Source organism: Salvelinus namaycush, chromosome 42 (assembly GCF_016432855.1).
Source record: "Salvelinus namaycush isolate Seneca chromosome 42, SaNama_1.0, whole genome shotgun sequence".
NCBI lineage: Eukaryota > Metazoa > Chordata > Actinopteri > Salmoniformes > Salmonidae > Salvelinus > Salvelinus namaycush.
Window position 1 is genome coordinate 16,863,612 of NC_052348.1, and position 71,739 is coordinate 16,935,350.

Below are 71,739 nucleotides of genomic sequence, written 5' to 3' on the forward strand. Positions count from 1 at the left end.
TTGGTAGAACACTGGTCATTACAGTCCCAGTAGAGACCTGTCGTGTGGTGTTGGTAGAACACTGGTCATTACAGTCCCAGTAGAGACCTGTCGTGTGGTGTTAGTAGTACACTGGTCATTACAGTCCCAGTAGAGACCTGTCGTGTGGTGTTGGTAGTACACTGGTCATTACAGGTACAGTAGAGACCTGTCGTGTGGTGTTGGTAGAACACTGGTCATTACAGTCCCAGTAGAGACCTGTCGTGTGGTGTTGGTAGAACACTGGTCATTACAGTCCCAGTAGAGACCTGTCGTGTGGTGTTGGTAGAACACTGGTCATTACAGTCCCAGTAGAGACCTGTCGTGTGGTGTTGGTAGAACACTGGTCATTACAGTCCCAGTAGAGACCTGTCGTGTGGTGTTGGTAGAACACTGGTCATTACAGTCCCAGTAGAGACCTGTCGTGTGGTGTTGGTAGAACACTGGTCATTACAGTCCCAGTAGAGACCTGTCGTGTGGTGTTGGTAGTACACTGGTCATTACAGTCCCAGTAGAGACCTGTCGTGTGGTGTTGGTAGTACACTGGTCATTACAGTCCCAGTAGAGACCTGTCGTGTGGTGTTGGTAGAACACTGGTCATTACAGTCCCAGTAGAGACCTGTCGTGTGGTGTTGGTAGAACACTGGTCATTACAGTCCCAGTAGAGACCTGTCGTGTGGTGTTGGTAGAACACTGGTCATTACAGTCCCAGTAGAGACCTGTCGTGTGGTGTTGGTAGAACACTGGTCATTACAGTCCCAGTAGAGACCTGTCGTGTGGTGTTGGGAGTACACTGGTCATTACAGGTACAGTAGAGACCTGTCGTGTGGTGTTGGTAGAACACTGGTCATTACAGTCCCAGTAGAGACCTGTCGTGTGGTGTTGGTAGAACACTGGTCATTACAGTCCCAGTAGAGACCTGTCGTGTGGTGTTGGTAGAACACTGGTCATTACAGTCCCAGTAGAGACCTGTCGTGTGGTGTTGGGAGTACACTGGTCATTACAGTCCCAGTAGAGACCTGTCGTGTGGTGTTGGTAGAACACTGGTCATTACAGTCCCAGTAGAGACCTGTCGTGTGATGTTGGTAGAACACTGGTCATTACAGTCCCAGTAGAGACCTGTCGTGTGATGTTGGTAGAACACTGGTCATTACAGTCCCAGTAGAGACCTGTCGTGTGGTGTTGGTAGAACACTGGTCATTACAGTCCCAGTAGAGACCTGTCGTGTGGTGTTGGTAGTACACTGGTCATTACAGTCCCAGTAGAGACCTGTCGTGTTGGTAGTACACTGGTCATTACAGGTACAGTAGAGACCTGTCGTGTGGTGTTGGTAGAACACTGGTCATTACAGTCCCAGTAGAGACCTGTCGTGTGGTGTTGGTAGAACACTGGTCATTACAGTCCCAGTAGAGACCTGTCGTGTGGTGTTGGTAGAACACTGGTCATTACAGTCCCAGTAGAGACCTGTCGTGTGGTGTTGGTAGAACACTGGTCATTACAGGTACAGTAGAGACCTGTCGTGTGGTGTTGGTAGAACACTGGTCATTACAGTCCCAGTAGAGACCTGTCGTGTGGTGTTGGTAGAACACTGGTCATTACAGTCCCAGTAGAGACCTGTCGTGTGGTGTTGGTAGAACACTGGTCATTACAGTCCCAGTAGAGACCAATATACTACTACAATGTCTTGCTCCTGTTATTGTACGGTAATGTTAAATCTATTAGTCACGGTGGTGTCCTCACGTTCTTCAGCTGGCACAGAGACAGTGTGACGGTGGTGTCATCCAGGAGGAAGCTCCTGTCCCTGCCTTGGCCAAACGACTCCCCATCCTCCAGCAGGAAACTAACACAGAGATTGAATTCAACATTTATTCATCTGGATGAGAAACTATATAATAGCATGGATCTACTTAAATATAATATAGTTAACTAGTTCAGACGTAAACATTATTCTAACTTTGTGCTTTAGGCTTTGCTCTATGATTAAAATGGTTATTGGAGACAGTACAGTGGAAAGGCATGATGTATATAGCTACATTATCTGAGACAGTAGAAAGGCATGATGTATATAGCTACATTATCTGAGACAGTAGAAAGACATGTTGTATATAACTACATTATCTGAGACAGTAGAAAGGCATGATGTATATAGCTACATTATCTGAGACAGTAGAAAGGCATGATGTATATAGCTACATTATCTGAGACAGTAGAAAGGCATGATGTATATAGCTACATTATCTGAGACAGTAGAAAGGCATGATGTATATAGCTACATTATCTGAGACAGTAGAAAGGCATGATGTATATAGCTACATTATCTGAGACAGTAGAAAGACATGTTGTATATAACTACATTATCTGAGACAGTAGAAAGACATGTTGTATATAGCTACATTAATTGACACAGTAGAAAGGCCTGCTGTACATAACTACATTATCTGAAACAGTCCAGTAGAAAGACATGCTGTATATAACTACATTATCTGAAACAGTCCGGTAGAAAGACATGCTGTATATAACTACATTATCTGAAACAGTCCACTAGGTAGAAAGGGTGTGTTGTACAGTACTTGGGCAGGGTGCAGACGGGAGGCTTGGACTGGATGATCTCCTTGTTGGTCAGTTCCTTCTCCAGGTCTCCTCCTGCCAAACACCACAGGTGGTACACCTCGTCTATGGCCCTCTCCCCCAGGTACTCCTCATCATCATCTGGGACATGATTGATAGATTGATTTGAATGTATTAGACGGTTAAATCAGTCACATTTCAATTAATGTCATGTTATGCATTCACTTAGCCAGGATAGTCCAGTCGAATAACAATTGCCATTGTTTTCCAGGGATTCCTGGGTTCCATTAAATCCCACACTAAGCATCAAGGATGATACACGGTGGTCCTCTACATGGGAAAATGTGGTCGTGTGAGATGTATCCTTTATCCATAGAGCCAGGTCTACGATGGTAAACAACAATTTATAATATATGTGCATCCATAAGTGTGTGTGTCTATGCGTGTGTGTGCCCACGTCAGGGCATGCATGTGTGCACTCTGACCTTTGCAGAGCTGGCTGATGTCCTCTGGTAGCTCCAGGTGGGCACAGCGCAGGGAGGAGGAGAACAGCCCGACGGGCTGCTGGAACGGGGCGTAGAGACACGACACGCCCTCAAACACTGGGTCAACCAGCAGCTCTGCAGGGGTGGGTCTGGATGGAAGCACAGAGTGAAATCTCAAACTTTTTTGAACATGCAACAAAAACATATCGATGCACTTCACCAAAGGTTCAGATTTCACGACAGAAATGTTATGTGGAGTGTTCTCAAATGTTCTCTCTAAACGTACCATGTTCTCATTTGGGCATGTTTTTGATCACTTTCCCTGTTATTGCCCTGTTATTACCCTGTCATTACCCTGCACATAGTTCAGCTGCATGACAAAAGTACCTGGAGAAAGCATGGAGAATGGGCCTCCCAACAGGAAATGATAGCCAACACAACAGAGTCCAATCCACATGATATAAAACATCTCTGGTTGAGTTACCTTCTGGATGGCAGGAAGGTCAGGCATTTCCTTAACAATGTTAGGACGTTCTCAGGCAGCTCCTGTAACAGAACGTTGACAATCACATTAGTTATGCTACAATCCAGACCCACAGCCCCAATCTCCCTCTGCTTTTATGGCTTTTCAGCATCCTAAAGAAATAAAATAGCCTGAGAAAGGTTAAAAGCCTTTTTACAAGGGAAACACTTTGGCAAATGGAGGGCATATGAATTTCATTAGCACACATATACACGCAAACAGATGCGGGCACAAACACACACAGCTAGCGGTTACAAGTTACAGGGCATTGTTTTGGTATTTGATGAATTGTAGTCATTTACAATCACATTCGTCTCTGGATCAACAATACAGCATATAATAAGGTGTAGTCTATCTACAACATCATAAAACATGACTTTACCACACATTAGGCAATCTACACATTAGGCCAACTAGGAATTCTAGGACAATCAACCTTTCTTAGAGTGGTTTTAGCGGACCAGTGTAATAAATAGTGACTTGTGATTGATTTCAAACTCACCCTAATCGCATCCAAGCATCCGTGTTCCTCTGCAAGGACTGTGACTATGTCGTCAATGCAACCTGAGAACAACAAACACAGACCACCATGTCATAAACAGTGAACAACCCCATCATAACCAATCTGTGGCTCACCAGGCTGATGGACATGGCAACACGTTCACTTACCCAAGGTGATGATGAATTTCAATCTCTCGCTTATTTCAATGTTCTGCAGTAGTCTTCTACCCTGTGAATAAAAGGTTGACAGAATGACTTCCTCCTAACGACAATATCACACTTTACTTGAACCCTCAGTTCAATGTCTATATAACACTGTCATAACATCTGTCAATGACAGTCCTGACTTTTGATTGACAGCTCAATCAACCAATCAATCATTAGGTCAAGACATGGGGGTGTAAGAGAGCTTACTGCACACAGCTCAAAGAGCAGGACTCCCAGGGACCACACGTCTGTCTTGGGCCCCGAGGGAAGAGGGTTCTCCCCCTGGGAGGGGTCACTAGGGTGGACTGAGCCCTGGGCGATGACCTCTGGAGCCAGATAGGATGGGTACCTGTGGACAGAGATAGTCAGAGAGAGGGTCAAAGGTCAATTGAATACCCTGCAAGACATAGAAAACGTTGAGGTTGTCTTGAATTAAATTCAATGAAAACTGTTTGCAACAGATAACATTTGACAATGAACAGACTTTGATGATTAATCTACCTAAATATTCCAGGTACTTCCTGTTTCGTTGAAGTCATTATTTAATGATGCATGTACAGTACATTGCTTCATATCAAGGAATCTCCGTAAACACGAGACAGATAAAGCTTATTTCATCTTCAAACCAGATGTTTTACTTGGAGACTAGATAACACAGGACATCAGAGGCAGCGGCGAACACACACACACACAATCATTCCCCCATTCAACAACAGGCTATTACCCACAAAGACTTTCTAAAACATGAGGGCCTTTGGGTTTTGGATAAGACTTAAGCTATCTATTACAGTACTTGAAACAATGGATGACTTTAATAAACCTGGATATCATAATGGCTGGTCATGGCTCACATCAACACCATTATCCCAGAAACCCTAGACCCACCCCAATTTGCATACCGCACCAACAGATCCACAGATGATGCAATCTCTATTGCACTCCACACTGCCCTTTCCCACCTGGACAAAAGGAACACCTATGTGAGAATGCTATTCATTGACTACAGCTCAGCGTTCAACACCATAATGCCCTCAAAGCTCATCACTAAGCTAAGGACCCTGGGAGTAAACACCTCCCTCTGCAACTGGATCCTGGACTTCCTGGTAAGGTTAGGTAACAACACATCTGCCACGCTGATCCTCAACACATGGGCCCCTCAGGGGTGCATGCTCAGTCCCCTCCTGTACTCCCTATTCACTTATGACTGCACAGCCAGGCACGACTCCAACACCATCATTAAGTTTGCTGATGACACAACAGTGACCACCGACAACGATGAGACAGCCTATAGGGAGGAGGTCAGAGACCTGACCGTGTGGTGCCAGGACAACAACCTCTCCCTCAACGCGATCAAGATAAAGGAGATGATTGTGGACTATAGGAAAAGGAGGACCGAGCATGCCCCCATTATCATCGACGGGGCTGTAGTGGAGCAGGTTGAGAGCTTCAAGTTCCTTGGCGTCCACATCACCAACAAACTAACATGGTCCAAGCACACAAAGACAGTCGTGAAGAGGGCACGACAAACCTATTCCCCCTCGGGAGACTAAAAAAATTTGGCATGGCCCCCAGATCCTCAAAAGGTTTTACAGCTGCACCATCGAGAGCATTCTGACGGGTTGCATCACTGCATGAAATGGCAACTGCTCGGCCTCCGACCGCAAGGCACTACAGAGGGTAGGCGTACAGCCCAGTACATCACCGGGGCCAAGCTTCCTGTCATACAGGACCTCTATACCAGGCAGGGTCAGAGGAAGGCCCTAAAAATAGTCAAAGACTCAGGAAGGCCCACCCTAGTCATAGACTGTTCTCGCTGCTAACGCACGGCAAGCGGTACCAGAGCACCAAGTCTAGGTCCAAGACGCTTCTAAACAGCTTCTACCCCCAAGCCATAAGACTCCTGAACAGCTAATCAAATGGCTACCCATACTATTTGCATAGCCACTTTAATAACTCTACCTACATGTACATAATTACCTTGACACCGGTGGCCCCAGCACATTGGCACATTGACTCTGTACCGGTACCCCCTGTATATAGCCCCGCTATTGTTATTTACAACTGCGCTTGAATTATTTGTTATCTCTTACTTTTTTAGGGCTTTCCTTAAAACTGCATTGTTGGTTAAGGGCTTGTAAGTAAGCCTTTCACTGTAAGGTCTACACCTGTTGTATTCGGCGCATGTGACAATATGTGATTTGATAAACAATAGATTGACCATTACACATACAGTACATGTCATAGTAATGCATCTCATTCTATTTCACTAACAGCATTTAAATACTGTGTTGTGTTCACAGAGGGACCTATGACCTCCATTACCAGAAGATCCACAGTACTGCAAGTTCCAGACGTTCAAGGTTCCCAATCTTTCATTATCATATCATAATTTATCATAGTTATCTCTATATGACAGTGGAACATGTATTGCTTTTAACCCGTATAGATTAATTGGTAGAGCATGGCGCTTGCAGGCCTGGGTTGTGGATCCAATTCCCACGGGGCACCAGTACCAGAAAACAACAAGTATGAAAATGTATGCACTCACTACTGTATGTTGCTCTTAGAGCGTCTGCTAAATGACTAAATGTTCAAAAAATATGTTTTCACTGCCTAATCTAAATGTCAGTCACAATTGATTAGCTTTTCACATCTATCGACACATTCGTTGTACATGGGAGGTTAGATGTGAACAGGACTTACCCAATAGGAAAGTCCACATCCGCCCCGTGGTCTGTCATGTAATAGAGCCCAAACTTAGCCAGCTTCACCTTGCCCTACAAAGAAACAATGTTACATATGACAATGTTCAATGTATTGATGGCCTTATGATAAATCAATAATGCATCAATAACGTGATGACAATTAGCCTGTTTAAACGAGAGCACAGGTTTAACCAGGCTAGATGACAATTGCAAATGGCGTTAAAAGCCTTTCCATTAGACCCCAACTGATAGGGAAGGGAGGTAACCTACCTTGCCATCCATGAGGACATTCTGTGCATTGAGGGCTCTGTGAACCATCCCATGTTTGTTCATAAACTCTAGTCCCTCCAAGGCCTCATAGGCTATCTGGAGAACTCTCTCTGGGCTGTAACAGACAGACAAGGCCTGAGAAATATTATATACACATTATAAAACTTGGGAGTAGCTTTAGGACCTGTGGTGTTTGGCTTGAAAAAGGGTTATGTATGGTACTCAGAGTCTGTCTTTGTTTTCCAGTCAACAAAGCTACAACAGGTCGTTGTGTGTACTAAATAGGTAGTCATTTTCCCCCTGCCGGGTCTGTAGAGTTGAGGAGCTCATTCGGTAAGTGTTTTAGGATGGAAGAGGTTTGTGTTATTATCGGTGTCAACCAGTAGATGGCAAGGGGAGTGCATAGCCTAGTCCTGATGTAATGAAGCTATTCTTCTTTGTTCAGTTAAACCATGGTCATTCTACTGACAGAGAGATAGAACTGAGTCCTCTTAACATTCAATAACATAGTACATTATCATTGTACTACATCTAGATATAGTCTTTATATCATGTCAATATTTTACTATATAGATATAGTGCCTTCGGGTATTATACTATTTCTTATGGTTGTTGCTTTGTCGAGAAGGAACCTGCAAGTAAGCATTTCGTTGGACAGTGCATAATAACAAATCATTTGTAGACTGCAAATTGACCGCAAGTAGCTTAAACAGATATCATATTTGTCTAAAACAGCCATTTCAAACCTTGCTTGCAGTTGTATACGATCACATATACAGTATCTCTATAATGTGTGGGAATACTCTAGAACAGATTCCAAAATTAAAATCACTTGGAGCTGATTTGCTGGTGTTTTTAGTCTTTTATGTTCAACAATAAAAAAAAATACTAAATAAAATAACACTTCCTTTTTATATAAGAAAACTTAGGTGTCTAAATAAAATAACAGCCGGGCCAAATTCGGCCCGCCAGTTGGTCAACCCTGTGCGACTAATAAAAAAACTTGAAATCTTACCTGACAGTTTGAACCTGTTTCTGGAAATCATTTATACTGCTTTCGTAGTGTTCCGTCACAACAACAAGCCGTTCTGGAAGAATGAAGAAGAAAAGGTGTGAAATGGTAGATCAATATGACATTGGTCAGCCCTGGCATTTAATTGATTTATATGTTTAATATGTGATTTCAAAACATCTGTTTTACGGTCTGCTGCTTGTTCTGTATTTTTTCCCCCAGCAAGGCTGTCATTTTGTTGTTTTTCCAATGAAGGAGTGTGCCTTTAAGTTAAAGGTTTAGCCACAAAATGATTGGTTAAACATAGCCAGGAAGAATCTTCTAAATGAAACGCTGGCGCCATGTGTTGTGATAACATACATATGCAAATACAAAGCTTTAAAGCTGTACTCAGTCCTTTATAACTTCCCATCCACCCAGCCCACACAATAAATGGAAAAACAAAATGTTATGACTAAATGGAATACAGTTCATGTCAGAATTGACTTTTCTTAGCAGGTTAGGAGAACTTTCGCAGCAGTTTGGAGAATTAGGTAAAGGTTAGGAAAAGGGTTAGGGTAAGCTAAAATGCACAAAAAATATATACTTTTGACATCAATTTGACATAAGCTTCTAGCCGTGACTATAAAACATCTGGGCATAAAAAAGGATGAAACAAAGCAGGCTAAAGTAAGCTTTTAACAACTCAGGAAGTCCATAACGACCGTACTGTGTATACTTTGGCCAAAAATCATTCATGTGTCCAATAAAATCTGCATAATGTGGATTTGGGATGATTTCCGGTTTTTGTTGAGACTTTTAATAAAACACGTTCTTGTGGTAATATGCGTAGCAAACAAAAGCCAAACAAGTTAGATTGTGCAGTTGGAGTTTGCCAAACCCATTCAGTTATTTTACAGTGACTCAGATGAAACGGAAAACAATACTAAAAAACAGAGACATTGTTGAAAGCTGAGAGAGCCTCTTGGGGAGGTATAACCTGTGATGAAGTTTCTCTATATTTGCTCAACTGTAAACGACAAACTGGGGTACAAGTCAACGTTTAAACTTGTGGGTATGACCGCAATGAAGTCAATATGAACAGCCTCTTTTCACACAACAATACACAAGATTATTAGGTGTTTTTCCAAATAGAAAGGGAAGGTCAAGCCTCTGTTGGAATACACTGAACGCACACCGTTCCCTCTTCCTTCTGAATGCACACTGTAAGTAAGCATTTCACTGTTAGTCTACACCTGTTGTTTACGAAGCATATGATGAATAACATTTGATATTAATAGGACACCAGTCATATACAGTAGTAGATGCCAAAGGGAAAGGGATAGGATTTAAAAGCTGCTGTCTGTGTGTCACGTCAGTACCAATCTCCCCTAGTCTTCTTTAGCTTCACTCTCCACCCCACCCTCCCAATACTAGGATATTTCTGGTAGTGGAGCGTTGTCACGATACCAGTATCGCGATACTAGGATACCTGATTTTCCATGTATTCTTCCCATCTTCACAATCTCTGAAAGCCAGATACAGTCGAATAGAGGAAACAAGGATTCCACTACCAAGTCACTCAAGATGGCACCGACAAACATGGTCACCTCGCTTCGAGTCCTTAGGAAACTATGCAGTATTTAGTTTATGTATTATTTCTTACATTGTTACCCCAGGAAGGCAGTCATCAATGACCTCTTATTACATACACCCGGGAAGAACTATTGGATATAAGAGCGACGTCAACTTATCAACATTACGACCAGGAATATGACTTTCCCGAAGCGGATCCTCTGTTTGGACCACCACCCAGCACAATGGATCTAATCCCAAAAGCCAACCCAAAACAACGGCGCCACAGAAGGGACAGACGGAGCGGCCTCCTGGTCAGGCTCCATAGACGTGCATGTCGCCCACAGCTCCCGAGTATACTACTCGCCAGTGTTCAGTCTCTTGACAACAAGATAGACAAAATTCGAGCAAGGGTTGCCTTCCAGAGAGACGTCAGATATTGTAACATTCTCTGTTTCACGGAAACAACGCTCTCTCGGAATTGGTTCATTCACTGGGCTTCTCCATGCATCGTGCTGACAGAGACAAACACCTCTCTGGGAAGAGGAAGGGCGGGGGTGTATGCTTCATGATTAACGACTCATGGTGTAATCATAACAACATACAGGAACTCAAGTCCTTCTGCTCACCCGACCTAGAATTCCTTACAATCAAATGCCGGTCATATTACCTCCCAACGGAATTCTCGTCAGTTATCGTCACAACTGTGTACATTACTCCTTAAGCAGACACCAAGACGGCCCTCAAGGAACTTCACTGGACACTATGTAAACTGGAAACCATATATCCTGAGTAGGGTTGCACATTTTGGGGAATATTCAGAGATGGAAACTTTGTGGAAATTAATGGGAAAATATGGGAATTAACAGAAATATATGCAAATGAATATTAATACCATTTAAATGTAGATGTTTTTTTTATTGGATATATTTACCATATCATATGGAGACAAATATAAACCTTATCATCAGTAGACATAATTGCAAATGATTAAATACTTCCAATAGAAATAAAAAAAACAATTTAGTTACAAATTGAACTTTAATAAAAATTAGTTGACTCTTCACATGGGATGATTTCACTGAACAACAAAAGAAAGGGAATATTGAATAATCCATTGCATCTCCCAAAAACGTTTTCAACATACAACTGGAAAATGATAGTCTAGAAACTAAAGCTTTGGTTGTTTTCATCTCAGGCTTCCATGTCTTCTCCCTGGACCTCCACAATGTCCACCTCTTGAACATCAGACTGAGGCCTCATCTTCACTGTCCCTTTCCAACCTTGTTGAGGATGGCTCATTGTCAGGCTCAAACAGCCTCAAATTTGCCCGGATGGCCACCAATTTTTAAACCTGGTCAGCCTGTTGCGTGCTTTGGTGTGTGTGTTCCCAAACAAGGACCAGTTGTGCTCTGAGGTGGCTGATGTTGGTGGGATTTGGAGGATGATGGAGGCAACAGGGGAAAGAGCCTCAGATCCACAAAGTCCCTTCCACCAGGTGGCTGATGAGATATGTTGGCAAGACTGCCATATTGCATCTCCATCCCAAAACCCTTGCTTCAAAGTGTACATCGCCAGACTGCCAAGAACCTTGCCCTCATCCAGGCCAAGGTGGCGAGACACAGTAGTGATGACACCATAGGACTTGTTGATCTCTGCACCAGACAGGATGCTCTTGCCAGCATACTTGGGGTCCAACATGTACGCTGCTGCGTGTATGGGCTTCAGGCAGAAGTCTTCACGCTTTTTGATGTATTTCAGAACTGCAGTATCCTCTGCTTGGAGCAACCGTGAAGCGGGCAGGGCAGTACAGATTTCTTCTCTTACATCTGCAAGCATCAGAACATCAGACAGGCATTGTCTCCCTCAATCCGTGCAATGGCTACTGCTATAGGTTTCAGGAGTTTTAGGCTGCTTACCTCTCTCTCCCAAAATACATCATCCAGGAGGATCCTCTTGATGGGGCTGTCCATATCGGCAGACTGTGATATGGCCATTTCTTGGACTCCTTCCCCTTCAGGAGACAAATATGACGACAACACCACCCCAACGGGTGCTGCTGTGTGGTGCTCTTATTCTTCTTATTCTTGGTGCTCTTATTCTTCTCACTTTGCTTGGTGAGGTAGATTGCTGCTATAACTTGATGAACCTTCACATACCTAACCATTTCCTTGGCTCTCTTGTAGAGTGTATCCATTGTTTTCAGTGCAATGATGTCCTTGAGGAGCAGATTCAATGCATGAGCAGCACAGCCAATGGGTGTGATGTGAGGGTAGGACTCCTCCACTTTAGACCAAGCAGCCTTCATGTTCGCAGCATTGTCTGTCACCAGTGCAAATATCTTCTGTGGTCCAAGGTCTTTGATGACTGCCTTCAGCTCATCTGCAATGTAGAGACCGGTGTGTCTGTTGTCCCTTGTGTCTGTGCTCTTGTAGAGTACTGGTTGAGGGGTGGAGATGATGTAGTTAATTATTCCTTGCCCACGAACATTCGACCACCCATCAGAGATGATTGCAATACAGTCTGCTTTCTCTATGATTTGCTTGACCTTCACTTGAACTCTGTTGAACTCTGCAAATGAGTAGATAAAGCATGTCTGGTTGGAGGGGTAACATTCAGAAATCTCTTCCAATACACATTGCCTGTACGCATCAGAGGTGAACCAGTTGCATACACAGCTCGAGCTGTGTATGCAAGACATTCATCAGCATTTCTCTGACTACGTTCCTCCATTGAGTCAAAAAAACATCTGATTCCTTGAGGACCATGAGCTGTTGCTATCAGGTGTCTGATTCATAATTTCCACCTTGAATAGAAGTAGAGGGACTTTTGTCAGAGGTTGCTTCTTGTGTGCGCTGAAGGAACTTTATGCACTTGGTCCGAAGTTTCTGCATCTTTGTTGCATTCTTCACATATGATTTGGCACAGTATTTGCAAATGTACACAACTTTTATGGAAACAGGTGAATTAACACTCAGTTAGCAGGCTCAAGCAAGCTGATTGATGTAAATTATTTAAACACACTTTGCTGTAGGCTACTATTTACTAGTTAACAAAAAGTAATGTATGTCAGATAAAATATATTCACCCCACCCAGTATGGTAATCAAAACTTACCAGAAAGCATGTAGTCCTTGGCTCAGACAGTGTAGTAGCGTGGGCTCAATAGTATCTCATTAGTGTGCAAGATCTTGAGAATCAGCTGTACATGTGATGGAAGAATGCACTGTGCATGCAGAGGGTTGCAATTCCATTGACATGGGGATAGTTCAACCAAAATATGCCACAAGACCTAGAATTGGCTTATGTGTATCCCACAAAAAAGGTTCACTGTGATTAGCTAACTTTTTTGATGAATTTAAGCAAAATTCCCGGGCTGAACTTCCCATGGAAAATGCCCTCCCCCTTTGGCAAATCCGACCACGACGCCATCTTGCTACTACCGTCTTACAGGCAGAAACTCAAACAGGACGTACCAGTGACTAGAACCATTCAACGCAGGTCTAACCAATCGGATTCAACGCTTCAGGATTGTTTTCATCACGCAGACTGGGATATGTTCCGGTCAGCCTCAGAACAACATCAATAGATACGCTGACTCGGTGAGTGAGTTTATAAGGAAGTGCATTGGAGATGTTGTACCCACTGTGACTATTAAAACCTACCATAACCAGCAACCGTGGATGGACGGCGGCATTGTCGCAAAACTGAACTCGCGAACCACCGCATTCAACCATGGAAAGAGGTCTGGGAATATGGCTGAATATAAACAGCGTAGTTATTCCCTCCGCAAGGAAACCAAACAAGCAAAATGCCGGTACAGGGACAAGGTGGAGTCGCAATTCAATGGCTCAGACACGAGACATATGTGGCAGGGTCTACAGGAAATCACAGACTACAAAAAGAAAACGAGCCATGTCACGGACACCAACGTCACGCTTCCAGACAAGCTAAACACCTTCTGTGCCCGCTTTGAGGATAATATAGTGCCATCGTCGCGGCCCACTAGCAAGGACTGTGCCCCCCTCCTTCTCCGTTGCCGACGTGGGTAAAACATTTAAACGTGTTAACCCTCGCAAGGCTGCTGTCCCAGACGGAATTCCATGCCCCATCCTAAGAGCATGCGCAGACCAGCTGGCTGGTGCGTCTACAGACATATTCAATCGCTCCTTATCCCAGTCTGCTCTCCCCACATGCTTCAAAATGGCCACAATTGTTCCCTGTACCCAAGAAGGCAAAGATAACTGAACTAAATGACTACTGCCCCGTAGCACTCACTTCTGTCATCATGAAGTGCTTTGAGAGACTAGTCAGGGATCATATCACCTCCACCTTACCGGCCACACTAGACCCACTTCAGTTTGCATACCGCCCCAACAGGTCCACAGACGATGCAATCGCCATCACACTGCCCTATCCCATGTGGACAAGAGGAGTACCTATGTAAGAATGCAGTTCATTGACTACAGCTCAGAATTCAACACCATAGTACCCTCCAAGCTCATCATCAAGCTCTCAAGACCCCCCCTGTGCAATTGGGTCCTGGACTTTGATGCATGGTGAAGGTAGGAAATAACATCTCCACTTCGCTGACCCTCAACACTGGGGCCCCACAAGGGTGCGTGCTCAGCCCCCTCCTGTACTCCCTCTTCACCCACGACTGTGTGGCCATGCACGCCTCCAACTCTATCATCAAGTTTGCAGACGACACAACAGTAGTGGGATTGATTACCAACAATGACGAGACAGCCTACAGGGAGGAGGTGATGGCACTCGGAGTGTGGTGTCAGGAAAACAACCTTTCACTCAACGTCAACAAAACAAAGGAGATGATTTTAAGTTCCTGAGCGTACACATCACAGACAAACTGAAATGGTCCACCCACACAAGAAGGATCAACAGCGCCTCTTCAACCTCAGGAGGATGAAGAAATTTGGCTTGTCACCCAAAACCCTGACAAACTTTTACAGATGCACAATCGAGAGCATCCTGTCGGGCTGTATCACAGCCTGGTACGGCAACTGCACAACCCTTAACCACAAGGCTCTCCAGAGGGTGGTGCGGTCTGCACAACGCATCACCAGGGGCAAACTACCTGCCCCTCCATGACACCTACAGCACCCGATGTCAAAGGAAGGCCAAAAAGATCATCAAGGACAACAACCACCCGAGCCACTGCCTGTTCACACCTCTACCATCCAGAAGGCGAGGTCAGTACAGGTGCATCAAAGCTGGGACCGAGAGACTGAAAAACAGCTTCTATCTCAAAGCCATCAGACTGCTAAACAGCAATCACTAACTCAGAGGCTGCTGCCTACATTGAGACCCAATCACTGGCCACTTTAATAAATGGATCACTAGTCACTTTAAACAATGCCACTTTAATAATGTTTACATATCTTACATTACTCATATCATATATATATACTGTATTTTATACCATCTATTGTACCTCGGCCATCGCTCATCCATATATGTACATGTTCTCATTCACCCCTTTAGATGTGTGTATTAGGTAGTTGTTAGGGAATTGTTCGATTACTTGTTAGATATTACTGCACGGTCGGAACTAGAAGCACAAGCATTTCGCAACACTCGCATTTACATCTGCATGTGACCAATCCAGTTAGGCCTATTTAAGTGCTATAGCAGTGCTTTACCATAGGTGTATTCTGTGCATTCAGATCACTTTTACTCCAAGGAAGGTAGGTTGAGAGAGAGATGCATTTTCACCACATCAAGAATAGGACCCAAAAGACCCATTGACAAACAGACAAAGATGCGTAGTCCTACCATGCTTCCCTCTGGAGATGTCTACGTACTGGCAGAGCCTGGGGTGGGTAATGGTCTTGAGCAGCTGGAAGCGGCCCAGGATCTTGATGGAGTTGGGGGTGAGGGGGAGGCCGTTGCTCCCGCACACATCGTGGGGGAGAGCTGAGGCAAAGAAGGTGAAGGCCCCTAGCTGGGCATCTCTCAGTGGCCTCATGACTGCTCCAGTGTCCACTTCAGACTCACAGTTGACAGCTCCACCAACCCACACACCCTATGGAAAACACAGAGACATTAGATGCATTGAAACAAATGATGAACAGTTTGGTTCATGTTTACAAACACTCATTTTAATTTGAAACTATATCTAAACGCAACAGGTGCAATGTAGCTAAAATACAAGTTATATCACAGCTTTTAAACGCAGAAATAATTTCAGACATAACACAAAATAATGGTTACCACACACTTTCATATCCACTTCATTTACTTTGTCATCTTGTACAAGCATTACCTAATAGTGTATTTAGGGAGGCATATAACTGGTTTGTTAATAGTAAAAGTGGATACAGGCAGCTAACTAAATCGAAAACTAGCGACAGTGCTGCAGTTAGCTTGTACAATAAGGGATACGGTATGCTGAAAACTTTGAATGAATAAAACTGCAACGACTTTTCAAAATGAACACTTACGTTTAGTGAACGTCTGTCCTCATATCCCAAAAATTCTGACCGTAGATTTTATTTGTATTTTATTTTGCAGAATCCTCTCTTTCACGGGATGCTGTGAGCAGTTGAGAGATAACGTGACCGATTACGTCAATTTTCAGCGACGAAGCTCAGCTGTCAAAATGATTTGTAAACATTGCAACCTTGCTTACCAATAAACCGGTGTTAGTAGCTTTTGGTTAAATGTATCTATTGCTTAGTGTTTATATTGACAAACCAAAGGATATAACAGGTATTTTACTTTATCTGCGTGTCTTTATTTTCTATGCCTGATCAAATCTCATAAACAATGTTTCTACAAAAATAACCAAAAATTCGTAGTACGATTCTTGCTATGTTTTTATTTTGTATTAGCTCGAAATTTAATTTACTAATTGCTTCTGAATGTCAAACAATGTATACATTTACTGGTTACGCAGGCACTAGCAAGTTGCCCCCAAAAATGATCATGAGCGTATAAACTGTGCAACTGCGGCGCATATATGAAATGTCTAATCATATGGATAGAGATTGCATGCCAGTAGGCCCGAGCTAGCCAGATGGTATGCTAACCAGTGACAATGCGCATGGGACTACGTGGGTCTTTTCTCGAACAGCTGTGGGTATTCGAAACGTGTCAATCACAGGCAGGCGGTCACAGTTTGATGTAAGTTGAATGCTTGTTTATTTCTGATCTTTAGTATATTTTTCAAATCAGCCAGTTATTTCTAAATTCCTGGTATTTTAGCGTTAGAACGATGCAACCCCTATTGCTAAACTGAGCTAGCTAACGTCAATACTGTTATTTCACCACAGATACAACTATATAACTAACGTTAAGCCGGCATGTACACACGTTTCCTGTAAAAAAAGAAAAGCATATGTATAATTTCTAGGAACTTTATTTACAAGACATAAAGTGAATTGTGTCCCTTGCTATGAAATACATGTCAGAATAATTTTTTGGTCAAAATCACACCAAATTCTTGTGAAGTTAGACAGCGGGCTGCCATTAGACCACGCACTTCATGCAAGACTTCTTACACAGCAGGAATATGTTGCGGTTTGGGCAAAAGTTTGACTCAAATGTACATTTTTATAGCGAGGGACACATTTCACTTTACGTCTGGTAAGTAGAGTTCCTAGAGATTATACATGTGTTTTTGTTGACAGGAAAGCCGGCTATAGTTGGATATTCGATATATATTCGATATTCGATGTAGTTTTCCTTACGTCCACCAACATCAGTTAGGGACCGTCTACATAGTGACAAATCGAATTAAAACAATTTCAATAGCTCTTTGACCATTACTCCTAAAACGTTGAAACTGGTTCTAGCTGACCCAATGGCAGAGACACATATTGGACACACTTTTTTGTCGATTACATCTCACACTATTTAAAATGTATTTATTTAAATGTTTGAAATTCAACAGCACCTTGGTCATGTGACCCACACACCTCAACAAAGTTCATAATGTACACTCAGTGGGCCTACACATTGCACACCCTTTTTGACCAAGGAGCTATTGAAATTCAAATGGGAAAAAAGTTTGTACTTTGTTGCAACTTATTCAACTAGGAATACGGAATGCTGTTTACATTTCCACATGTTTATTAGCTATGGAAAGCAAATTAATTTCCAAATTGTGGAAATATGACCAGTGCAATGTTATGCGGAATTTTTCCAACAACATGACACTTGTTTGGAGTCTGTGGCTCAAGTGGTTTTAAAGCTATTGAGGTTTGAAAGTGTGACTATCCAACCTGAAACTGTCTTTACTTCGGTGGATTATTTTCCATCGCCACCCACCAATAATAGGCAATATGCACAGCTCAGGAAGTCCAACCAAGGCTGCATTTGTAAATTCACAGAATAACTGATGAATTTACGAACACGCAACACCCATTGAATATGACCGGTGTCAGTAAACGCCTACAAAAAAAATTAATTCAATTGTTGCCGGCATCACAGTTACAGTAACCAACGCTCTAAATAACATGAAAACAAAACTCCTACTTGTACTAGGCCTATCACCCAACTGGGGAAACAGAGCTAGCGCCTACTTGTACTAGGCCTATCACCCAACGCCTGGGTTATTCCTTGAAGATGGTCCTGCGTCCGTTGTGTTGTCCATGTCCCCCTAAAATGAGGTGAAAAGAAAAACAGCCTTTAGGGATGAGTGAAACATTTCTCTGACATGTCGTCTCTTAGACCTTCCCATAGAGACCTGGAACAAGGCACAGTTTAATATCAGACTAGGCTATATTATATTGGCCACCAGCTGACCAATAGGTTATTCATCAATCTGTCTTCTGATGTTAAGTTAGTCAAGACTCCTGACCGTTGGCTATTTGACTAGTATATTGGTTGTTGTTCCTTGGCATTCAAATGCCTACATAGACTGTTCCATAGACTGTTCTCTCTGCAAACGCACAGAAAGCGGTACCGATGTACCAAGTCTGGGACCAACATGACCCAGAACAGCTTCTACCCCCAAGCCATAAAACTTCGAAATAGTTAGTCCGGGTAGCTATTGGTTAACTATTTAACTATCTGCATTGACCCTTTATGATTCATCACATATGCTGCTGTTACTGTTTATTATCTATCTTGTTGCCTAGTCACTTTATCCATACCTATATGTACATATCTACCTCAACTACCTCGTACCCCTGCACATCGTCTCGGTTACTGGTATCCCGTGTATATTACCAAGTTATCATTTCTCATTGTATATTTATTCCTTGTGTTATTATTTTTCTATTATTTCTCTTTTCATTGTTGGGAAGAGCCTGTAAGTCAGCATTTCACTGTTAGTCTACACCTGTTGTTTACAAAGCATGTGACAAATAACATTTGATTTGATATTAATAGGACCCTAGTCATATAGTAGATGCCAAAGGGAAGGGGATATGATTTGGCAGCTGCTATCTGTCTGTCACGTGAGTACCAATCTCCCCTAGTCTTCTTTGGTTTCACTCACCATCCCACTCTCCCAATACTAGAATATTACTGGTATTGATACTATTACTGGTAGTGATACAAAGATACCTGATTCTCCATGGCATCAAGTAAAACACAAAACAGACTTACTCTGTGGTCCTTTAATAAAAAAACTACTGTATGCCAAATATGGTGTGCTACAGGCTGGAAAAGAAACATGTGATTCTGGGTGACAACATCAAGCTGCTTGTTTCCAACATTAGGACTGATTTCCACAGGAAATTCAATCCGCTTCATCTTCTGTTTCTTTGCCATGATACCGCTGATTATCGCGATACTGGTGTCCTAACAACCGAAGTTAGTGGAGTGTTCAATGTTGCAGAGTAGAAGTGGTTTTGGAGCCAGGTCTAGACTTGTATAGACTTTGAGTTGGAAGTGATGATTGTTATGTTTTATCCTCTCAACCAATGTGCCTGCGCGCAGCTCACCTCAGACTGCTAAAACTGTAACTTAAAGTGGGTACCACCTCAGTGTTCACAGTAAACGCGCGCCGGAAGTTGCACAGAATTTTCGCAATGTTCAAATTTGCGCTCAGCAGGCCTGAAATTTGCTCGGTGCCGAAAAAACTATGAGATGGAACATTACTCTCAAAGCAGTTCAAGTTCCAACGGGCTACCTTGTGAATTGAATGACATCCAGAGACAGTTATGATCAACTCCTCTGTTAAGCTATCTGCTCTGCAGTGTTGTCCAATGTCCACGGTAGGGATACTGACCCCTGGGGGACTCCTTGTTTCTGCCTGGAGGCCCAGCCTGGGGTGCTGTCAGAGGTGGCTCGGCAAGGCCCCACCGCCCCAGCCCCGGGGCTCATTTTCAGGAGTTGTACAAATGAAAACAGCCCTATAGTGGCGCTCGTAAATTCTTCCACCACAGAGCCCAGTTAAATCGATTCCGAGCCTTCGAGCAAACAAACTTCTTTGATCCCCTATATTATCAACTCCAGCTCTTTTTGTGTTTCTAATTTCCTCATCCCTGACTTTAGTTTTGTTTTCATCTCGCTCCAGCTGTTGTTTTCCAGCGCCACCCTGTACTAGGCCTATGTGTTGGATGTTTTCTTCTCCTCCCTTTTCGCCTGAGCCCTTGTAAAAATCCCCCTCTCCTTTCCTTTGTCAATGGGAGAGGATTGCCAAAGCTTGTACATGTCCAAGGCACATTACACATTACAAGAAAAGCCCTAACTGTCGTCCAGCTGCATTTTGGTTGAGTGGCACAAGGCTGTCGTTTGATCCCTTTTGAACTTTAAAAGTATCCCTAAAACCAAACACACACGTCGCCGATGATGTTTATAATGTGATTTGCCCATTTGTGCCTGTAAAGGAAAAAAACTGAGCAAACAACAAAAAGAGATTTTTAAAAAAACAACAGTTTATTTCATTTATTGTCATAGGGTTTAGCTTTTTTGCTGTGTCATTGAATAATGTGGTTTGACCGAGTTGACCTGGAGCTTGTCGAGACAATGTTTTGGTTTCCAGACTCAGCACTGAGAAGAAACGGCTTCCTCCTTCCAAGTTGCCAGAGAGAGGGAATGATAGAGGGAGGGGGAAAAGAAGGGATAAGCTCATTTATTGACTTATTTTTATGACTGTCAACATTTTATCCCCTGATTATTACCTTTCAGCTTTTCACCCCCTACATACATGTACATAGTACTTCAATCAATCACCTAACCAAACCTACATGTACACATTACCTCAATAAATCACCCCAACTACCACGTACCCCAGTACACTGACTCGGTACTGGTACTCTGTGTGTGTGTGTGTGTGTGTGTGTGTGTGTGTGTGTGTGTGTGTGTGTGTGTGTGTGTGTCCTTGTTATTTAGTTTTGTGTTACTACTTTCTTTTTATCCATTTGTTAATTTTCCTACTTTGGAACTGCAGTGTTGGGAAAGGGCTCTTTAGTAAGCATTTCACAATAAAGTCTACACTTGTTGTATTCGGCGCATGTGACAAATAAAATTAGATTTGATTATCTCTTCAATGCTTGTGGAAGGAAGCCAGCCTCTTGAATAGGCCGGGCAGATGTCCCACATGCGCTATTATTATGAGCTAACATGCCTGTGTGCTGTAGCAGCAACCTGGGATTCTCTTGTGGTTGTCTTGTCTTTGGGATACTTCCAACTTCCCAGATTTCCTGATGATATAAGCCTATATATTACATCCCTCATGTTTTAAATGTCTGTGCTGTACTGTAGCACAGAAATATAATTCTTAGAACATACTTTTCCATTTAACTGAAAGGTGGATTGCCACAATTCTATTTCTCATTCTCTATTTCTCATTGTGTCTTGTTGGGGTTGCTTTCCCAAATTTCAGAATGTCTCTGTTTCAAGTGTGTCTTGTTTTTATTTTTTTCACCATTATTTAACCAGGTTGGCCATTTGAGAACATGTTCTCATTTACAACTGCGACCTGGCCAAGATAAAGCAAAGCAGTGTGACATAAACAACAACACAGAGTTACACATGGAATAAACAAGCCTACAGTCAATAACACAATAGGGAAAAAAAGAGTCTATATACAGTGTGTGCGAATGGCATGAGGAGGTAAGGCAATAAATAGGCCATAGTAGCAAAGTAATTACAATTTAGCAGATTAACACTGGATTGATAGATGAGCAGATGATGATGGTGTGTAAGTAGTGAGACTGGTGTGCAAAAGAGCAGCAAAGTAAATAAAAACAATATGGGGATGAGGTAGGTAGATTGGGTGGGCTATTTGCAGATGGACTATGTATAGCTGCAGCGATCAGGTAGCTGCTCAGATAGCTGATGTTTGTTTAAAGTTAGTGAGGGAAATGTAAGTCTCCAGCTTCAGCGATTTTTGCAATTCGTTCCAGTCACTGGCAGCAGAGAACTGAAAGGAAAGGTGGCCAATTTTGGCTTTGGGGATGACCAGTGAGATATACCTGCTGGAGGGCGTGCTACGGGTGGGTGTTGTTATCGTGACCAGTGAGCTAAGGCGGAGTTTTACCTAGCATAGACTTATAGATGACCTGGAGCCAGTGGGTCTGGCGACGAATATGTAACGAGGGCCAGCCGACTAGAGCATACAGGTCGCAGTGGTGGGTGGTATAAGGCACTTTGGTAACAAAACGGATGGCACTGTGATAGACTACATCCAATTTGCTGAGTAGAGTAGTGGAAGCTATTTTGTAGATGACATTGCCAAAGTCGAGGATCGGTAGGATAGTCAGTTTTACTAGGGTAAGTTTGGCGGCGTGAGTGAAGGAGGCTTTGTTGCGAAATAGAAAGCCAATTCTAGATTTGATTTTGGATTGGAGATGTTTGATATGAGTCTGGAAGGAGAGTTTACAGTCTAGCCAGACACCTAGGTATTTGTAGTTGTCCACGTATTCTAGGTCAGAACCGTCCAGAGTAGTGATGCTAGTCGGGCGGGCGGGTGCGGGCAGCGAACGGTTGAATAGCATGCATTTGGTTTTGCTAGCGTTTAAGAGCAGTTGGAGGCCACGGAAGGAGTGTTGTATGGCATTGAAGCTCGTTTGGAGGTTAGTTAACACAGTGTCCAAAGAAGGGCCAGATGTATACAGAATGATGTCGTCTGCGTAGAGGTGGATCAGGGAATCACCCGCAGCAAGAGTGACATCGTTGATATATACAGAGAAAACAGTCGGCCCGAGAATTGAACCCTGTGGTACCACCATAGAGACTGCCAGAGTACGGACAACAGGCCCTCCGATTTTACACACTTAACTCTATCTGCGAAGTAGTTGGTGAACCAGGCGAGGCAGTCATTTGAGAAACCAAGGCTATTGAGTCTGCCGATAAGAATACGGTGATTGACAGAGTCGAAAGCCTTGGCCAGGAAGATGAAGACGGCTGCACAGTACTGTCTTTTATCGATGGTGGTTAGGATATCGTTTAATACCTTGAGCATGGCTGAGGTGCACCTGTTACCAGCTCGGAAACCGGATTGCACAGCGGAGAAGGTACGGTGGGATTCGAAATGGTCAGTGATCTGTTTATTAACTTGGCCTTCAAAGACTTTAGAAAGGCAGGGCAGGATGGATATAGGTCTGTAACAGTTTGGGTCTAGAGTGTCACCCCCTTTGAAGAGGGGGATGACCGCAGCAGCTTTCCAATCTTTAGGGATCTCAGACGATATGAAAGAGAGGTTGAACATGCTGGTAATAGGGGTTGCAACAATGGCGGCAGATCATTTTAGAAAGAGAGGGTACAGATTGTCTAGCCCAGCTGATTTGTACGGGTCCAGGTTTTGCAGCTCTTTCAGAACATCTGCGATCTGGATTTGGGTGAAGGAGAAGCTGGAGAGGCTCGGGCAAGTAGCTGCGGGGGGTGCGGAGCTGTTGGCCGGGGTTGGGGTAGCCAGGAGGAAAGCATGGCCAGCCGTAGAGAGATGCTTATTGAAATGTTCTATTATCATGGATTTATCGGTGGTGACCGTGTCGCCTAGCCTCAGTGCAGTGGGCAGCTGGGAGGAGGTGCTCTTGTTCTCCATGGACTTTACAGTGTCCCAAATCTTTTTGGAGTTAGAGCTACAGGATGCACATTTCTGTTTGAAAAAGCTAGCCTTTGCTTTCCTGACTGACTGTGTGTATTGGTTCCTGACTTCCCTGAGAGGTGTATTTGGAGGGTATGGAAATCAGACACGGCAAGGACATCAGGGTTGGCGGAGTGTGCTAAAGCAGTGAGTAAAACAAACTTAGGGAGGAGGATTCTGATGTTAACATGCATGAAACCAAGGCTTTTTCGATTACAGAAGTCAACAAATGAAAGTGACTGGGGTCACGCAGGGCCTGGGTTAGCCTCCACATCACCCGAGGAACAGAGAAGGAGTAGGATGAGGGTACGGCTAAAGGCTAGCAAAACTGGTCGTCTAGTGCGTTGGGGACAGAGAATAAAAGGAGCAGATTTCTGGGCGTGGTAGAATAGATTAAGGGCATAATGTGCTGACAGGTATGGTGGGGTGCGGGTACAGTGGAGGTAATCCCAGGCACTGAGTGATGATAAGAGAGGTTGCATCTCTGGACATGCTGGTTATACTGTGTGAGGTCACCGCATGTGTGGGAGGTGGGACAAAGGAGGTATCAAAGGCATGTACAGTGGGACTAGGGGCTCCGCAGTAAACTAAAACAATGATAATTATCCTAAACAACAGTATACAAGGCATATTGACATTTGAAAGAGACAAAGCGAGGCATAAAGCAATCACAGGTGTTGATTGGGAGAGCTAGCTAAGACAACAACGGGTAAGACGACAACAGCTAATTAGCTAAGACAACAACAACAGGGAAAATGGCGATGAATGGGCAGAGAGGGTCGGTTAACTACACACAGGGCCTGAGTTCGGGGCTAGGGCCGACAGATAAACAAAGGTAAACAAAGTGGAGTACCGTGATAAATGAACAGTCCAGCAGGCATCAGCTATGTAGCCAAGTGATCATAGGGTCCAGTGTACAGCAAATACCTGTGGTTCTTTCTCACTGGTAGGTTTTGTTTTCTGATTCCAGGTTCCTAGTAACACGCTCCCTACCCCTGGTCAAGATGTCGGGTCACACTCCCTCCGTGATGAGGCTGGAACAGCGGGCAGCCGAGGCCGACCACATTATAGACTACCTCAAACAGCAGGTCCAGCTGCTCAAGGAGAAAGCCAGTAAGAGACACCAAAAGCGTGCACAGATACACAAGCAAACATAGAGATGCATGCGCATACTCAATCTCAAACAGAGTATGGGGTCAAATGTATTCCTCAAGTTGTTGAAATTCCTTCTAAAAAGACAATCACTTTTTGAGTTTGACCTCAACTCTACATGAGTGCACATTCTCAGGGCGAAGTAGCCTAGCTGGAGAAACGGTTTAAAGCCAATGTTGGGGAGGGAAAGAAGCTGTAGGCTAAAACGAAATGATACATGTTTGACCCTATAAAATTGTGACAGGAGCTTTCTGTCTGAACATAGAGGTGCAGGCCACCGTCAGAGAAGAGAAGAAACTGATGGTGGAGAACACCAAGCTGAAGAGGGACATCGAGCAACTGAAGCAAACACTGCTGGAGAAGGAGAAGAGCAGAGGAGGTACGTAGTTTGTTGGTGACAGTTTTCCATCCTCTGTCACATCCTGTTTAACTTCTGCTATGACCTCCTCTGAGATTAAATACTGATGCTGTTCAGACTGCGATTGAGCAGAACTTAATTTTTCCTGAGGGGAACCTCATTCTTCAAAGAACAGACGCCATTCCTTTGGTACGGCCTTGATGTTATCAACCACATAGCTATAGCTAGCTGTAGGGTAAAGTTCTCACACTTGAGTGGTTGACGGTGTCTGAGGCAACTCATTAGCGACACATTGTTTGTTTAGCTGTATTAGTAACAGTCCTAGATCTTAATAAAATGCCTTCTCGTCTCATTCTAATATTACAACCAGACCTTTTTTTTTTTTACTATCAAAGTTCAAACAAATAATTGAACTCAAGGGCCCAAGTATGTCCATCATTAGAGCCATGATGGGGGGTACTAGGCAACCCCCCAACTGCCAAAATCAAACGGCATGTCGTCTGCGTGACTGGCGGCGTACTACAACCCTGTTGTGATATCGCGCCTCTGTCATGCATTAACATACAAGGGCAAACAGTCTCTGTGATCATTAACACGTCAGTAATGGCTTCCAGAGAGGAGAACTAGGTGGTAAGAAACCAGAGGAGTCGTACAAATAGGCAGTGTAGCCCTCATCAAAAGGCTATCTCTACATGTTGTTTTTGGAGCGCTCAGGAATGTGTGCGAAAAGGACTGCAGGATTATGTTTTACGTTTTTCCACGTATCCAATTCCGCTGTTTATTTTTGGTATTTGTTTCAATGGGGCTCTGTGATGCTGAAAATAAGCTAAATCACAGTTTTGTTATGGAGATGACTGACTGACGTAAAGTAAAGACCTTCATGGGTACTGTCTGGGCATTTTGAGCAACAGAGAACGACATGGCAAGAGCAGGAGGAACGACAGCATTTTTAAAAGGTTAATTGCCATGTTGTTTTAAAGGTAATCTTTTAAGTTCCGAACCTCAGCTCTCAACATTAGATTTAAAACGTGGATAAAGTATGACTTTACGTCCAAATTTCAACCTGAAATGATGGGTTCCCCACCCAAAAACAATCCGGAGATTGATTGAGGAGATTTAAAACTATATTTCCTTGTTTTCCGAGTTGCCATGGACACTGTCATTTTCCAATCAAAACAAGCTTTAGGAGGCTGGTCTTTCCTCCCATTGGGTCTATGAATAAGGTTTTCTCTATCATTAAGTAAAATGATGTTGCTGAAACTAATTAGGCAAAGTACAGCTCCATGAAGAGCCTTCATATCCAACGATCCCTCGCCGTCATTCTCAATTCAAAGTACCATCTGTCAGGGTCGATGGCTTCGTTATACCCCTTTCATACTATCGTACTCACCCAAACCATACTGCCCGGGTTCGGATATTTTATTTTCACATTGTTCTTTCTTGAACGATTCCAGCAACTATGGTGGATGCATAGCCAGTCCAGCTCAGTATGGCTTGGCTCAGTAGTGTGAAAAAGGATATTAATGCCTCTGGGTTCAAAAGCAAAATATCCAACCTGAAGATATATTGTGTATTGGAACTTGCTACAGTATCAAACAGCCTATCTGAACGGTAATGCAGAGGAGCGTTCAACTCCAGTTCTGCTGGTTTTTATCCATCCCCTATAATCAGCCTCTGATCTCCACGTTACAAACCAGTTCCCTGGATTCTAACCAGTAGCCTCAAAATAAAACCAGCAGTACTGCTGTAACTGGAGGTGAATATCCTCACTCATGGCTCAGTGGGTTAGTTACAGCATAGTGCCGGCAACACCAGGGTTCTGGGTTCAATTCCCGCATGGGCCAGATGTACTTAATTCATCTATCACTGTCAACTGTAAGGCAACATTCCAATATCCATACTAGCATACCACTTAGCATGTGTCCAATATTGTATGCTAGTGTGACTATTAGAATAGAATTTAAGGGCTCTATTCAATTTGCATCGTGGAAATTCAGCTTTACAGCGGGATTGAAATTTAAAGGCAATGTTCCTATTTTAGCGGAGACTGCATTCATGGTAAACGCTGCTTATGTCGGCTCAATCGGAAATTATCTTTTAAGTTTGTTGCGAAATCTGTAATGCTTCAGCTTTACAGACTGAATATTGCCCTAAGTCTCTTTTGGATAAAAGTGTTAAATGAATCTTCTCTCTGTTTTTTCCTTCTGCAGTGAGGGAGGTGGCCATGCCAACAGCAGGAGACTCGAGTGTCCAGTGTGCCTCCAAGTCCACACCTCCTCAGCCCTCATCCCCAGCAAGGTCCTCCACCTCTGCTGTTGCCACTGCCAGCCCCCCTCCCAAAAACAGCGAGGGCAAGAAGAATAGACCAGAGAAAAATGGTAAAGCAAAGCAAGAAGTGACTTGTTGTTGAAATTGCAGGGCCCTTCCACATCTGTGATTTCACACACTCATAATTGTCAAACCCCTCAACGTTCCACCACACTAAAGTGAAATATGTCATATTTGTTTTTTCGATTTGTCAGCAAAAATTGAAGTAGGCCTAAGCGCCTCTTCAATGACAATTTGAGTTGAAGTGCTCCATGATTTAGCTTTGGGATGGGTTTTTTTGTCTGCACTTCTCTGACATTTCTTTCCATTTGGAACACAAGCCCTTGTCTTAGATCCAGCGTTTCCATCAATGCCTGTCTGGATGCAGCGATCTGTCTGTACTTTAATGGCCATTTGTGATTTCCCAGGCAGGTGTTCTCCATCTGAATTTGTAATATCTGGCGATAATGGACGAAAGGCGCAAGGGGAAACTGCAAATAGAGGGGATCCGTTTCAAACTTTGGCCTAACGTTTCAATTTCCAACATTACAGACGGGCCTTTTCCCAAAACAAATTATCTTTCTCCGAAATCTTTCTGTGATTTATCCTGAAGTAGATTTTTAACCTTGATGATTTTAATAAAATATAAAAATGTAGTAACTTGTTTCGGTGATGAGAGAATAGTCTTAGCAGAAGTGTCAATGCTGTAATGGGAGACAGGCAGAATTCCAGTTTGGATGTTTATATTGTGTCGACGTCATTCATCTTGAGGCTTTGCACAACCTCTCCAGGGCTAAACCAGAGATGCTCTAATGCAGTATAATATAACATGCTGTTCATTTCCTCTGTCAAATTAGATCTAAAAACGTGTTTCCAGCTAAATGATTGAAATGCAGCGGTGTTGGGTTTTATTCTTTTGAACTTTTTTTGGTTTATTGTTAAAATTATATTCTATTTACAATAAATCAGTCGAAGCCTCGTTCCACTCAGACGTCAAACCCAGCTGGACTAATTAACTGTCGCGGCAACAAATTGGGAATGATCTTCCCCAGATTATTTACAAGGTTATAATTCAGAGAAGAAGAGAATGCTTTGCGATGTAGACTGAACCGGTTTGTATCTGGCTTTTCTGACTGCCAGATGTCAATGGAAAACAGAGCAGTAAATATCTGATAGTGTTTGGTTTTTATGTCCACTGTTGCGGATTGCTTTGTTTTAGTACGTGTGGATATCCTCGTTTCCACACAAAGGCTTTGATGTGACTGTGTTCGCACCTCATCTAAACAATCATCGCCTGGCAATCAAATCGATCAGCCGGCCCGTGGTGTGGTGCACTGCTGCTCAGGGGCCAGGCGGATGACGTCACACATCAATACGCTGTTTTCCTAACAGTGCAGAAGTTTTTAAGTAGGTAGCCCAGAGGTTAGAGAAGCGGACCAGTAGGTTGCTGGTTCGAGCAATCGGGTAGTTGAGCTCCCAACTGGAAGGTTCCCACCATCTAGGAAAGAAATGAAGGAGACGAGACTAGGAGACGAGACCACTTCATACTATCCACCCCATATCATTGGAAGCGTCTGGCACGCAACAACACCCTAGTGTCCGTGAAAAGCGTGTCGGAGCCTATGTTTTAACAGTGGGTATTGATATTGATATTTGCTTTAAGTCTCCTCAGAATTCTGGTGAGTTGTGGAAAAGTAAATGTACTATTATTTAACGCCTGCGGTGATCACAGTCAAAAATGCCACGCTGGGGCTTCAGAGTCGCCGCGCAGATTTGTTTTCACTTTGGGGTAAATTGGATCAGAACAGTCAAGATGGCTGAACCACTCAGCATAGTTTCCACACAGACTAGGTTCAAATGGATCCTAATGAGTCCCCAGGGAACACTACCATAGCAGTGGGCTGAACATAATCTCAAAGAAGTCTTGCATTAGATACCTGGAAAAAATATATTATCTGCTGGACCTTTTAATGTAATAAAGGCAGGGAGTCAGTATGCCATCCCTGAACCCAGTCTAGAATACTATACCTTCTGTGGCAGAGCCTGTATTGTAGCTTATATAAATAATATATACCATTTGAACAGACGCCTTTATCCAAAGCGACTTAGTCATTCTTGCATAATATTTTCGTATGGTTGGTCCCGGGAATCAGACCCACTATCCTGGCGTTGCAAGCACTATGCTCTACCAACTGAGCTACAGAGGACCACAGTCACACAGCTACAGAGGACCACAGTCACACAGCTACAGAGGACCACAGCTTTGTCAAGAACTACTTTACATGCCAGTCAGACAAACTCACTCTTATCCAAAAGTGACTTAACTACAAGTTCATATTGGGTGTCTCTGTCTGTGTGTCTGTCTGTCTGTGTCTCTGTCTGTGGTTTAACCCTTTCCTCTCTGTGTGTCCTATCACAGAGAAGGGAGAGAAGAAGCCTGTGGCCACTCAGGAGGAGGCTAAGGTGGACGTGTCACGTCTGGACATGAGGGTGGGACGCATCGTCACGGCCGAGAAGCACCCGGACGCCGACTCACTCTATGTGGAGCAGGTGGATGTGGGAGAGGCAGCCCCCAGGACGGTGGTCAGCGGGCTGGTCAAGCACATACCCATAGATCAGGTACTGGAATGCACAGCCTAGTACCAACACAGCCTAGTACCAACACAGTCTAACACCGGCTACTGCCCAACCAAATGTCAGATCCGCTCTGAAAAATCAGATCAGCTCTGAATAAGATCCGATGTGAAAAGATCTGATGTGATTGGTCAAAGAACAAATTTGTGGGGGAAAAGTTCAGAATTGGGTTACCTGTCTAAATGCAGCCAAAGAGCCTCATAATGTCAAGTATTCACGCAAGGCCTGTGTCAGTCAGACAACTCATCGGGTTGTTACCAGACCAACTCATCGGGCTGTTACCAGACCAACTCATCGGGCTGTTACCAGACCAACTCATCGGGCTGTTACCAGACCAACTCATCGGGTTGTTACCAGACCAACTCATCGGGCTGTTACCAGACCAACTCATCGGGCTGTTACCAGACCAACTCATCGGGCTGTTACCAGACCAACTCATCGGGCTGTTACCAGACCAACTCATCGGGCTGTTACCAGACCAACTCATCGGGCTGTTACCAGACCAACTCATCGGGCTGTTACCAGACCAACTCATCGGGCTGTTACCAGACCAACTCATCGGGCTGTTACCAGACCAACTCATCGGGCTGTTACCAGACCAACTCATCGGGCTGTTACCAGACCAACTCATCGGGCTGTTACCAGACCAACTCATCGGGCTGTTACCAGACCAACTCATCGGGCTGTTACCAGACCAACTCATCGGGCTGTTACCAGACCAACTCATCGGGCTGTTACCAGACCAACTCATCGGGCTGTTACCAGACCAACTCATCGGGCTGTTACCAGACCAACTCATCGGGCTGTTACCAGACCAACTCATCGGGCTGTTACCAGACCAACTCATCGGGCTGTTACCAGACCAACTCATCGGGCTGTTACCAGACCAACTCATCGGGCTGTTACCAGACCAACTCATCGGGCTGTTACCAGACCAACTCATCGGGCTGTTACCAGACCAACTCATCGGGCTGTTACCAGACCAACTCATCGGGCTGTTACCAGACCAACTCATCGGGCTGTTACCAGACCAACTCATCGGGCTGTTACCAGACCAACTCATCGGGCTGTTACCAGACCAACTCATCGGGCTGTTACCAGACCAACTCATCGGGCTGTTACCAGACCAACTCATCGGGCTGTTACCAGACCAACTGTTACCAGCCCCTTTGGAATGTTTTGTGTGTCTGGAACCCAGTCTGCCCACAGACAATACAGAGTAAGACTGTTACTGTACTTAACTGGGAGGTACTGGGAGCTTAACGGTCATTCAGGAAGACTTGGGAGGCTGACCTAGTAGACTACAAAGCTCTCTACATGCTTTTGGTAGTCAAATAACATTGGTTTTAAAGATTGCTGTTTTAACACTACTGTGTCGTTGTTTTTTTTGCCTTATTTTCACTACAATAAATTCAGCTGTTTTTATTGGACACACGGGTGCTATAACTCTGGCTAGCCAGGGTCATGTTCTGGGTTTAATAACCCATGTAAAGTGACTACTCCAATGTAGTCTGTCAGGGTTCACGTGACGCTTTTTAATGTCTACGACGTAGGTTTCTGCACACACAGACTTGGTTTTCAGTTAGTTATTGCCCCGGAATTTACGATTTGTCTCAGACGCAAAAGTCATTTGTTTGCGGTCTTATTCAGCGAGCAGAAGTCCCCGGTTTCTCTTTACAATCAAACCTCTTTTCTCGGTTTGCCTCTTTTGATTCATCTCCAAAACATAGTGAGTCTTTGTACATCCTGCTTTATATAGACAATGTATGATCCCTATAAATGAAAGCACATGCACGTTGGACTCTTTGTACACAAACACTGTCAGAGTCATATATCTATGGTTCTATGAGAAGAGTAATTGGGAATGACATTTTTTATTACATTTTTATATACATTTATTGAAAGACTTGTAGTTCTGTAGCTATCTGCTACATTACTAAGCTAGGGCCTACATTTGTTTGACAATCATTTTTATTGCATTTTAATGTACGTTCTGTAGTTGAAGTGTGTTGAATTGTGAAGTGTTTCTTCACCACTGAAATAACCTTTTTCACTGAGACATTTGTCATAAGCCGTAGTCAATTACACAGAGACTCCAAGACAGTCCAAGCACATGTCCCTGTAATGACTAGATTTCATTTTGGTCATTTAAAGAGAGAATGCCTTCTTCCTTCCACACCGGGGCTTGACGAGCAGCCTTCTTCCTTCCACACCGGGGCTTGACGAGCAGCCTTCTTCCTTCCACACCGGGGCTTGACGAGCAGCCTTCTTCCTTCCACACCGGGGCTTGACGAGCAGCCTTCTTCCTTCCACACCGGGGCTTGACGAGCAGCCTTCTTCCTTCCACACCGGGGCTTGACGAGCAGCCTTCTTCCTTCCACACCGGGGCTTGACGAGCAGCCTTCTTCCTTCCACACCGGGGCTTGACGAGCAGCCTTCTTCCTTCCACACCGGGGCTTGACGAGCAGCCTTCTTCCTTCCACACCGGGGCTTGACGAGCAGCCTTCTTCCTTCCACACCGGGGCTTGACGAGCAGCCTTCTTCCTCCCACACCGGGGCTTGACGAGCAGCCTTCTTCCTTCCACACCGGGGCTTGACGAGCAGCCTTCTTCCTTCCACACCGGGGCTTGACGAGCAGCCTTCTTCCTTCCACACAGGGGCTTGACGAGCAGCCTTCTTCCTTCCACACCGGGGCTTGACGAGCAGCCTTCTTCCTTCCACACCGGGGCTTGACGAGCAGCCTTCTTCCTTCCACACCGGGGCTTGACGAGCAGCCTTCTTCCTTCCACACCGGGGCTTGACGAGCAGCCTTCTTCCTTCCACACCGGGGCTTGACGAGCAGCCTTCTTCCTTCCACACCGGGGCTTGACGAGCAGCCTTCTTTCTTCCACACTGGGGCTAGACGAGCAGCATTTGGACAAGTAGAACCCACAGTTAACAGAATCCTTACTTTTCCTTTCTCGTCAAGTCATTCATTGTGTGAGAGTCAACGTGACGACAGACCATGCATACAAGACATTGAGCCTTCCCTGTTTCAAGGAACATATTGGAGTTTGAAGAACGACATGAGGAGTAAAGCTAAACACTTTCACTGGCAGCAATGTAGAGGGCCCTCTACATTGCTGCCAGTATGCATGTATGCATGTAGAGGGCCCACTGGCAGCAATGTAGAGGGCCCACTGGCAGCAATGTAGAGGGCCCACTGGCAGCAATGTAGAGGGCCCACTGGCAGCAATGTTGATTTGAGTGCCCTGGCATGTTTGTCCCTTGTACGTTGGCCGGAATAAGGAAACTTTGGAAACCCAAATTCTAGCGTGTTTGGATTGTGTTCAGTTTTAACCTTTGTCAAGTGATTTCAGGCCTCATTGCCATTACATGAAATTGAATGTCAACCCCTCAATTGAGGAAATTACATAATCACAGGGTGAGAGTAGAGCTGTGACATAGACGCACAAAACTTGACTTCTGTAGTCCGCACATCCGACTGATTACAAAACTGACGTCACACACACTCTTTCCCCGCTAAGCAAATGGCGCTTGAGGAAGAAAAGCTGCCGCAAGAAGGCTGTCAAAACAATGTGTCACACTGAGGGGAATGTATGCAGATTTATGTCAACATTTACTTTTTAAAAGGATGTTTCCAAAATGAAGACATCATTATTTTCCTAGCTGTGACACGCACCATGACTTTGTACACTGTATTCTCTCCATCCTCTTCTCTTTTGATGGAAATGGCTTCTGGCCTTCTCAGAGTTTGGGTAACCTCCGAGGTCACTCCACAGACATGAAAGAATAATGTTGTTTTCTCTCGCTCTTCTTGGTTTCTGAAATAAGGCACACCATACACACACACCATATGCCGCCGGAGGCAGTCATTTTACATGACAAGATTGGACATGGGGGAATTGTGTGAATAGGATTCTGAAAACCACAGTACTGCAAAGAGATCGAGAGTGGAGACCACACCAATTGGTGTTTTCTCTTCTCAACCAATCAAGTCATAAAGTAGGCCATTCATTCTGAAGACAGCACTGTAAGATGCCCTGTGTGGTTTGTACAGAGTCAAAGCAGTGCTCCCTAATCTCTCTCTACTAGTAAAACATGTATTCTTTATTTCAATACTTTTTCCTCTTGTCCGTCAGAAGAATGTTAAATATATGTATTTAATATCTCTGTATCTCAGTATAGTTGTAAACCTTTTCCCTTTCTCTTATTACCCCCACCCCCCCAGATGCAGAATCGCATGGCGGTGCTGCTGTGCAACCTGAAGCCAGCTAAGATGAGAGGCGTGGTGTCCCAGGCCATGGTGATGTGTGCCAGCTCCCCAGACAAGGTGGAGATTCTAGACCCTCCCAGCGGTGCCGTGCCCGGGGACAGAGTCATCTTCCAGGGCTTCCCAGGTACTGTAACACCCCTGACCATCTTGGCCCGTATCCACAAAGAGTCTCAGAGTAGGAGTGCTGATCTAGGATCAGTTTGCCTTGTAGATCATAATGAAGAAGATTGTATGGACAGGTCCTAGATCAGCACTCCTTTTCTGAGAGGCTTTGTGAATATGGGCCCTGACCTCTAGGGTCTACTTCATCAGCCTGGTTAAACTAGACTGAATGCTGCACTCAATGGGGAGCACAGTGTTCAGTCTCGTTTAGCCAGGCTACTTTATCATACCCTCTACAGCTCAACCTGCTTTTGACTCTAGACCTGCTTTTAAGCTAATAAGCTAATAAGCTGTAACCAGGAAGTGACTGCCCCCACAGCCTTGTAGTTTTTCAACTTTTGGAGTTTTCTTTTATGATCTTCAATGTGCAAAAACATAACGTGATGGTCTTCAAGCACAAAAACTTCCTAAAGGGCATCTGGTAGAAGTACATTCATCCTCAAAACCATATTTGATATCTATCTTAAATGACTGCGTTTTCATGAATTTGATGATAGAATCGCAACGGCCATTTAAAAAAGCATGGGAAACGGAAGTAAAGCGGAAGTAGCCGTCACTTTCACAGGGTATCCTAACCTCGATAACACTTCACATATATCTTTATAAAGGGGGGTTGTCAAAGGTTTATAAACTGAACAAAAATATAAACGCAACATGTAAAGTGATGGTTTCATGAGCTGAAATAAAAGATCCCAGAATGTTCCATATGTACCAAAAGCTTATTTCTCTCCAATTTTGTGCTCAAATTTGTTTACATTAGTGAGCAGTTCTCCTTTGCCAAGATAATCCATCCACCTGACAGGTGTGGCATATCAAGAAGCTGATTAAACAGCATGATCATTACACAGGTGTGCACCTTAGGCTAGGGATGATAAAAGGCAGCTCTAAATGTCAGTTTTGGCACACAACAGAATGCCACAGATGTCTCAAGTTTTGAGGGAGCGAGCAATTGGCATTCTGAGTGCATGAATGTCCACCAGAGCTGTTGCCAGAGCGTTTAATGTTAATTTCTCTACCATAAGCCGCCTCCAACGTTATTTTTGAGAATTTGGCAGTATGTCCAACCAGTCTCACAACCGCAGACCACGTGTAACCACGCCAGCCCAGGACCTCAAAATCTGGCTTCTTCACCTGCAGGATCGTCTGAGGCCAGCCACCCTGACCGCTGATGAACTGAGGGGTTTTTCTGTCTGTAATAAAGCCGTTTTTATGGGGAAAATTCATTCTGATTGGCTGGGTCTGGGCATGGCTGTGAAATCCATAAATTAGGGCCTAATTAATTAATTTTATTTGATTGATGTCCTTATATTAACTCTAACTCAGTAAAATAGTTGAAATTGTTGCATGGTGAGTTTTTATATTTTTGTTCGGTATAAGTAGTTTGTCGACCAATTATTGGTTAGTTCATCTAGTTGGTTCAAATCCAGACCATGTCACTTGGGTAACTGAATTAAATGTGGTAAAGTAGTTGAAGGCTTGATGTTTGCCATTCCACTGGTTAAAATGAAAGTAGCATACAATGAGTGTGGTATGATGGTGGAACACCACGTTAGCTTCAGCTGCATCTGGTGGAATGGGACACAGCCAGTGTGCTCGAGTCATGAATTATTTATTACCAACAAGCCACTTCAGATGACCCAACACCAAAGAACATCAATAGATTCCAACCAAGAGGAAAATGACTGAATGCATTGCTCTGAGCAAAATAACGTGGTTGGCCTTATTGCCTTTACATTTGTACATGAAATGACATGTGAAGAACCAACTGTCCTCTTGCCATCTTTCCACGGGTAACAAAGGCTTTATCTTTGAAGAGAGGAATCACAAAGCCTTCTCAAGACCCCACAGAGTTTTCCTATTGCAGCGTTTACTCCTCTGTTCTCTTTAGTGGTTGGAGCTAAATGGACTGTGACTGTTAACGGAATAGACACGCAAATCAACTCCCTCTGACTAAAGTGTAAGTCAGGTCCTCTTTTCCCACAATCTCACAATTAAATGTAAAGTATATAGTCTTTTTCGTTATGTCGGACCACAGTAAGACTAGCTGCCGCCATTGATGTCGGCTAATGGGGATCCTAATACATCTGAATCCACAACCAAGAGAAGGGAGTTTAGGAGGTGGGAGAGTATTTGAAAGACCCTAAATGCCTTTTTCAAGGACCTAGGACTGGTTTGATTCAGATGTAGAGAATTAAAGAGCTCTTTATACCAAATCACCCAACAAAACACAGCTTATGGAACTCATCATCTTTAACAGAGTGACTATACACTATCCCAGTGCCTTTTTAACCATACTCCATGTTCAATGTCATGCCTGGGAAATGAACAGAAACCCGAACTAGAGGAAAGCCTGCCTGAACGTCATAAAATGTCCAACCTCATGGCTCGCCGGATGTTGAAGGGGAAAACCCACCATCATCAATGTGACTGTGATTTTAGATTTGTTCTTGTCAGGAGCTAATAAGAAAATATGGTTGTGGGGCTGGCAAAACAAAACGATTTGGGGGAGGGGGAGAGTGGTTGTGCGGTTGTTGGTAGGGAAAAATAACTGAACTGGGAGTTTCCCTGAGATAGAGAGGCTGTGGCGATAGAAAGGGAGAATAGGGACGAGGGAGTGTCCATCACACAGACACCCTTTCATCTTCTCTCTCCTCCTCTCTTCTCCTTCCCTCTCCCGTCCCCTTTCTATTCTCCTCTCCCCTCTCCTTTCTATTCTGCTCCTTCCTCTTCTCCTTCCCTCTCCTCTCTATTCTCCTCTCCCCTCTCCTTTCTATTCTGCTCCTTCCTCTTCTCCTTCCCTCTCCTCTCTATTCTCCTCTCCCCTCTCCTTTCTATTCTGCTCCTTCCTCTTCTCCTTCCCTCTCCTCTATTCTCCTCTCCCCTCTCCTTTCTATTCTGCTCCTTCCTCTTCTCCTTCCCTCTCCTCTCTATTCTCCTCTCCCCTCCTTTCTATTCTGCTCCTTCCTCTTCTCCTTCCCTCTCCTCTCTCTTCTCCTTCCATCTCCTCTCCTTTCTATTCTGCTCCTTTTTCTTCTCCTTCCCTCTCCCCTCTCCTTTCTATTCTGCTCCTTTTTCTTCTCCTTCCCTCTCCCCTCTCCTTTCTATTCTGCTCCTTTTTCTTCTCCTTCCCTCTCCTCTCTCTTCTCCTTCCATCTCCCCTCTCCTTTCTATTCTGCTCCTTCCTCTTCTCCTTCCCTCTCCTCTCTATTCTCCTCTCCCCTCTCCTTTCTATTCTGCTCCTTCCTCTTCTCCTTCCCTCTCCTCTCTATTCTCCTCTACCCTCTCCTTTCTATTCTGCTCCTTTTTCTTCTCCTTCCCTCTCCCCTCTCCTATCTATTCTGCTCCTTTTTCTTCTCCTTTCTTCTCCTCTCTCCTTCCCTCTCCTCTCTCCTTCCTCTTCTCCTCTCATAGCGGCCCTTCCTCAAGCTGTTTGTTTAACGAGGGATCCCCCTCGGCCAAAAATACTTGTTTTACGACTACGCACGTCAATTAGAGCCACATTCAGGTTGGTCGCACAGAGAAGGACCACAGGATGGCAGAGAGGAGAGGGCGATGGAGGGAGGAGGAGGAGATGGGCAGGGGTGCTAAGGCGGTCTCATCGGTTTCTAGCTGTTCTGTACACATGTCTGGGTTGTTTAAAAAACGTAGCCGCGGCGGTGATGGCAAACGCTTTTCCAAACCGGATGTTGTTTACAGTGAGGGTTAAAGGATGATGGACTTGGTTTTAGGTTCATTCCCTCTCTCTTATTTTGATGTCAGCTTTGGTCCCCCAGAATAAGCCTTCCACGTCATAGAATATCCAGCCTCATGTCTCACCTGACGTTGAAGGTGGAAACCCACCACCATCAATGTGACTGATTTTTAGATGTGTTTTTGTCCTGGAGCTAATACAAAAATATGGTTGTGGGGCTGGCAAAACAAAATGTTTTGGGGGGGGGTTGAGTTGTGCAGTTGTTGGTAGGGGAACAGTACCTGAACTGGGAGTTGGGGAGTGAGTTGTGGGGAGAGAGAGAGGTGGAACATGACGAGAGATTTTCCATCACAGACGCCCCGTCAGGACTGGAGCCCGCTGACATCAGCCTGGGTTCTCCTTTCATCTCCTCTCACCGGCCCCTCCTCAAGCTGTTTGTTTAACGAGCGATCCCACTAGGGCGGTCATTCAATTCCCAGCGGCCAAAAAAACGTGTTTTTTACGACTCTACGCACACAGAGAACGACCACGGAATGGAAGAGAGGAGAGAAGGAAGGAGGAGGCGGGGGTGCTAAGGCGGTCTCGTCGGTTTCTAGCTGTTCTGTACACACCTCTGGGTCGTTAAAAAACATAGCCGGGGCGGTGGTGGCCAACACTTTTCCGACAAGATGTTGTTGACATTGAGGGATGATGGCCTATTATTCTCTCTTTTTGACATTCCTTCTCTCTTATTTTGATGTCAGCTTTGGTCCCCCAGGATTCCAGATTTTAGGGAGTTGTACTGTTAGCAAAATTTGAGATTCTCCTATGAACTTTCCAGAATTGTGCACTCCTATTTTATAGTGACATTTCTGTGCTAGCTAGTAGCACCAAGTCAGTAAGTCAGTCCAGCATTGGTCTTGGTGTGGATAGATAACAGTAATTGCTCACACATTCACCAGCCCTAATGAGCATCCGGGTTCCTGTTCAAACTAGAGTGTGTCAAAGCTGGGAAAATTCGACAAAAGAATTCCTTCACACGTCTTCCAGGATGTTTGTGATGAGGAGTAGGAAAAGATCACACCCCAACAGAAGCACGTTATGAATCCAATGTGGAGTGCCAGTTATGAATCCATACAGATGCCAAGTTATATCCAAACACTGCCAATAACACAATGCTGAGGTAATGAAGAACTCCCTAACTCCATTAGTTGCCGACAAACATGGATGTTGTATACGTTTTGAATTAGCGCTAAAAGAGTAAAAGCTTCTGTAAAACTTCTGGTTCAGCTTTTTTTACGTTTCAAAATCGACACTACGCCAAGGAAGTACTCCAGCAGCACAAACCAATGGTCTAGCACAAGGCTACAGAAAAGCTAGCAAGGCAGATAAAGTGTTGCCACCATCATCTACTGTGGTTGCCCCTAGAGGCATCATGTCATCGAAATGAAGGAGGCATGTTCCCCCTCAAATTTTATTCATACAAAGATACAAGCGATGCACAATGAGATATTCAATATGGCCCCCTCAAATGATCTAGTGCAAAACACCACTGCATTGCTCCATACAAGGTACGTGGGTCATCATAACTGTCGGAGCTGTCATCTAGTTTCTCTTTCCTATGTTTCCAGGTGAGCCAGACAAGGAGCTGTCATCTAGTTTCTCTCTCCTATGTTTCCAGGTGAGCCAGACAAGGAGCTGAACCCCAAGAAGAAGGTGTGGGAGGCGGTGCAGCCGGACCTGAAGACAGACGGCCAGTGTGTGGCCAACTACAAGGGAGCCCCCTTCGAGATCGCCGGCAAGGGAGTATGCAAAGCTCAGACCATGAGCAACAGCGGCATCAAATAAAGGAAGACGAATGCAGAGGACGGAGCCGTAGAACTAGAATGGTGGGAAATAGTGGGATTGGGAAACGTGTGAATGACCGCTCCAGTCATTTTATTTCTATAGGTGGAACTAGCGAAGGTCCTTGTTCAGCCTGTGGAACTGCTACTCATCCATGGTGCTGAGGGTGATGGTGATGATGTCGACGGAGCAAAATGAAGTGTTTTGAAGATGTTCAATAAAAAGGTTATCAGTTGGTCTTAAACTCATTGCAGTTGATCTCTTGTTTGGTTCTTCTTTATAAAGCCTGACGTCTGTCGTACAAGACTATACACGTGTGTTTGCATCCTAGAAATCCTTGATAATGCTCTCTAGCATTCTTAACTCATCCTGCAAGTCACTTTTGTGATTTATTAGTTTGGTTAGTGCTTTGATTTCTCTGGTTCGTTATGAGCCGAAGGAAAGAAATGGGGATGTCATTCTGCAAAGCCAACAAAGACGGATCAATTTCACAGATGCTACGCAGCAGGGCTTTTGGATAGTGGGCAATTCCATGGTAACAGAATGATGCTGAGATGCTAAGTTTGGTAACAGAATGACTGTTTGTGCCGTCACAAAGTGGAATTGCCCCAGTACTCAGTCCTTCTACCACCATTCCTGTTCTCACAGTCATTAGCCTGCTCTTCAAGGTTCAGTCATTGGCCTGCTCTTTAAGGTTCAGTCATTAGCCTGCTCTTCAAGGTTCAGTCATTGGCCTGCTCTTCAAGGTTCAGTCATTGGCCTGCTCTTTAAGGTTCAGTCATTAGCCTGCTCTTCAAGGTTCAGTCATTAGCCTGCTCTTTAAGGTTCATTCATTAGCCTGCTCTTTAAGGTGCAGTCATTAGCCCGCTCTTTAAGGTGCAGTCATTAGCCCGCTCTTTAAGGTGCAGTCATTAGCCCGCTCTTTAAGGTGCAGTCATTAGCCCGCTCTTTAAGGTGCAGTCATTAGCCCGCTCTTTAAGGTTCAGTCATTAGCCCGCTCTTTAAGGTTCAGTCATTAGCCCGCTCTTTAAGGTTCAGTCATTAGCCCGCTCTTTAAGGTTCAGTCATTAGCCCGCTCTTTAAGGTTCAGTCATTAGCCCGCTCTTTAAGGTTCAGTCATTAGCCCGCTCTTTAAGGTTCAGTCATTAGCCCGCTCTTTAAGGTTCCGTCATTAGCCCGCTCTTTAAGGTTCAGTCATTGGCCTGCTCTTTAAGGTTCAGTCATTAGCCTGCTCTTCAAGGCTGTTGCTCAGCCCAGTTTTTCAGGATCAAAGTATCCTGTGTTGTTTAATTCTGTTCCTCCCGTTAGATTTGTTCCTTCTGGGCTTTTGGATCAAACCAATCTGAACACATCTCTTTCAGTGGTACCCCTTCATATGCTACAGCTAAGGTCATGTCCCATGATATGACTTGCACTTGTATTGCCTCGGTTTATTTGAAGGAATCTAATGGTTAACAGAATCACATGTTACCCATTATAAACACAGCACTGGATCATTTTTATATTGATGACATGTTCTGAAAAGAAGGCTCCTGGTACCAGTGTAGTTTGCCTGGTATTAGCATCCAGCCATATCCAGAACATGTACAGAGTTTCCCTCAGGAAAGACCGTCTCCTACCATTACAACACACACATTCCACGACAGCAAAGGAAAATCATTTGATTTCTAACTGACCCAACACCTGAATCAAGGATCTCTTAGTATAATCTCAGGCAATCAGAACAACGACTGGATCAAAAGTTCTAGCTCTCTGACACACCAGAGTGCACTGGGTTCCTCAGCCAGGAACCATACCAGTCTGGGTCCTGGTTCTAGAATGGTCTGGGTCCTGGTTCTAGAATGGTCTGGGTCCTGGTTCTAGAATGGTCTGGGTCCTGGTTCTAGAATGGTCTGGGTCCTGGTTCTAGAATGGTCTGGGTCCTGGTTCTAGCAGGGCTGATTCATACGTCCTCATTGCCGGTCTGTTCTCTTGCGTCGATAGTAATCAAGTCCATGTACACACAGCCTGAACATCTGTAGTTAGACTGAAGAAGCCGAGTGTAGCATAGCCTTGTGTTTAATGTCCCATTCCCTCTGCCCTCCTTTGAGATCTAGCCCATTGGCAGCTTCAGTGTATTTCTGGGTTGTACTGTTCATAGTCGACCACATTTGTAGTTTTCATTATTATACGATGCTCTGTTTAGTGTGTGGACGTCATTCGCATATCTGATGTGATGCATATTGTGAAATAATATATTTTGGATAGTAACCGGACTGAAACAGACTACATGGACTTGCCCGAATGAACATGACCCTCATTCTCCTGTAGGAATGGGCATTTAGACTTAGATGAGTGTCCCAAGACCACTGGGGTAATGTTGAGACATGGGACACATCTCATCAGTTGGGTCATGAGTGAATGAGAAAGATAATAGTTTTTTTGGAAAGGATTTCATATGCGTAAATAAAATGGTGGAAATCTGACAGTATCTCAGAAGTCAAAACCATCCTTCTACAATTTTGTTTCCAATACCCTCAAAAATATCTCTCGTCTCACCCGCAACATTTCACTCAAAGCAACAGATCTGAAAGGACTTGATAGGTGGTGGGAAAAACCTGTTCATATATCAGTAGTTACGAAGAGAAGAAGGGGAGAGCTTTCGAGAGTATTGGAGAGCTTTCGAGAGTATTGGAGAGATTTCGAGAGTATTGGAGAGATTTCGAGAGTATTGGAGAGATTTCGAGAGTATTGGAAAGATTTCGAGAGTATTGGAGAGATTTCGAGAGTATTGGAAAGATTTCGAGAGTATTGGAGAGATTTCGAGAGTATTGGAGAGATTTTGAGAGTATTGGAAAGATTTTGAGAGTATTGGAGAGATTTCGAGAGTATTGGAGAGCAGTGTTGCTGTTGTAGGATTATTTCCTGAGTAATTATTTCATTTTTATGGCAGTTATACTCATTGCTGATATGTTGGGAATTTGTGTTACACTAAATAACTGTGTTTACCTGGTAACTAATTATCTGTTTTCCTATTGGCAAATGCTTTAATTGTGTAGGGTTAAGCTTTATTGACACAGGAAGTGTCTAGACAATTCTAGTTCCGGTGGCTGATGGTGTTCAATGTGGTTTGACCATTAAAGCTGCTGAATAGTTATCCATCTCCACCCAGTCCTTGCTCCTACAGAAAGTCATCCTGTACTTGAACCCTCAACTTACTTGGTGATGGAGACAGTGAACCATTCCTATCTAATTCCTCCACTTACTATATGTCTGACGGCTATGATGACAGCTATGAGGACGGTTTTGATGACAGCTATGATGACGGTTATGATGATGGCTATGAGGACGGCTTTGATGGCGGCTATGATGACAGCTATGAGGACGGCTTTGATGACGGTTATGATGATGGCTATGATGACAGCTTTGATGATGGCTTTTATGATGGTTATGATGGCGGCTATGATGACATCTTTGATGACGGTTATGATGGTTATGATGACATCTTTGATGACGGTTATGATGGTTATGATGGCGGCTATGATGACATCTTTGATGACGGTTATGATGACATCTTTGATGACGGTTATGATGGTTATGATGGTGGCAATGATGACATCTTTGATGACGGTTATGATGATGGCTATGAGGACGGCTTTGATGGCGGCTATGATGACAACTATGATGGGAAAGGGGATACCTAGTCAGTTGCACAACTGAATGCATTCAACCGAAATGTGTCATACGCATTTAACCCAACCCCTCTGAATCAGAGAGGTGCGGGGGGCTGCCTTAATTGACATCCACATCCTCCGTGCCCGGGGAGCAGTTGTTGTTGGGGGTTTACTGCCATGCTCAAGGGCAGAACGTCACATTTTTCCACTTTGCCGGCACAGGGATTCTAACTAGCGACCCTTCAGTTACTGGCCTAACACTCTTAACCGCTAGGCTACCTGACAGCTATGACTGGAAAACTTCAGTTAGCTTTTTAAACATGTCAGCACCTAGCATGTCCATGATAGCACAAGTTACTCAACCAGTGGCTAAAAGCTGAAACTTCCTAAAAGCGGTAACGTGCAAGAGGACTGTCTCTCCTTTTTCAACACCATCGGACTGTTCGTTGGGCCGAGTTGAGGTGTGACAATCATCGTGTCATTAAAAAGTGTTGATTCATCCAGTTCAGTTGATTACCTTTTCAATATTGCTTGATTTGATGTCATGTGATGCGAAGAAAATCAAATGTAAGTTCATGTGTTCCTGATTACTTCAAGACCTGTTGGATAATGTGTCAATGTGATGAATGGCTTGTTTTGGTTTCTGAAATGAATTATAATCTCTTGATTCCATGTTATCCTTTTGCTTGTGTTATGTAGTGAGAAAATCACTCTATGCCCGTTTGTGTTCCCTGTCACTATGTATAACACTGACCTCATCCAGACTTATTTTGCATCCCAAATGGCACCCAATTCCCTACATAGTGCACTACTTTTGACTAGAGCCCGTGGTCAAAAATGGTGCCCTATATAGGGAATAGGGTGCCATTTGGGACACAATCCTAATGTATAATCTCCGTGCTACATTCTTGTTGCACCGCACAACCACACTACAGTGTCACATGCCTCAGATTGTAGTAACCCCTAAATGCCACTATGTTTTAACTATGACACCGAAGATTGTGGACGAGGGTTCAAATTGTGTTTGAGAGATCTCAACGAGTGTTCAATTGAGTCTGCCCGGAGTGCCAGATGGTCTGCATTTGCACTTTTAGGACTAGTCTATTGGTTCCTTTGCGCCAGACAAGCTCAATTGAGCACAGTATAAGTATTTGGAAGATTTCAAAGACTATTTGAACCCAGGTTTCCAATGGAATATTGTAACAGATCATAGGACAGGAGTATACATAATTAATTTAACTGCCTTCGCACAATGTTAACAATCAACAATACAGGGAGAGGGATCAAATGCCAACTGAAACGGCCAGGGGAGAGTATACTCCTCTTTCATCTATAGTAGTAAAAAGCAATAACCTCTTTTCTTTGGCAAATGTAAGAAAGACTTGGTCCATGAACAGTTCTAGAATCTGCGAGCGGCACAATTTACACTGTTCTGAGGGCTCCTCCACGTCTACTTTGTGTTAGAAATGCTATAGATTTCTCTTTGGATGTGTTAACTGAGTATCTTCTATCCTAACCTGGCAGGGCAGAGTAGGGATGTTTTGGCTGTCACTCTGCACCTTGGACGAGTCGACTAGGATTTGGAGGGCCAATCATCATTTCTATCTTCATTATTTTCAATGGTTTCTTTTTGATGAAAGCGCTAGCATTAAAACGTCTTCTGTATCGAAGGAAGAATGTGTTGAATTTCTCACATTTTCCACTGTGATCTAGTGGAATCTTGATTAAGCTTTTTGTAGACAAATAATACCAGAACTTAGATCAGTATTGTGGTATTTGCCCCGTTGCCCTCTTTTAAAAGTGGAACAAAGGCGAGGAAAACCATGAAAATAATTTGTTTGGAAATTCTCATCTGAACGTAACACTGAACTAATTCATTAACAACAATGGCGGTCTGGAACACGACTGATTCAAAGGGGCCTGATGTATAAACAAAGACCATCAAAGCATACTTGTGCACTTACAGTCTCACTGCTATGAGCGACAAATAACAGGGAACACGCACAGCACATGGATCAACAGAGAGATGAGAGGGACTGCCTAGATGGCCCAGACCCATTTCTATCCCTAGCCCCTGCCATGGCCCAGACCCATTTCTATCCCTAACTCCTGCCATGGCCCAGACCTGTTTCTCTCCCTAACTCCTGCCATGGCCCAGACCTGTTTCTCTCCCTAACTCCTGCCATGGCCCAGACCCATTTCTATCCCTAGCCCCTGCCATGGCCCAGACCCATTTATATCCCTAGCCCCTGCCATGGTTCAGAGACATTTATATCCCTAGCCCCTACGAAGGATCCATATGTACACTAAATCACATACTGTCCCACTAAGCTGTAATTAAAGTGTTATGTGACAAAACACAAACTGTCACAAAAGGCACAATAAATGTGACAAACAAGCGTGCAATGAGACAGGGTACTAAGCATCACTGATTGACTGCACATTAAATGGTTAACACATTCAAATGTGTTCAGTATGTCTTCAGTATCTTATCAAACCAACTAGTACAAACACTATGAAAAGCTTTATTGGGGAGGATTACAAATTGTTCTAGACAACTTACCTCCTGTCAATATTAAATGTAGAGAGAGCGAGAAGGAGAGAGGGAAAACGCATACACAGAAAGTAGAAAATAGTGCATACTGGGAAAAACACTCTCCATGGACATATTTTGGCTTGAGCTGAAAGTCAGGCAGCTCTTTGCATGCTCCTCTGTGTGGTTTGATGGCTAGCCAATCAAAACAGATTACCACAGCTCCTCTAAGCTATAAGGAAATCTATTAGCCATATAATGGGTCAGCAGGGACTTTTAAAAACGCTGGTTACGAACAGCAAACATTGCGTTTTTTGTCTCGGTGGCCATGTTGATTGTGCTTTTAAGAGTCCTTGCTGACAACATTTGGATGTATAGGCTAAATGTGCTCACCTTGGTTAAGGTTCTATGTGTAATATTTGTGTTGTGGAGAAATGACCAGGCAGGAGACGGAGTACAGTTAGTTTTCGTTTAGTCAAAACCTCTCGTGCTCTACAGTTCTCCCGGGCACACTAGTGCGCATGTGCATTTCCTATTAGGTGTAGTAACGTAACACTGTCGTAATAATCACTGCTTAGTAACAGCATAGTAACTAATATAAACAGATGTAGATCCCAGATACTACACTCCTCCCCCCATAGTTTTTAACTCCCAGAGAACAAGGTAAATATGTTAGGGAACTACTAATGCAATATTTGAACAATGCATTCTTAACATTTTTCAACTACTGGGTTGAAGCAGACTTTTCAGAGCCCAGCACAAATCCAGGGGATTATTCTGCCCCGAAGATGGAGTTTGTGTCCTAATAACTAACCCAGGTAATGTCCGTTTTCTTTCCTTTTATCTAGGACATATTAAAGTGTTTGTTTGTTTTACTGTCTGTTACCTTAAACAGCTCAACTCACAGGTCAAACTTTTGAGGTGCCTTTCGCTGTCGAATAGGATATCTCCGCTCCTCCTGGGCTTCCGGTAGTGGGCCAGGTTCGGGTGGAAGGTCAGGCTCTGTCTCTCCCGTACGTCCACAGTCAGGAGAATAGTCCTGGGGGTCGTTATTGTTCTCTCGGCGTGTCTCTGCTGGGGCGTTGGACCGTAGCAGATGATCCACATGAACGTTGACCTGGCGATGACCAATTTGGACTTGGTAAGTCAAAGGTCCTTTGCGTTGCAAGATCACACCTGAGTTCCACAGGCTCTTGGGGTGTCTGAAATCACGTACCATCACCCTCTCTCCCTCTTTGAATCCTCTGACAGTCTTTGAGTGTCTGTCATGAGCTTTCTTCTGCTGTAGCTGGTGCTTTGCCACAGTGCTTGACAACTGGTCTTTCTTGTCGATGAATGGACGAAGGTTATCGTCATTTACGAAGTTTGGCCAACCTCCTAATGTTAAGTCCAAGACTTTGGAAAGCACTGGATCTTTCCTTGTTTCCTCTGCTATGTCTGAAGCAGATATGGGCAGTTCGTCAATGAGAGAGATCTGGAAGACTGCTCTATCATCTTCACTGTCGGAGTCACTATTGCATGGTAGTCTTGATAGTGCATCTGCATTTGCGTGATCACTGGATCGTCTGTACTCAATCTCGTAGTCGTAGGCTAACAATATCAGAGCCCAACGTTGCATTCGAAGTGCAGCAAGGGTTGGTATAGCTGATTTTGGTCCAAGGATGGCCAACAGAGGCTTGTGATCTGTCAGCAGTTGGAACTTCCTTCCGTACAGGTATTTGTGAAACTTCTTCACTCCGAATATTATGCTCAGGGCTTCCTTCTCAATTTGAGCATAATTTCTCTCACTTGGTGACAGAGTCCGTGATGCAAATGCAATAGGGTGTTCTTCACCTGACGATAGAACATGTGAGATGACGGCTCCTACTCCGTATGGAGATGCATCACACGCGAGTCTCAGCTTCATCTCTGTGTTGTAGTGGGCAAGCCACTTGCTCTTTAGCAGACGCTGTTTGCAAGTCTTGAATGCTTCTTCGCATTGTGGGGACCAATTCCACTTTGTATCGGCCTGCAGCAGTTGGTGAAGCGGATGCAACAATGTGGACAAGTTTGCCACAAACTTTCCGTAATAGTTCAGGAGCCCCAAAAATGACCTCAGCTCTGAGATATTTGTGGGTGCTGGTGCGTGTACGATTGCTTCCACCTTGCTGTTGGTTGGGTGCAGGCCTTGTGCATCAATCTTGTATCCGAGATACTCCACTGAGTCCTGGAGGAACTCACACTTGCTGCGTTTCATTCTCACTCCGTATTTCTCCAGTCTTGACATCACTTTGTCCAGCACTACAAGGTGCTCTCCAATGGTTGGTGCTGACACGAGGATGTCGTCCATGAAGCACACAACGTTGTCTATACCGTCCAAGATCTGATCCATTGTGTGTTGGAATATCGCTGGAGCTGTCGAGATTCCATAGGCCAAGCGATTGAATCTGAATAGCCCCTTGTGTGTATTGATGGTCAGATACTGTTCTGACTCCGGATCCAGCTTCAGTTGCTGATAAGCGAATGCCAGGTCCAGCTTACTGAAAACCTTCCCACCAGCTAGAGTGGCAAACAGATCTTCAGCGTTTGGTAGTGGATATTCCTCTGGTAGTATGCAGCGATTTACTGTGACCTTGTAGTCACCGCACATTCTGACGGTCTTGTCTTTCTTTGGGACTACAACAATCGGAGCGGCCCAGTCGCTCCTCGCTACTTTCGTGATTATGTTATTCTTCTGTAGGCGGTCCAGTTCCTTCTCTACTGCTTCCTTAAGAGCATAGGGAACTGGACGTGGTTTGTGAAAGATAGGCTTGGTTCCTTCTTGCACTCTGACTTTTGCTGTGAAGTCTTGTATTTCGCCGTAGCCATCATTGAAAAGTTCTTTGTGCTTCTCCAGCATGTTAGTGAGTGTAGCCTGACTCACTGGTTTGTCCTTTCTCAGACTGAAGATTTCTCCCCAGTTCAACTTGATCTTTTGTAGCCAGTTTCTGCCTAGCAAGGCTGATTTTTCTCCTTTAACAATGACAAGCGGTAGCGTCCACTCCTTCCCCTCATACCGGACTGGTACCTGGATCTGCCCTAACACAGGAATAGTGTCACCAGTGTATGAAGAAAGGCGGATGGACGTTGGCTGAAGAGGGCACTCTTTCAGTTTTTCTTTGTAGAGTCTCTCTGGAACCAGAGATACAGACGCTCCGGTGTCCAGCTGCATTTTTACCGGTTTTCCCGCTAACTCCATGTTGAGATAGATTCCATCTTTTTGTTGTTGAGCTGTGTACACTGTGGACAGTTCCAATACTGATTCAGTTGTACCTTCCTCTTCTTGTGCTGCATCTGACACTTTGTGCGCTCTTGCTGTGCGTTTTGAGGCTTTACACACTTTCTGTAAATGTCCAACCTTTCCACAATTGTGGCACTTTACATTTTGGAATCGACATTCACTGTGCTGATGATTATCTCCCCCACATCTGTAGCAACTTGGCTTAGACCTTTGAGATGTGGGCTGCTTTGTTCTTGTGTAACCTTGAGGACGGGACTGAGAAAAGTGTGACTTTTGTGAGCCTTTTTCACCACGTGCATCACTGACCTTATGAACACCTTTCTGACGTTCTGCATATCCCGATAGCTCAATAGTATCCCTGTGGGCAAGCTCGAGTCCAAGTGCGATATCACAGGCTTTCCGAAAGGTCAGGTCCTTCTCTGACAGAAGCCTTCTGTGATATGCTTCACCTGTGAGACCACATACAAACTTGTCTCGAAGAGCATCATCAAGAAATAGTGCAAACTCACATGTACTTGCCAGCCTTTTCAAAGCAAGGATGTAGTCTGCCACGGTTTCCCCTTGACTCTGGTGACGTTGGTAAAATCTGAAACGTTCTGCAATGAGAATTGGCTTAGGCTTGAAATGCCTTGAAAGAGTTTCAGTCAGTTCTGCATAGTTCAACTCCACTGCTTTTATTGGTTCAATGAGACCTTTCAGCAATCCATACTCAGTTGGACCCAAAACACTGAGAAATACGTCTGCTTTCTTTTCATCTTTGATTTCATTTGCAGCCAGCCAACGCTCAAAACGCTCCAAATAGGAATCAAAATCCTCTTTTGTAGCCTCAAACTCTGGTACTCGACCAATGGTTGCCATTTTCACAGTTAATTGTTCAGTTTCCTTATTCCTTGTATTCTTTAATTTTCATCTAATTCTTCACTTCAGAAGTTTCTGCAATTACTTCGTTCACTGCACTCATTGTAATAATGTACACACCGTGTTACGTTCCTTCTTCCTTTTTTTTTTTTCCTTCTTGACAATATTTCTCCACCGAGATCGCCTAATTTCAATGGGTTCAATGACAGTTTATTTTATTTAACCACCAGAGGGCAGTGTCGCTATTCTGGACTCCAATAGTCTTGCTACTTGGCAGCTCCTGAACACTGTATCTGCTAGCAGTGCTTAGCCGTTTTTTACTGGCGAAAGAAAATAAAAAATAACTGACGAATTACATAATTATTTTGAGTTTCATTACTCACGCAACATTCTTCCCTTCAAGCAATGTCCGTTAAAGAAGTTGAATCACCTCGTCGCCACTGTAATATTTGTGTTGTGGAGAAATGACCAGGCAGGAGACGGAGTACAGTTAGTTTTCGTTTAGTCAAAACCTCTCGTGCTCTACAGTTCTCCCGGGCACACTAGTGCGCATGTGCATTTCCTATTAGGTGTAGTAACGTAACACTGTCGTAATAATCACTGCTTAGTAACAGCATAGTAACTAATATAAACAGATGTAGATCCCAGATACTACACTATGCGGGAAAGATTTCGACCTTTTGAGAAAGATTTATATTGATGTTTCAAAACACTAATAAGCAAATTATTGCACTGATTATTTAGCAAATAACGAGAACCTACATACAGTGCCTTCAGAAAGTATTCACACCCCTTGACTTTTTCCACATTTTGTTGTATTACAGCCTGAATTTAATTTTAGATTTAATCACTGGCCTAAACACAGTACCCCGTAATGTCAGTGGAATTATGTTTTTAGATTACAAAATAATAATAATTTTAAAGAAAATGCTGAAATATCACGTAGTATGTTGCATGGACTCACTGTGTCCAAGAATAGTTTTTAACATGATTTTTTACGACTACTTCGTCTCTGTACCCCACACATACAATTATCTGTAAGGTCCCTCAGTCGAGCAATGAAGTTCAAGCACAGATTCAACCACATAGACCAGGGAGGTGTTCCAATGCCTCGCAAAGAAGCTCAACTGAGCAGTCTGCTTTCTACCAGGCATTGGGAGATTAATTCACCTTTCAGCAGGACAATAACCTAAAACACAAGGCCAAATCTACACAGGAGTTGTTTAACAAGAAGACAGTGAATGTTCCTGAGTTACAGTTTTGACTTAAATCTACTTGAAAATCTATAGCAAGCCTCCCGGGTGGCGCAGTGGTCTAAGGCATTGCATCGCAGTGCTAGCTGTGCCACCAGAGATTCTGGGTTCGAGCCCAGGCTATGCCGCAGCCGGCCGCGACCGGAATGCCCATGGGGCGGCGCACAATTGGCCCAGCGTCGTCCGGGTTAGGGAGGGTTTGGCCGGCAGGGATATCCTTGTCTCATCGGGCACTAGCAACTCCTGTGGCGGGCCGGGCGCAGTGCACGCTGACCAGGTCGCTAGGTGTACGGTGTTTCCTCTGACTGGCTTCTGGGTTGGATGTGCGTTGTGTCAAGAAGCAGTGCGGTTGTGTTTCGGAGGACGCATGGCTCTCGACCTTCGCAATCTCCCGAGTCCATACGGGAGTTGCAGCGATGAGACAATACAGTAGACACTACCAATTGGATACCACGAAATTGGGGAGAAAAAGGGGTAAAAAAAAGAAAACATTTAAAAGAGACCTGAAATACCTGAAAATGGTTGTTTAGCAGTGATCAACAACCAATTTGACAGAGCTAGAAGAATTTAGAAAAAATTAATGTTGCACAATCCAGATGTGTAAAACTCTTAGAGACATACCCAGAAAGACTCACAGCTGTAATTGCTGCCAAATGTGATTTTAACATGTATTAACTTAGGGGTGTGAATACTTATATACATTTGATATGTGTATTTGATTTTCAATCAATTTGCAAAAATGTTTTAAAAAAAACATGTTTTGACAGAACATGACTGACATGACTGACATGAATTCAGGCTGTAACAACAAAATGTGGAATAAGTCAAGAGGTATAAATACTTTCTGAAGGCACTGTAAGTCCACGAAGTAGCAACAACAGATTTATGCAAATCTGTAGAACACAGAACAGGGTTCTGAAAGTTCTTGTTCTCTCAGTGCTGCTGTGTGATGTGGATTTGGCAAAAACACACAGAGAACCAGTCCAGCCAGGCAGCCACAATGTAGTAGCCTAAAACCATTCCCCTGTGAAATTCATAATGACAAACTGAACAACTTTGAACAAGTCTAGAAAACAAGAGAAAGTCTGACAATTTCCTTCTGGGCCACACAGTTTACTACAGAATAATCCACCTCATTGGTTTCTGATTCAGGGGATGGTAGAAAACATGGTCCCTGCATAGTCCATCAGTAGAACAATACAACTGACATTGTCACTATGTCCCCATTGGGTCAGGAAAACAACAGCAGTGAGAGCACCTTATTGTTCTCGCCGCTCTAGACAATACCCAACGTCACCATTTGTGAGTGTCCCTCCCATCCATTGGAGTCACAGAACTACTCAACACAGCCCTTGACTGGACTAATCAAAAATGTCACTTACAGACAGTGATGACAGTTCTGCCAGTGCGACGGTAGTACCTGGCTGTCAGTCAGTCGGACAGACAGCTTCTGTGGGGCTGAGCCTTCTGATGAGGCACTAGGGAGGTTGATCCAGTAGCTATGGCGACCACAGGAGGGCAGAGCCACACCATTAATAATAAACATTCCTAGACAGACACAGTGGGGAATGGGGATAGATTGAATTTACACAGGAGAATTCCTCAAAGATAAAGGATGTTGCATTCTACTACAGGATGCTACTGCACTTTTACTGTTTGCTGTCTCTCCGTCTAATTTCCTTGACTACGATTATTACTATTAATTTCATATCTGCAGTGCTGTACATATCTGGAATGGAAATGTGTTGGGTGCGATGGAAGAGAAGAAGAAGAAGAACAGGAAGTGAATATATCCTACTGCATAGTTTGTGTAAGTAAAGTCTCAATCAGCAGCAATAGGCTAGGTCCCTCTGATAATTTAGCTCAAATGTATTTCAGAATCTTATGATCTAATTCATTTACGGGTGAAAGCAAGCACTTCATGTCTATGCTTAATGTGATGAAATATTACTTAATGAGCCAAAATTGAGTGAAGGAAAACTGAAATATCATAACAGGAAATGAGGATGTGGTTAGCATAGTTGCTGATTACCGGACGGCCCCGTTTCCAAAACATGGAAAGGGAAGTGGGCCGAGTTGTGTTTTGACATGTGCACTGAGAAAATCCCCTCAGTCTCTCACTAAACATATTCCTCTCAGACGGAGACTGAATGACTGAATCGCATATTTGAAATATGAAATGATTCATCTGGAATAATAGGGGCGACTCTGGCTCACAATTTGAAGCAGATTATGGAAATGTTCAATGACAGCTGCAAAGAAGACTGCAGGGAAGTTGGCTGAAACCTTTGAGAAGTAACACACATACAGGATGACACCAGGGTTCTGCTGTAAAACCACGACAGCTCCGAGTCCGTTTCATGTCTGCTACTTCAGTGAGCTCATTCATTGTGCAGTGTGTGTGTTTTAGAAGGGGTTGAGTTGGCATATTGTGCTTGTCTGTTTCAGATTCCCATAGAGGCATTAGACATAAAAAGATGAGACCATAAATTGAGATTAGAATGACAGGCTCCACAGATATTCATTCACCCTTACATTTAGAACAAGATATAAGCTTGCATTACGTTTTTCTAGGTGTGGATTTTTGGTTTTGGTATTTAGTATTTATTTAGTATTTTATTAGGATTCCCAATTATCTGTAAAACCACGACAAGCTCCGAGTCCAAAGTTTCATGTCTGCTACTGAGTTTATCAATCACCAGCCAACGGGGCTTGTGGAAATAACGCACAGGGCCGAGAATATACACACTTCCTATAAGAGTCTCCAGTGAAACTCAAGTCTCCTCAGTCCTCTCAGACAGTCCATGGCCAAAACATATGCAAAGTAATTGATCAATCACATGTATTTAATATTATTTTATATCAGCAGTTGTCACAAAGTGCTTTACAGAAACCCAGCCTAAAACCCCAGAGAGCAATCAACGCCGAGCAGGGTCGAGGAAAAACTCTCTAGAAGGCAGAACCTAGGATAAAACCTAGAGAGGAACCAGGCTGCAAGGGGTGAAGTAAGTAACATGACTGGGAAGATACGACGAATATACTGTATGCCTAGTAAAACCATGAGAATCTCTTTATGACAAAACCATGAGAATCTCTCTATGACAAAACCATGAGAATCTCTCTATGACAAAACCATGAGAATCTCTCTATGACAAAACCATGAGAATCTCTCTATGACAAAACCATGAGAATCTCTATGACAAACCCATGAAAATCTCTCTATGACAAACCCATGAGAATCTCTCTATGACAAAACCATGAGAATCTCTCTATGACAAAACCATGAGAATCTCTCTATGACAAAACCATGAGAATCTCTCTATGACAAAACCATGAGAATCTCTCTATGACAAAACCATGAGAATCTCTCTATGACAAAACCATGAGAATCTCTCTATGACAAAACCATGAGAATCTCTCTATGACAAACCCATGAGAATCTCTCTATGACAAAACCATGAGAATCTCTCTATGACAAAACCATGAGAATCTCTCTATGACAAACCCATGAGAATCTCTCTATGACAAACCCATGAGAATCTCTCTATGACAAAACCATGAGAATCTCTCTATGACAAAACCATGAGAATCTCTCTATGACAAAACCATGAGAATCTCTCTATGACAAAACCATGAGAATCTCTCTATGACAAAACCATGAGAATCTCTATGACAAACCCATGAAAATCTCTCTATGACAAACCCATGAGAATCTCTCTATGACAAAACCATGAGAATCTCTCTATGACTAAAACAATGAGAATCTCTCTATGACAAACCCAAGATAATCTCTCTATGACAAACCCATGAGAATCTCTCTATGACAAACCCATGAGAATCTCTTTATGACAAAACCATGAGAATCTCTCTATGACAAAACCATGAGAATCTCTCTATGACAAAACCATGAGAATCTCTCTATGACAAACCCATGAGAATCTCTCTATGACAAACCCATGAGAATCTCTTTATGACAAAACCATGAGAATCTCTCTATGACAAACCCATGAGAATCTCTCTATGACAAAACCATAACAATCTCTCTATGACAAACCCATGAGAATCTCTCTACGACAAAACCATGAGAATCTCTCTACGACAAAACCATGAGAATCTCTCTACGACAAAACCATGAGAATCTCTCTACGACAAAACCATGAGAATCTCTCTGACAAAACCATGAGAATCTCTCTATGACAAAACCATGAGAATCTCTCTATGACAAACCCATGAGAATCTCTATGACAAACCCATGAGAATCTCTCTATGACAAACCCATGAGAATCTCTCTGACAAACCCATGAGCATCTTTCTATGACAAACCCATGAGAATCTCTCTATGACAAAACCATGAGAATCTCTCTACGACAAAACCATGAGAATCTCTCTACGACAAACCCATGAGAATCTCTCTACGACAAAACCATGAGAATCTCTCTATGACAAACCCATGAGAATCTCTCTATGACAAACCCATGAGAATCTCTCTATGACAAAACCATGAGAATTTCTCTATGACAAAACCATGAGAATCTCTATGACAAAACCATGAGAATTTCTCTATGACAAAACCATAAGAATTTCTCTATGACAAAACCATGAAAATCTCTCTATGACAAAACCATGAGAATCTCTCTATGACAAACCCATGAGAATCTCTCTATGACAAAACCATGAGAATCTCTCTATGACAAACCCATGAGAATCTCTCTATGACAAACCCATGAGAATCTCTCTATGACAAACCCATGAGAATCTGTCTATGACAAAACCATGAGAATCTCTCTATGACAAACCCATGAGAATCTCTCTATGACAAACCCATGAGAATCTCTCTATGACAAACCCATGAGAATCTCTCTATGACAAAACCATGAGAATCTCTCTACGACAAAACCATGAGAATCTCTCTATGACAAACCCATGAGAATCTCTCTACGACAAACCCATGAGAATCTCTCTACGACAAACCCATGAGAATCTCTCTATGACAAAACCATGAGAATCTCTCTACAACAAAACCATGAGAATCTCTCTACGACAAAACCATGAGAATCTCTCTACGACAAAACCATGAGAATCTCTCTATGACAAACCCATGAGAATCTCTCTATGACAAAACCATGAGAATCTCTCTATGACAAACCCATGAGAATCTCTATGACAAAACCATGACAATCTCTCTATGACAAAACCATGAGAATTTCTCTATGACAAACCCATGAGAATCTCTCTATGACAAAACCATGAGAATTTCTCTATGACAAAACCATGAGAATCTCTCTATGACAAACCCATGAGAATCTCTCTATGACAAAACCATGAGAATTTCTCTATGACAAAACCATGAGAATCTCTCTATGACAAACCCATGAGAATCTCTCTACGACAAACCCATGAGAATCTCTCTATGACAAACCCATGAGAATCTCTCTATGACAAAACCATGAGAATCTCTCTACGACAAAACCATGAGAATCTCTCTACGACAAAACCATGAGAATCTCTCTATGACAAAACCATGAGAATCTCTCTATGACAAACCCATGAGAATCTCTATGACAAAACCATGAGAATCTCTCTATGACAAACCCATGAGAATCTCTCTATGACAAACCCATGAGAATCTTTCTATGACAAACCCATGAGAATCTGTCTATGACAAAACCATGAGAATCTCTCTATGACAAACCCATGAGAATCTCTCTATGACAAACCCATGAGAATCTCTCTATGACAAACCCATGAGAATCTCTCTACGACAAAACCATGAGAATCTCTCTATGACAAACCCATGAGAATCTCTCTACGACAAACCCATGAGAATCTCTCTATGACAAAACCATGAGAATCTCTCTATGACAAAACCATGAGAATCTCTCTACGACAAAACCATGAGAATCTCTCTACGACAAAACCATGAGAATCTCTCTACGACAAAACCATGAGAATCTCTCTACGACAAACCCATGAGAATCTCTCTATGACAAAACCATGAGAATCTCTCTATGACAAACCCATGAGAATCTCTCTATGACAAAACCATGACAATCTCTCTATGACAAAACCATGAGAATTTCTCTATGACAAACCCATGAGAATCTCTCTATGACAAAACCATGAGAATTTCTCTATGACAAAACCATGAGAATCTCTCTATGACAAACCCATGAGAATCTCTCTATGACAAAACCATGAGAATTTCTCTATGACAAAACCATGAGAATCTCTCTATGACAAACCCATGAGAATCTCTCTACGACAAACCCATGAGAATCTCTCTACGACAAAACCATGAGAATCTCTCTATGACAAAACCATGAGAATCTCTCTATGACAAAACCATGAGAATTTCTCTATGACAAAACCATGAAAATCTCTCTATGACAAAACCATGAGAATCTCTCTATGACAAAACCATGAGAATCTCTCTATGACAAGACCATGAGAATTTCTCTACGACAAACCCATGAGAATCTCTCTATGACAAAACCATGAGAATCTCTCTATGACAAAACCATGAGAATCTCTCTATGACAAAACCATGAGAATCTCTCTATGACAAAACCATGAAAATCTCTCTATGACAAAACCATGAGAATCTCTCTATGACAAAACCATGAGAATCTCTCTATGACAAAACCATGAGAATCTCTCTATGACAAAACCATGAGAATCTCTCTATGACAAAACCATGAGAATCTCTCTATGACAAAACCATGAGAATCTCTATGACAAACCCATGAGATTCTCTCTATGACACTACCATGAGTATAGCTCAAGTGACATATCCTTCAATGAGTAGTTCATCTTCTATGGCTGGTACCTCAGTATCTCTCACCAGCCAATGAGGCTTGTGGGGAGTCTGGAGAACATTCTGTGGGGTTGAGGAGGTAGACAGACACTAAGGCTACTATAGAGTCTGAACTGAACTGAACAGTCAGACAGCGCTGGAGTGTCTTAATTTTCCTTCACACCTAATGAGTCACTGTCTCAGCCTATGTAGCATCAGGAACTTCGGGTGGGGGGGAGGGGGTTCCCCGGGGAAACTTTGAGGTGAGCACCGTAATTAGAGCCAAACAAGGACACTAGTGTCCTGAGACGCTACAGGTGAAACTCAAGACACTAGGGTGAGATCCTGGGATCAACATAGGGAGTTTAGGGACAGATTAAGGCTTAGATTAAGGACCTGTGGTGTGTTTTGGGTTACAGTGCAACTCAACGGCCCCCTTGTTAACATCAGTTGGCACTACCGCTTATTAGCATGCCGCTGGTTAGCGAGATGTATTCCTTGGCTTTGGTGGTGGATGGACGACAGAACAGTAACGTAGTAATTTCAGACGTCGAATTAATCGGTGAATGGAATATTTGATTTACAGTGCGCGAGGCTGGACAGAGAGACTCTTGTTTCGTGCTCTGCGGTTGTGTTTTTTTTACGCTGTGTTCTCAAACGATATCAGTTTACGTCTCTAAGCTCATCAAGGGACTTTTCCCCCCTCAAAGACAACGTCCGACTCAAATGAAAGTCATTGTGAGACGATCATGCATGCAGTCAATTAGGATAATGCGGACGGGCGTAAGTGATATTAGTGAACAGCACCATGTAATCCAGCTTTGTCTTAAATAACATAGGGCATGCTCAATGGAGCAGCTGGTTCAAGTGTAAACAAAGGGGGAAGATTGGAGGGGCATTATTGGTGCCCACAGTCCTGCGTTGCCAGAATGAGATATAGTGTGCCTGTTGATTTGGCTGAGTTTCCCTGTGGCGTTTAGGGGAAACCCCCTTTATAAGAGGGCATTAACTGCTGATCCAGGTTTTAACATTTTGGGTTGCCAGCACTGACTCACTCAATAACCCACATGTGCACCCAATCAACCTCTGAAGTAGTATGGACTTGACCCCTTACGGATCCCAGGCAGAAATATGCTGGAAGGAAGGGATGTTCTCCCCTTACAGGCCCAGTCAGTCTGTGACCACTCACAGCTAAGATTGATTTAGCACTGTGATGGAGGAGGAAGAAGAGGTAGAGGAGAAGGAGGACAGGGAGAGGAGGAGGGCAGGTAGGGCCGGTCCTGATATTTTACTGCTTTAAATTGGTTTTCATTATCATGCCATGAACACAAGCAGATTGGGCAGGTGCCTCTACGGCTACAGTATAATGATGGATGTATTTTTGCTGTACAAAGATGACTCCGTTAGGCTATAACTCACTGTAACGAGTAGAGTCGTTTTCAGTAGACAGTGAAGCATCAATAAGTTGTGTAAGGAAGCAGTAGACAATGGAAATAATGAAGAAGTCACTGACATCATCTGTCTCACACACACACACACACACACACACACACACACACACACACACACACACACACACACACACACACACACAGAGAGAAATCTAGGTCTGAAATGTAGACCCAAAACACACACCTGAGGTGTTCCAGGGAGCTCTGATTCACTCTCTTCTGTCTGTTGTTTGTGTGAGTGTCCTGGTTACATGCACGCACACACAGTCCCTAAACCTAACCTCAAACCCTTACCTTAACCCTAACTCAAACCCTTACCTTAACCCTAACCTTAAACCGAAAGCCTAACCTTAACCCTAGCTCATAACCCTAACCCTCAACCTAATTCTAACCCTAAAGCTAATTCTAACCTTAACCCTCTAGAAATAGCATTTGACCTTGTGGGGACTAACAAAATGTCCCAAATTTGTCACATCTTGGTTTGATTACTATTCTTGTGGGGACTTCCCCACAGGTATATTTAACCCCCCCCCCCCCCCCCCCACACACACACACACTCACACTCACACACACACACAGGTCAGTCAGCAGCAGACGGGGCCAACAGCAGAGTAAAGCAGCCAGCCTCAGTGGGGTCTGATCCCCGATGACATGCCTCTGGAAAAACACACTGACTATATGAACAGGCTTGGCAGGTCAGTACAGGATGGAAAACTACACTCCCCAAGAGCTTTATCCCATGTCCACTTAGTGGGTGAAACCTACCACATGGAATTACCATCATCCCTGGCAGTCCCATCATCACTAATACTAACGTTAATATGCCAGGGGGTTTCCATATTACTGTATAGTATTCCCCTTTCATACTAAACTGGACAACGTTTCAAGTGGCAGAAATATGGAGTCAGTCAGTTCCTCCGTTGATGGAGAAAACTGTAACAGCAGCCTAAACAACAAGCTAGCAGAACTTAAACCCTGCATTTTAGGGCTCATCACCACATACATCAATATTTACAACCCCCCAAATCCCCATTTGGGTGACCCCCTGTTTAATCCCCATTTGGGTGACCCCCTGTTTATTTCTCATTTGGGTGACCCCCTGTTTATTTCTCATTTGGGTGACCCCCTGTTTAATCCCCATTTGGGTGACCCCCTGTTTATTTCTCATTTGGGTGACCCCCTGTTTAATCCCCATTTGGGTGACCCCCTGTTTAATCCCCATTTGGGTGACCCCCTGTTTATTTCTCATTTGGGTGACCCCCTGTTTATTTCTCATTTGGGTGACCCCCTGTTTATTTCCCATTTGGGTGACCCCCTGTTTAATCCCTATTTGGGTGACACCCTGTTTAATCCCTATTTGGTTGACCCCCCTGTTTGAATCTCCAGTCATTCAGTCACCGCACCAACGCCCTGTGTTCATTGAGCCGAAGAGAGGGAGAGAGTGAGAGATATGCTCAATGTCACGTACAGAGTATACAGCCGTCTTCCCCGGTGATGGTATTTTATCTGTTCCAGGACTCAGATTAGGTTAGCAGTAAAAACAGGAAAGAGAGACAACGAGCAGATAAAGGAGCGTCAATACAAGAGATTGTTCCTTGTAACAAGGAGGACGATGACATGTAAATCATCTCCTCCTGATAAGTGCATGGTTTATCTGGTTTATCTCCATCACATTGGGGTTATCCGTCCTGAAATCTATTCTGTCTGCCTTGCCATGCATGGGTAATGTTGCCTGCCTCTCTCAGCTGGTGGGGAGAAGAGAGGAGGGGAAGGGGAGGGGGTATTTTGGGTACTAAGACTGAAGTTTCACGTCCCTATTGTTTTGTCTGGACAGTGTACTGGAACTGTGAGTTCTCCAGTCACTTTGGGACAAGTTATTAAACAAACAAGAGATTATACCAATTATTGATTATACAAGCGGCCCTGTCCAACACGTGAACAAGTGTTTAGGAGTGGGTCAATGAGCAAGTCCAGGCTCCTATGATTATGAGCTGTCCAGTGTTCTGAATTCCAGAGCAATAATGAGTCATTTTTATTAAGCTGTAAATCCCCATGAGTCATGTTGTTTTGCAGTGTTTGTACAGCTGTCCAACAAGGATAGCTACAGTAACACGTGTGTTTTCGAGTAGTGTTCAGTGGTTTCAAATCTTTACTCAAGGATCCCCACCGCCCTTTTTTTACTGCATCGCAGTCCTTTGTTCTAGTGCATCACTAACACACCTCAGTCAACAAGCCAACTGATCATCAAACCCTGGTCCTGTATGGCTCAGTTGGTAGAGCATGGTGCTTGCAATGCAAGGATTGTGGGTTCAATTCCCGGGGCCACCCATGCGTAAAATGTATGTCGCTGTGGATAAAAGCATCTGCAAAATGGCCTAGACAGGTTAATAGACTCAGGTGTGCTGTTCATCCCTGGATAGTCCCGAGGAACAGACGGGGGAAAACATCACTGGGGAAAGAATGTCAGGGCAGTCCATGGTTGTGGGAAACACAAAAAGCTCTGCTTTCAAATAACTGTGTTCGTCAGGTGCAATATAGATCTGACCTGTCCATTCATTGTGTAAGGAGAATAGATCACATGGTAATATAGGATTTTTATTGTCACAGTGAGCGGTCGCGTCCCGCGGAGACGCTTGGATAAGCACTGAAGTAACATAGAGGAGGTGTCCGGTTGCAGCCGGGGCTATTGGGAAAGAAAGGAGCGCAAAAGGCATTGTGAAAAACCATTGTTGTTCCCTCTATCTTCTATTCCGGGGGTAACTCTTCTTACAGACCGGACACAGGCCATCATTTCTCCAACAAACACAAAACAACATCCTCTAAGGCCTCCAGACAAAGGGCCAAAGAGGAGACCTGATATAATAATTGGTGCTGGTTGAGTGGTGGATGATGTTTGGCTCGGGAGTAGTCCGTGATCGACGGTGGCCTGGGGAAAAGTCTGGACTCACCGGGGCCTCTAATTGGCTGAAAGGGGCCTGTGGCCAATCACGTCAGCTGATGGTCAATGAGGTCGTGACATGAAGGAGAAACTATGAAAGTAAAGTTGAGAGAGGTCAACTTCAACCATTGTCATCACCCAGGTTACTAAGGCTAGTATCCCAGCAACTCAACTCATCCAAGGCAGAATTGGATGAATAGACCGTCTCGGACCTGAAACTGAAACTGAGCATATCAGTTTCCATTCTAGAGCAATTCTAACTGACTATCCCTCACTATCTGAATCTTTGACAAGGAGGGATCAAATGAAGTGCTACCACCAACAACTCACATCTGTGCTCGGCTGGCTATCTGAGTTTTGTGCCAAAAGAAATGCTATGTCTATGTGGCACTCGCTGGTTGTAAAAACAAGGCCCAAGAGAAGTGCAAAAAGCACTGGGTTTTTATTGGGCCTCAGCGAAGTCAGCAGCATGTCGAGAACACTTAAGAGTGCACTACAATGAAAATTCCCCCTCTGAATCAGGACTTAGTCAGAGTTCAGTGCCACACCACCCACCAAGAGTTGGAAAGCAGAATCCAACTGACATTCAGTGTGGTCAAGGACTTTCGGTTGGGGCAGAAATGTACACTTGAGGCCTCTGAAACCTCTAAACCCTGTAGACATGATCATTATGGGTTTATTTCATTTTAAGAGGCAGCCGCCTCGCCACCATACAACATCGGCGGGTGGATTATGAAATTAGGGGAAAACGAGAGGAGGAGAGAAGAAGAACAAATGTCCTTCTTAATGTAATAATACAAGTCTCTCTTAATATAGGCCTTTGATGGGCCTAGTGAGTGGAGCAGAGGGAGCTCCCGGCTTACATCTCTGGCCACATGAAACAGGAGTTGTGCCGGAGGCCTACACTTTGTTACGGTTTCATTCTCCTGACGTTCATTTTTCTGCGGCCATCTTCCTTAATGAGTTTCTGTGGAGCGACTAGCACAGAAATATTTTGCATGCAGTCTTCATTTTCATTTATCTTCTTATGAACAATACACATGAAAGGAGTTGTTTTGTTTCCAGTTGTATGTTTGCCGTCACTACAGACAACAGCCTACTTAGAGGAGAGAAGAAGAGGTAATTTAAGCAATAAGGCCCGGGGGGATGTGGTATATGGCCAATATACCACGGCTAAAAGCTGTTCTTAGGCACGACTCAACCAGGAGTGGTATATTGGCCATATACCACAAACCTCCCAGGTGCCTTATTGCTATTATAAACTGGTAACCAACGTAATTAGAGCAGTAAAAATAAATGTTTTGTCATACCCAGTTTTTGTCATAAACTGGGCTCGAAACACCCAGTTTATAAACAAGAATAACTAGATCATGGGACATTGACTTGGATGGGGAACCCCATTCTAGTAATTATATTTCTATGGGTATAATATTGAATATCTCCATTTAATCAAGCCACTAATACAATACAAGCCTTGACACTCTTGGCAAAGACTGCCATCCTGTAAACTGGTTCGGTTTCGAGTTGCACACTTCTTCAATAAAAAGCTGCTATTTGTCACAGTCTGTGACTGCTATCCGAAAAGGAGTATGCTTTGAAGGTCACATGTTTGGTACTTGGAGACTGGAGAGTGTGACTTCGTTAGCCTGGTCACGCACCGTCAGCCCTCTGCAAGCCTCCGATTGCTCATCCCCACCCACCCTGAAAATGTCTTCCCTCGCCGGTTTGTTTTACAGCTGTTGTTCCAATCTCCATGGATACTCTCACACCGAGCCACCATCATTTATATGGTAAAAAGTGTTTTGCCATATCCTTGAAAAAACTGGAGTCTTAGGGGAGTGCTACTGCTAATTTCTCATGACAGTGTAAGATCTGGTTTTTTATATAGAGGATCGTTTTACCTGCCAATGACTACATCATACCACCCATGACGGGACACAGACCTACTCTCTCTTTCCCTCTCTCTCTCTCTGATCTGGGTAAACAGATGGTGTCATTTCTGGTGCTGCTGCGCAGGTGGGATGTCTATAAGTGTCATAGGGCTGATGTAGGATCAGTTTTGCCTTTAGATCATGATGAATGACATTACATGGACATGGGGGACCTGTTCCTAGACCAGCATTCCTGCATTGACACTCTGAATACAGGATCTGCTATTCTCTGCAGTGCGGCTGGTGTCAGTGTAGCCCGAGGTGCATCTCAGCCAGACTTTAGATTGAGGGATGACCACCTAACGTTAGCATGCTGGAGTTTGAACGGACCAGGTGTAAATAAAGGCTCCGTTTCCAATATCCATATTAGCATGGCCAATACATTGCTTCATTGGAAGCAGTATGCCTGTGTGGACATTGGAACTGAGCCTTCGGCAGCCAGCACATCTTGATGTTCCAAAGGCATTCAATAAGGGTCAGATATCAGACCATTCTGAAAGAAGTCAATCCAAGTGAAAGGGGATGTTCATGATGCTGGATTTCAACATAATACAAATTGTACATGGTCAGAAAGAAATTCAGCATCCGTCCCCTTGAGCGACATACGTAGGTTTAAACAAATCGAAATAATTCCACTTGATATGAGTATCTCTCCAGAAACATGATAAACGCAGACGTTTCAGAGGCTCCAGGAACGATGGATAAAGGAGGGAAAGAGAGAAGGAAGGATGAAATGTATCTAGTAGAAGACAGATGTTCTGAACATCAAGACACAGGCCAAGTCATACATGCAGAATCATTTCCTGGGCATATGTTTCTCCATTCATTCATTGTGCTATTTCTAATCTAAGATCAATATCATCTTGAAGGTCATAACAGTGTGTGTGTGTGTGTGTGTGTGTGTGTGTGTGTGTGTGTGTGTGTGTGTGTGTGTGTGTGTGTGTGTGTGTGTGTGTGTGTGTGTGTGTGTGTGTGTGGTGTGTAAGGATGTCTTCCTCAAGGGATATCACTGTACTGCATGGTTTAATCTGACTTTTCTTGAGCTGATGCCCAGAGAAAGCTCTCTGAAAGAGAATGATGAATTAACTCCGCCAAAATAGGAGGGAGAGAATATTTTAATCAACTCCTCAGCAAAATCTTTCCAGAACTTGAACCATTCATTCTAGCCAGCGACAAATCATTCCCTGGATGTATCGCAAATTCACCCTATTCCCCATATAGTGCACCACTTTCGACAACAGCCTTATGGGCCCAGTCAAAAGTAGTGCACTTTATAGGGAAAGGGTGCCATTTGAGATGCAGCCCGCGGAACAGAGATGGTGCCATTGGTTCCAGTTAATCACAGAGAAGTGAGGCAGGACGTCACCTTGAGCGCCTGTGAGGAAAGAAAAACAGTAGACCACCGATGAGTGATGGAAAACACACACACACACACACACACACACACACACACACACACACACACACACACACACACACACACACACACACACACACACACACACACACACACACACACACACACACACACACACACACACACACTGGTGCTGAAGAAGAGAAAGGAAAGACCAAGGTAAAGCTATCCTGTGGCAGACGCCCTGCCTGTGTGTGATGTGGCCATTGAAGTGGGAGGGAGGGGAAGAGAGAGGTGGGAGGAGAGGAGGGGGGAGCAGCCCTTTTCAACGGCCAAAGAGAGGAAGGATGTCTCCTGTCTTGATGAAACTTTGGCGTCCCTTTGTTGTTTGTGAAAACAAAACACACAAAAAGGGGAAGAGGACAGAGGGAGGGAAGAAGGGAAAAAAAGAGGGGAGGGAAAGAGCGAGAGAGAAATAAAAAAGGACGTTTGAGCCAGTCACAGACAACAATGCATCTGCTCTCTGGCAGAGACATGATGTCACCATGAGGTCCCTGGCGTGAGGGGGCAGCCGGTGGGGTGAGGGGTGTAGGTAACTGGGTGGGGCTCTCCCTGTCCCTCCCTACCTCTCTAGTGTCTCTCTATGAGGGAGGAGAGCGGTGGCCGGTGGGGTGAGGGGTGTAGGTAACTGGGTGGGACTCTCCCTGTCCCTCCCTACCTCTCTAGTGTCTCTCTGTGAGGGAGGAGAGCGGTGGCCGGTGGGGTGAGGGGTGTAGGTAACCTCTCTAGTGTCTCTCTGTGAGGGAGGAGAGCGGTGGCCGGTGGGGTGAGGGGTGTAGGTAACCTCTCTAGTGTCTCTCTGTGAGGGAGGAGAGCGGTGGCCTGTGGGGTGAGGGGTGTAGGTAACTGGGTGGGGTTCTCCCTGTCCCTCCCTACCTCTCTAGTGTCTCTCTGTGAGGGAGGAGAGCGGTGGCCGGTGGGGTGAGGGGTGTAGGTAACCTCTCTAGTGTCTCTCTGTGAGGGAGGAGAGCGGTGGCCGGTGGGGTGAGGGGTGTAGGTAACTGGGTGGGGCTCTCCCTGTCCCTCCCTACCTCTCTAGTGTCTCTCTGTGAGGGAGGAAAGCGGTGGCCGGTGGGGTGAGGGGTGTAGGTAACTGGGTGGGACTCTCCCTGTCCCTCCCTACCTCTCTAGTGTCTCTCTGTGTGAGGGAGGAGAGCGGTGGCCGGTGGAGTGAGGGGTGTAGGTAACTGGGTGGGGCTCTCCCTGTCCCTCCCTACCTCTCTAGTGTCTCTCTGTGAGGGAGGAGAGCGGTGGCCTGTGGGGTGAGGGGTGTATGTAACCTCTCTAGTGTCTCTCTGTGAGGGAGGAGAGCGGTGGCCGGTGGGGTGAGGGGTGTAGGTAACTGGGTGGGGCTCTCCCTGTCCCTCCCTACCTCTCTAGTGTCTCTCTGTGAGGGAGGAGAGCGGTGGCCGGTGGGGTGAGGGGTGTAGGTAACTGGGTGGGGTTCTCCCTGTCCCTCCCTACCTCTCTAGTGTCTCTCTGTGAGGGAGGAGAGCGGTGGCCGGTGGGGTGAGGGGTGTAGGTAACTGGGTGGGACTCTCCCTGTCCCTCCCTACCTCTCTAGTGTCTCTCTGTGAGGGAGGAGAGCGGTGGCTGGTGGGGTGAGGGGTGTAGGTAACCTCTCTAGTGTCTCTCTGTGAGGGAGGAGAGCGGTGGCCGGTGGGGTGAGGGGTGTAGGTAACTGGGTGGGACTCTCCCTGTCCCTCCCTACCTCTCTAGTGTCTCTCTGTGAGGGAGGAGAGCGGTGGCTGGTGGGGTGAGGGGTGTAGGTAACCTCTCTAGTGTCTCTCTGTGAGGGAGGAGAGCGGTGGCTGGTGGGGTGAGGGGTGTAGGTAACCTCTCTAGTGTCTCTCTGTGAGGGAGGAGAGCGGTGGTTGGTGGGGTGAGGGGTGTAGGTAACTGGGTGGGACTCTCCCTGTCCCTCCCTACCTCTCTAATGTCTCTCTGTGAGGGAGAAGAGCGGTGGCTGGTGGGGTGAGGGGTGTAGGTAACCTCTCTAGTGTCTCTCTGTGAGGGAGGAGAGCGGTGGCCGGTTGGGTGAGGGGTGTAGGTAACTGGGTGGGACTCTCCCTGTCCCTCCCTACCTCTCTAGTGTCTCTCTGTGAGGTAGGAGAGCGGTGGCTGGTGGGGTGAGGGGTGTAGGTAACCTCTCTAGTGTCTCTCTGTGAGGGAGGAGAGCGGTGGCCGGTGGGGTGAGGGGTGTAGGTAACTGGGTGGGACTCTCCCTGTCCATCCCTACCTCTCTAGTGTCTCTCTGTGAGGGAGGAGAGCGGTGGCTGGTGGGGTGAGGGGTGTAGGTAACCTCTCTAGTGTCTCTCTGTGAGGGAGGAGAGCGGTGGCCGGTGGGGTGAGGGGTGTAGGTAACTGGGTGGGACTCTCCCTGTCCCTCCCTACCTCTCTAGTGTCTCTCTGTGAGGGAGGAGAGCGGTGGCCAGCGGGGTGAGGGGTGTAGGTAACTGGGTGGGGCTCTCCCTGTCCCTCCCTACCTCTCTAGTGTCTCTCTGTGAGGGAGGAGAGCGGTGGCCGGTGGGGTGAGGGGTGTACGTAACTGGGTGGGGCTCTCCCTGTCCCTCCCTACCTCTCTAGTGTCTCTCTGTGAGGGAGGAGAGCGGTGGCCGGTGGGGTGAGGGGTGTAGGTAACTGGGTGGGGCTCTCCCTGTCCCTCCCTACCTCTCTAGTGTCTCTCTGTGAGGGAGGAGAGCGGTGGCCGGTGGGGTGAGGGGTGTAGGTAACCTCTCTAGTGTCTCTCTGTGAGGGAGGAGAGCGGTGGCCGGTGGGGTGAGGGGTGTAGGTAACCTTTCTAGTGTCTCTCTGTGAGGGAGGAGAGCGGTGGCCGGTGGGGTGAGGGGTGTAGGTAACCTCTCTAGTGTCTCTCTGTGAGGGAGGAGAGGTGGCCGGTGGGGTGAGGGGTGTAGGTAACTGGGTGGGGCTCTCCCTGTCCCTTCCCTACCTCTCTAGTGTCTCTCTGTGAGGGAGGAGAGCGGTGGCCGGTGGGGTGAGGGGTGTAGGTAACTGGGTGGGACTCTCCCTGTCCCTCCCTACCTCTCTAGTGTCTCTCTGTGAGGGAGGAGAGGGGTGGCCGGTGGGGTGAGGGGTGTAGGTAACCTCTCTAGTGTCTCTCTGTGAGGGAGGAGCGCGGTGGCCGGTGGGGTGAGGGGTGTAGGTAACTGGGTGGGCCTCTCCCTGTCCCTCCCTACCTCTCTAGTGTCTCTCTGTGAGGGAGGAGAGGGGTGGCCGGTGGGGTGAGGGGTGTAGGTAACTGGGTGGGGCTCTCCCTGTCCCTCCCTACCTCTCTAGTGTCTCTCTGTGAGGGAGGAGAGCGGTGGCTGGTGGGGTGAGGGGTGTAGGTAACCTCTCTAGTGTCTCTCTGTGAGGGAGGAGAGCGGTGGCCGGTGGGGTGAGGGGTGTAGGTAACTGGGTGGGACTCTCCCTGTCCCTCCCTACCTCTCTAGTGTCTCTCTGTGAGGGAGGAGAGCGGTGGCTGGTGGGGTGAGGGGTGTAGGTAACCTCTCTAGTGTCTCTCTGTGAGGGAGGAGAGCGGTGGCCGTTGGGGTGAGGGGTGTAGGTAACTGGGTGGGACTCTCCCTGTCCCTCCCTACCTCTCTAGTGTCTCTCTGTGAGGGAGGAGAGCGGTGGCTGGTGGGGTGAGGGGTGTAGGTAACCTCTCTAGTGTCTCTCTGTGAGGGAGGGGAGCGGTGGTTGGTGGGGTGAGGGGTGTACGTAACTGGGTGGGACTCTCCCTGTCCCTCCCTACCTCTCTAGTGTCTCTCTGTGAGGGAGGAGAGCGGTGGCTGGTGGGGTGAGGGGTGTAGGTAACCTCTCTAGTGTCTCTCTGTGAGGGAGGAGAGCGGTGGCCGGTGGGGTGAGGGGTGTAGGTAACTGGGTGGGACTCTCCCTGTCCCTCCCTACCTCTCTAGTGTCTCTCTGTGAGGGAGGAGAGCGGTGGCTGGTGGGGTGAGGGGTGTAGGTAACCTCTCTAGTGTCTCTCTGTGAGGGAGGAGAGCGGTGGCTGGTGGGGTGAGGGGTGTAGGTAACCTCTCTAGTGTCTCTCTGTGAGGGAGGAGAGCGGTGGTTGGTGGGGTGAGGGGTGTAGGTAACTGGGTGGGACTCTCCCTGTCCCTCCCTACCTCTCTAATGTCTCTCTGTGAGGGAGGAGAGCGGTGGCTGGTGGGGTGAGGGGTGTAGGTAACCTCTCTAGTGTCTCTCTGTGAGGGAGGAGAGCGGTGGCCGGTGGGGTGAGGGGTGTAGGTAACTGGTTGGGACTCTCCCTGTCCCTCCCTACCTCTCTAGTGTCTCTCTGTGAGGTAGGAGAGCGGTGGCTGGTGGGGTGAGGGGTGTAGGTAACCTCTCTAGTGTCTCTCTGTGAGGGAGGAGAGCGGTGGCCGGTGGGGTGAGGGGTGTAGGTAACTGGGTGGGACTCTCCCTGTCCCTCCCTACCTCTCTAGTGTCTCTCTGTGAGGGAGGAGAGCGGTGGCTGGTGGGGTGAGGGGTGTAGGTAACCTCTCTAGTGTCTCTCTGTGAGGGAGGAGAGCGGTGGCTGGTGGGGTGAGGGGTGTAGGTAACCTCTCTAGTGTCTCTCTGTGAGTGAGGAGAGCGGTGGCCGGTGGGGTGAGGGGTGTAGGTAACTGGGTGGGACTCTCCCTGTCCCTCCCTACCTCTCTAGTGTCTCTCTGTGAGGGAGGAGAGCGGTGGCCGGTGGGGTGAGGGGTGTAGGTAACCTCTCTAGTGTCTCTCTGTGAGGGAGAAGAGCGGTGGCCAGTGGGGTGAGGGGTGTAGGTAACCTCTCTAGTGTCTCTCTGTGAGGGAGGAGAGCGGTGGCCGGTGGGGTGAGGGGTGTAGGTAGCTGGGTGGGACTCTCCCTGTCCCTCCCTACCTCTCTAGTGTCTCTCTGTGAGGGAGGAGAGCGGTGGCCGGTGGGGTGAGGGGTGTAGGTAACCTCTCTAGTGTCTCTCTGTGAGGTAGGAGAGCGGTGGCCGGTGGGGTGAGGGGTTTAGGTAACCTTTCTAGTGTCTCTCTGTGAGGGAGGAGAGCGGTGGCCGGTGGGGTGAGGGGTGTAGGTAACCTCTCTAGTGTCTCTCTGTGAGGGAGGAGAGTGGTGGCCAGTGGGGTGAGGGGTGTAGGTAGCCTCTCTAGTGTCTCTCTGTGAGGGAGGAGAGCGGTGGCCGGTGGGGTGAGGGGTGTAGGTAACCTCTCTAGTGTCTCTCTGTGAGGGAGGAGAGCGGTGGCCGGTGGGGTGAGGTGTGTAGGTAACCTCTCTAGTGTCTCTGTGAGGGAGGAGAGCGGTGGCCGGTGGGGTGAGGGGTGTAGGTAACCTCTCTAGTGTCTCTCTGTGAGGGAGGAGAGCGGTGGCCGGTGGGGTGAGGGGTGTAGGTAACCTCTCTAGTGTCTCTCTGTGAGGGAGGAGA

The 71,739-nt window shown here is 45.1% G+C and overlaps 3 protein-coding genes across 4 annotated transcripts; 2 read left to right on the forward strand and 1 right to left on the reverse strand.

Moving 5' to 3' along the window:
* Positions 1 to 1,740: 1,740 nt before the first annotated feature.
* Positions 1,741 to 16,463, reverse strand: LOC120034761 (TBC domain-containing protein kinase-like protein). Its single transcript, XM_038981364.1, has 12 exons — positions 16,304 to 16,463; positions 15,636 to 15,885; positions 8,293 to 8,365; positions 7,278 to 7,392; positions 7,006 to 7,079; positions 4,510 to 4,651; positions 4,264 to 4,324; positions 4,097 to 4,158; positions 3,556 to 3,617; positions 3,072 to 3,220; positions 2,589 to 2,727; positions 1,741 to 1,858 (listed from the first exon to the last, which is right to left on the reverse strand). The coding sequence occupies exons 2-12, from the start codon at positions 15,826 to 15,828 to the stop codon at positions 1,741 to 1,743; spliced, it is 1,188 nt and encodes a 395-aa protein (XP_038837292.1). The 5' UTR covers positions 15,829 to 15,885; positions 16,304 to 16,463.
* A 394-nt stretch (positions 16,464 to 16,857) lies between these two features.
* Positions 16,858 to 40,496, forward strand: LOC120034910 (aminoacyl tRNA synthase complex-interacting multifunctional protein 1-like). Of its 2 annotated transcripts, none has more exons than XM_038981580.1 (7): positions 16,858 to 16,985; positions 24,815 to 24,957; positions 25,262 to 25,375; positions 27,565 to 27,732; positions 30,081 to 30,280; positions 34,527 to 34,695; positions 40,085 to 40,496. In XM_038981580.1, the coding sequence occupies exons 1-7, from the start codon at positions 16,900 to 16,902 to the stop codon at positions 40,249 to 40,251; spliced, it is 1,047 nt and encodes a 348-aa protein (XP_038837508.1). In that variant the 5' UTR covers positions 16,858 to 16,899; the 3' UTR covers positions 40,252 to 40,496. The 2 variants fall into 2 exon arrangements, with proteins under 2 accessions (XP_038837508.1, XP_038837509.1); XM_038981581.1 differs by having other exon boundaries at positions 40,035 to 40,215.
* A 3,000-nt stretch (positions 40,497 to 43,496) lies between these two features.
* LOC120034762 (prostatic spermine-binding protein-like) lies at positions 43,497 to 43,931 on the forward strand. Its single transcript, XM_038981365.1, has one exon. It carries the CDS (start codon positions 43,497 to 43,499, stop codon positions 43,929 to 43,931), a length of 435 nt encoding a protein of 144 aa, XP_038837293.1.
* The last annotated feature ends 27,808 nt before the right edge of the window (positions 43,932 to 71,739 follow it).

What these genes read in the sequence shown, in the direction of transcription:
- LOC120034910 (XM_038981580.1), top strand. Translation starts at nt 16,900, where the DNA reads ATGCGCATGGGACTACGTGGGTCTTTTCTCGAACAGCTGTGGGTATTC. An exon ending in AGCACATACCCATAGATCAG is followed by an intron (nt 30,281 to 34,526) that starts GTACTGGAATGC and finishes CCACCCCCCCAG; the next exon opens with ATGCAGAATCGCATGGCGGT. An exon ending in CATCTTCCAGGGCTTCCCAG is followed by an intron (nt 34,696 to 40,084) that starts GTACTGTAACAC and finishes CTATGTTTCCAG; the next exon opens with GTGAGCCAGACAAGGAGCTG.
- LOC120034761 (XM_038981364.1), bottom strand. Translation starts at nt 15,828, where the DNA reads ATGAGGCCACTGAGAGATGCCCAGCTAGGGGCCTTCACCTTCTTTGCC. An exon ending in GATGTGGACTTTCCTATTGG is followed by an intron (nt 4,652 to 7,005) that starts GTAAGTCCTGTT and finishes CTCTGTCCACAG; the next exon opens with GTACCCATCCTATCTGGCTC. An exon ending in TGCTCTTTGAGCTGTGTGCA is followed by an intron (nt 4,325 to 4,509) that starts GTAAGCTCTCTT and finishes TTTTATTCACAG; the next exon opens with GGTAGAAGACTACTGCAGAA.
- LOC120034762 (XM_038981365.1), top strand. Translation starts at nt 43,497, where the DNA reads ATGTCTGACGGCTATGATGACAGCTATGAGGACGGTTTTGATGACAGC.